Below are 71,793 nucleotides of genomic sequence, written 5' to 3' on the forward strand. Positions count from 1 at the left end.
GGGATGGGTGTTGATCCCTGCCCAGGGAATGATGGGCAGCTCCCAGCTGTTTTTGGCAGCTGCCAGTGTAGAGGTGTGCCAGCTCCTGGGCTGGGTGGCAGGGTGCTTGCTCATGCCCCAGGACAGGCAGAAGGTGGGGTGGCAGCAGGCCAAGGCACTGTCACCCCATGGACCAGGATGCTTCTCACCACTCCCCATGTCCAGGACAGGATGCCTGGACAAGGCGCCTGCTCCTTGCAGAGTGCACTTTGTCTCTGCAGGCTCCTTGGAGAAACAGCTCATGTGGGAGCATATTTTTGACAGCACCCTCTGGCCAAAATATGATTTTTCTCTTTGTCTTCCAGTCATGTGAGAGAGCCACAGGGCTGATTTTCTGAGTGACATGCAAGAGCTTCACAACTCTGGTACAGGATAAGAGGTTGCAGAGGGGAATTCTGCGAATGCAAAACCCAGAGATGTCATTTTGGCATTGAAACCTGAACCTGGACATCACTCAACCTCTCTTTCCTCCTCCAAATCCCTCTTCTAAGCCCATTGCTTTGCAGCCAGCTTTCCAGGTTCCAGACCATCAGTCCACAGGCCACAAGCTGTTATTTGGCTGCAAAATAGAGGAGTTAGAAGGAATGTCTGTAAAAGCAAGCCTATATTTAGGAATTAGTGTTCTGGTTATGTCAACAAAGCCAGGTAACACTCCCAGACAAGCAATACTGAAAAAAAAAAAATTCTTCTTAGTGATGGCTGGCAGACATCCAGATTTTCTGTCCAGAAGGAGTGTTAAAGCAATGCCTCTTGCCCTTTGCTTGTCCCTTGAGAGATGGCTTGACTTGGTTACTCTTCAGAGGTGGACAACTGTGTGGCTGGTGGCCTTCCCCTGCAGGAGTGGGAGAGGAGGAAGAGGAGGGGGACAGGGCTGCTAAGGAGACACAGGAAGGTGCCAGGCTCTTTCTCAGTGTGAGTTCTTTGAAGCTTATCCTAAGCTAGTCTGCTGAAGACCAGCTGCAGGATCTTCCTGTTTCTCCTCAGTGTCTTGGACTTGGCTCTTCTCTTCCTATTTCTTGCAGAGTGGTCATACAATGTGTGGCTTTCCTGGCACTTCTCATCCTGCCTTTGCAAGTGGGGTCAAACCTCTGCATTTCTTTACCTGTAATTTATTGCTGTGGTTCTCCTTGCCAGAAAAACCTGAACTAATTTTTCACATGTCTGGACTACATGTTCCTGCCCGAAAAATATTTCAGCTCAGGCCTAGTTGCAAAAGGTAGGTTTATCTTTGTTTAGTTGACTCCTCTTTTTGGTTGTGCTGTTTGTTACCTGTTCCATGTCAGCATGCTTCAGCACACAGAAAGAGGAAAACCAGCAGCACGCTGTCCCTCACCTTGTTGTCACCAGATGTCCTCTGCAGATGCATCAGATGTCCTGCTCAGCCACTCAACAGAAGGCTTCTGGGGGTTACTGTGAGTCGGTATAAAATCACCAGAATCATATCCCAGAGGCATGTCACACCCAGAGAGGTGCCTCAGTTCATTCTCCAGAAGGCCAGCATGGCTTTTTTTGCATGCCATGAACACCCCCTTCCCTACATCAGCATATGCAGGTGTTTTTGTGTGCTGACATTTCTAGCCTTCAGCTTTTCCCTCCAGAATTTCTCTGTTTCTGCCTGGGCAGTAAGATGGAGGTTCCTGCCCTGACAGATGAGGATGGCTTTCCTCATCTAATTCAGAGCCTCTTATTGAAGCAGGTTTTGCCGTGCAAGGGGCAGCTGACTCAAAGGAGGAGGGCAAGAATGAGGCATTCAGATTCCTCCAGATGCAAAAGTCACCTCTGACCCAGCTATGAGGGCAGGGAAAGAAGAGAAATATCTTCTTGCTGCTGCCAGGGAAGGCTCCCTGTCAGCCCTGCCAAAAGCCCCAGCTGTCCACAGCTCAGCTGCCAGAGCAGCTTCTCCCACTGGACTCCAGGCTGTTGTCCACACCAGGCAGTCAAAGCAAGGGTGTGATTTCAGGTGGGTTTAACTAAGCTGTGACTAATTTCCCATGAATGCAAGACTTAGAAAAATCGATTTGTTTCTATGGGACTGCTGACAAATGTGTGTAAGTTTACACAGGGGAATTTTCAGCTTGGTGGGCTGCAAATGAATACAGGAGTTCACTCAAACACGAAGCATGTGAGGCACTGAAAATAAAATACTCAATAATACATTTAATTTAATGTTATTTGTCACAATTGCATGCAGAGGATAGTATTCATTTTCATGCAGAAATCCATGAGAACCTTCACTTTTGTATTTTCCTGAAGTGCACAGTTTCCAGACTGGTGTTGCATGCAGACTGAGGGTCCTGCTTTAGAACTGGGGGTCTGTCCCTGGATGCATGGGGCACTCACTCAGCTGCTCTACTGCATTTTTCAGATGCTAGCCCTATACAGTCATAAGGCTGAATAAACATTAAAGGTTTCTACAAGACACTGAATGGAGAAAGTATTATAGTTATTGACTGAAAGAGAAGGAAATATTCTGAATACATGTACAGTAAGGTGGCAAAGTGATTTTATACATTAATGTGGGGACTTTGGCTTAAATTTGAAGATGAGATATTTATTGCTTGTACAGTTGTGTGATAAATTATTGGCAACTAGAAGCACAGATGGCTTTCCCTTAAGATCAGGCATCACATGTCACAAATTATCTGGGAAATTGTCATTTTAAAAATAACTCTGGAACAAGTGCCAAGCTGAAAGGGATATCAGTGTCTAATAAACAGATATAAACACAGCAGTGCCCAAAACTAAAATATATTTGAATCAAACTATCAGAGAGAGAGCATATACAATTAGTACCTATTCTCTAGCAGCACAAATGAAAGCCTTTCACACTGTATTTCTTCTGGTTTTTTTCTCATCGGGAGATTCAAATGTTTTTCATGCATATTTAACCTGCCCATGGAGTTAATGTGCACAAATGGCACAAAGTCACGTTGGATTTTTATGTTATAGCTCCTGAGACCAAAATCTTACAAGAACAAACTCCAGCACAGTTATAGGTGGGCAATTTTGTTTGTCTGGTGTTGGATTATACCCTTTTCTGACCCAGAGATGGGGCAACTGAGAGGCTTTTTAAAAGCTTTTATTCTACTTTCAGTCTCATGAGAAGGGTGAGGCAATACAGATGTTATAATGCACAACAAGTCTGAATTGTCTGACAGTCTGGTTTTTAAGGTGGCAAGATGTTTACACCCTGAAGTGTTCAAGCTCCAGAGCAGCCATCGCTCCTATTGTCCTCTCCAGTAACCACATGTACTTCACACCTTGGAAAGGTAGGATCCTGGAGCCCTCCAAAACACATGGCAAAATGACATCCTGCCTCAGTGGCTGCTCACTGACAGCAGAATGTCTGTTAGGCTGTAGGATGTGGCTGCACAAGCTGGGGCAAGCCCTTCAATCTCCATTGACCCGCAAAGATAAGGGAAGGGAGCAGATGGCCTTTGCTTATCACTCCCACAACTCGTCAAGGGGTGAAGGCTGCCATGTGTGAGTGAGGAGAGCCAGGGCCTCTCTCCCCTCCCCGGCAGCTGTCACCTGTCCCAGCCTGTCCTGCTCTCACGCGCATATATGGGCACAGCAGGACGGCAGCTTGTGACGCAGCGCTGCTAAAAACAGCTCCGGCTCTGCTCGGCCCCTGGCTCAAACAATGTCCTCCGGCCCGAGCAGCACAGAGAGCCTCTGATCACAGACAGCCTTGGACTTATCTCAGGGGAAATTAACCCCAAAACCTCTCCACAAGGCCGTGGCCCTGAGCGTATGCCCCGGGAAAAGCTAGGGATGAGCACCTCCCTGAGCTACAAGTCGTTCTCCAAAGAGCAGCAAACTATGGATAACCTGGAGAAACAGCTGATCTGCCCCATCTGTTTGGAGATGTTCACCAAGCCAGTGGTCATCCTGCCTTGCCAGCACAACCTCTGTCGGAAGTGTGCCAGTGACATCTTCCAGGTAGGTTTCTTCCCACAGACAGCTCTGCTTCCCAAGCAGGACTGGCTGGAATGAATGGGAAAGAACATTTTTTACATGTTTTGGTAGATCAGTTTTAACAGTTGGTGAGACAGGGCTGGGGGGAGTGATTTCAGGCCAAAGTTGATGTATCTGGGTGCCAGGGCTGAGGTCCCAGCAGGTGAAAGTGCCACCTGTTGGCTGTGGTGACACAGCCGAGCAAGAGCTGAGGGACTGGCCCCTCGCCCAGCAGCCACCAGGTGCTTTCCCAGGGGTGACATGTCGGAATTACCCTCTCATTGGGCATAGTGACAAATGGTTTCCTACCATTTGGTGCTTTTGGAAGAGGCTTTCATGGTTTTTCACGGCCGTACCTTCCTCTCCTTGTGCTGCTTGGCGAGAACAGGCCTCCAACCCCTACCTGCCGACCAGGGGAGGAACGACTGTGGCGTCGGGGGGCCGCTTCCGCTGCCCCTCCTGCAGGCACGAGGTGGTCCTGGACCGACACGGCGTCTATGGGCTGCAGAGGAACCTGCTGGTGGAGAACATCATCGATATCTACAAGCAGGAGTCCACAAGGTAACAGGGGAATGCGTGTCCTTCAGAGGACATGCATGATGTTGATTTAGTCACTTTGTCTCTTGGAAAAGCAAAAAGGGATTGTGCTGCCATGCCTCACTGTCTGCTGCACCATGAAGTCAGCTCTCACTGTGGACAGAAAACTGTGTCCAAATAGATGCTGAGCTTCCCTGCTTCCACTCACAGCAGAGGATTGGGCCATATTTATTCACATGAACAACACTTACCCGTGCAAGCAAGGCCCTTGAGGTCAGCACAGCTACTAACATGATTAAGGGAAAAGTACCTTGGTTAACACAATTTATTGCAAAAACAGTTCAGACAATTATTTGTGCATTCTCATGCTAAAGAAGGGAAAGGATTTCAAATCTTATTGGTGCAAACAGAAAGAAAACTGAATTTCCCACAGGAGGTACTCTATGTCATAATACCAAATGAAGATTCTGTTAAAAACATCTCCATTCCTGTCAGTTTGGGATGTGAACTTATGAAATCAAGTCTTATTTTTGAGTCCATGAGAGAGAAGGAAGAGCGGTAAACATTTCAGAGCTGTGTGGCTGTGCACAAGAATCAAGACCTCAGGGCAGAGAAATAGGTCAATTCTAAAAAGTAAGATTACTCATGAATGGTAATTTCTTGCATTTGATGTGTAATGGATCCTGAAACAGAAAAAATGTGTTCTCATCTCTGTTTCCTTGGGATGGGTAGGATTCATGGTACCACTGTGGAGAACTTAGCTGGGGGGAAGGTGAAGAAGACAATCCTCTTCCTCTGCTTTGCTCTTATGAGACCCTACTTGGGATACTGCATCCAGCTCTGGAGTCCTTAGCACAAGAAAGACATGGACCTGCTGGAGTGAGTCGAGAGGAGGGGTACAAAGGTGCTGAGAGGGCTGGGGCATCTCTCCTCTGAAAGAGTTGAAGTTGTTCAACCTGGAGAAGAGAAGGCTCTGGGGAGGGCTTAGAGCACCTTCCAGTACCTAAAGGGGGCCTACAAGAGAGCTGGAGAGGGACTTTTGACAAGGGCATGAAGTGGTAGGACAAGGCTTTCAACTGAAAGACAGTAGGTTTAGATTAGATATAGAAATTCTTCACTATGAGGGTGGTGAGGCACTGCCACAGTTGCACAGAGAGGTTGCAGATGCCCCATCCCTGGCAGCGTTCAAGGCCAGGAGGGATGGGGCTTAACACAACCTGGGCTCGTGAAAGGTGTCCCTGCCCAAAGTAGAGGCATTGGAACTACAAGATCTGTCAGGTCCTTTCCAACCCCAACCATTCTATAATTCTGTGATTCTATGATGGAGTTAACCTGGCCCTAGACCGCCAAGCAAGGAGCTCTCACCCAGGGAAGATGGTTTTTGTCGCCAGCATGGATCCTTAGAGTTGGTTCTGTATGGCAAGGTGTTTTGTTCACCTGGAAGGTGTAATCCTGGCCATGCTCCCTGACAGTCTTCTGATCCCACCACAACAAGGAGCTGGACTTCCCAGGGACAGAGAGATGGCATCACTGGTGCAGGTGGACACAACCAACAGAACCCAATCCCTGGGATGGCTGAGGACTCTTCCTCCAGCAGAGGAGGACAGTCACCAGCAGAGAGAATGCTTTAGAGCCTGACATGGCTTTGGCTACTCTCAGCTGCTTGAATCTCTCTAAGGACTGTGGCAGCTGGGCATAGGTTGGAGCTCCAAAGCACTGGAGAGCACAAAGTTGGCTTAAAATTGTCCTTTCTGCTGCCCTTTGCACTCCGTGCCAAGTAAAGGTCAGCTACCCCCGTGTGTGTCATTGATACTCAAACATTATTTTAGTCAGGAAAATCTCGGAGGAAATGAATCAACAAAGCTGCAAGGGTGGACTTTGCTATTGATCAAATAAGCTGGACATGTGTGGCCTCATGTCTTCCTTGGTTTTCCTTTTTTTTTCAGCTCACAGTTGTATTAAACAAAAAAACCCCAAAAAACAACAAAACAAAAAAAAAAAGGGCAGGTCCTCTTTCCTGTGTAGTTCATGGAGAATTGGAACAAAATACAGTTAAGTAGAAATGTAAGAATAGATTTAAAAGATTTTTTAAAAAATCCACAAAAGTAAAACGCATGATGAATAAAACAGGAGAATAGGAAAAAACCACAAAAACATAGATTTGCTTATATATTTGTTCAAAAGATTTGTTTATTTAATCTGTTAAGGTGCTTATTTTACCTTCATGTATGTCCCTAGAATGAAAGTCATTGTCAGGGCTACATAGTAGCAGCAATGCATAGCAGCATTATCTAAACTATTCGGCCCTTTGTGGGCCTCAGTTGCTTATCTCCCTCTGCCTAACATTCCTTGGGCTCCCCTGAGAGTGTGAGCAGATCTTTCATGGCTTCTTCCAGTGCTGTCCCACTGGAAGCAAAAAGGGAAATCAAGTCTTCCTCACTTCTTCCTTTTATACCAGTCTCTTCCATCATGACAACTGGGGTCTGGCAGAGATACATAGGAAGAAGGGTGAGACGTGATCTCTACCTCCTTGTTCTTCCCAAGACAGCCCTTCAAACTGGCAGCACATGTGATTTCCACACAGGAACGTCTTCCTATTCAGGAACCTCTTCCAAGTTCTCCTGTGGGTATAATTTACTATAACTGCATATGCCAGAATGAGGCCAGCTCCCATCTGCATTTCACATGAACTTAGAGTAAAGGGAGAGTAAAGTGAGCAAGGGAGCAAGATTTGACTAGCTTATCAAAAGGTTTGGTTGTTTTATTTTATTATTTTGTAATTGGACTTTCTATTTGAATTGAGGAATTGGTTTTTTTTTTTTAAATAAAAACTGGGGCAGGAGCTGGACTGAGGTTGGGAGAGTCTACCTAAGCCCTCATATGCAGCCCCTCCTATTACTAAGTATCACATCATATGGTCTTTTATCCCATTGCTCATCAAATTCCAGCTGATGGCAGCATAGCCTGTTGCCCAATTTAGAATGCGTTAGTAACACAACGGAAGAATTCTTTAGCAGGAGGTGGTTTGCAAAAAGCTTTAAAAGACAGCAAAGGACTGAAAACAGTGGAAACTGAGTTGGCTAAATATTAAACCAGTCTTTGAAAACCTGTAGGCTGCTGATCACCTAAACTATCTGAGGAACATCAGGATCCCTGCTGTCACCAGGAAAGGGTAGCAACAGGAGGCTGTGACTTTTTGTGAAATCTGGCAGGTTCTAATGATCTCAGCTGGCTATTCCAGATCAAAAGGTGCTTTGGGCTTTGTTACCTGCTGAATCCTGATCAGGGAGGGTCGAGCACTCTTTCTGCCTTGCACTTACCAGGGAGAGCCTGAGGAACAGGCTGTCCCTGCAGCCCCCAGCACAGGTGGAGCAGAGTGTGCAGCAGGGACTAGGCTGTGCTGAGAACAGCCTACATGGGCTCTGTGATGGTGCTGATGTCCTGCAGGGCCCCATAGCCATCACCACCAGAAATGTCTGTCCCTGACACCTCCAAGGTCTTAGCCCAAACTCCCAAGGCAGGATGTGTCTCTTCAGGCCAGGTTGCAGGGGCATCTGGGGATCTCAAACAGGCTGGGCCAGGGAAATTTGCTCCCTGACCAGAGGTCACCAAGAGAGGAGGAGCCGCACAATCTATGCAGTGAAGGAGATGAGGAGTGGGATCATCTGGATCTTCTTCAACTCCCCACAAGACAAAGCCCCAAGCTCATCTGCACCAATAGTTTTCTTGGGCTGGGCATCCATGATAGCAGTGTAACAGAGATCCAGGAATCCTTATGTCCACATGAACTTCTACAGCCTTCTCAGTTTTCAATCCCGATTTCTACCCTGGGTATTGGTGGGCTTTTCATTGCTTTTCAGAGAGTCCATCACCGTGGCTGATTTTCAAGGACCACCTTCCTCCAAGGTCAAAATGGTCTATTTCCATATACAGGAACTCAAGCAATGGTGCCAAAACACCACTGTTGATTAAGAGGGAGCTCCTGATTAAAAAAAAAAGCAAAGCCAAAAACACATTAAAAAAGAAGCAAAAGAAGATGGACAGGTGATTCAGCAAGATTTTGAGACACTCCCCAAGCACATGCAGATGAAGTTAGAAAAGCCAAGGTCCTCCTGGAACTGATTATGATGAGGGACATGGAGGCTAATGAGAGCTTCTACGGCTGCATCAGCAGCAGAAGGAAGATTAGGGAAAGTGTGAGTTCACTACTAGACAGAGCAGGGCCTCGTGTAATACAGGATGTAGAAAAGGCCAATGTACTCACCTCCAGACTTCTCTATTCTGTTGAGTTTTATGGAATCATAGTACTCTTAGACCAGTGGGAAATTCTCGAGCAAGGAACACTCACCTTTGGTGGAGGGGGATCAGGTTAGAGAATATTGAAAAAAAAAAAATTGGACATCCTGATGGGAGGCATCTACAAGTGGTGAAGGAGCTGACTTATTGCAAGGTCACTCTCAATAATCTTTGAAAGGCTGTGGTAATTGGTACAGTTTCCTGTAGACTGGACTGGAAGAAAACAAATGTTCCTCCAATCTTAAGGAATGCAAGAAGGAGAATCAAGGGAACTACAGGCTAGTCATGCACACTGATCCCTAGAAAGTATTTCATGCAAACCCTCCTGGAAACCATTTCCAAATATATAAATGACATGAAGGTGATTAGAAATAGTCAGCATACATTTATGAAGAGGAAATCTGCATGACCAATGTGAAAGCCTTTTACAGTGAGATGACTAACTCAGTGCATGAGAGGAGAGCAGTAGATACTGTTTATCTAGACTTTAGACACTGTCTCCTGTGACAGAGTGGACAGTGGAAAGTGGAAAGTGAACTGGACCAAAAACTGGCTTTACTACCAGACTTAAAGGGTCATGGTGAGCAGCATGAAGTCAGGTGGAGGCCAGTCATTAGTACTGTATGCCCAAGATTGATCCTGTGGCAAATGCAGTTTCATATGTTTACTAATGACCTGGCTGTGCCTCATAGAGCCATGCAGATCCTCTCCATCCCCTGACCAGGTGCAAACACCAGGAGATGTGATGCCACAGAAAGGGCTACAGCCGTTCCTGTCTTAGGATCCTCAGTAAAAACACTATCATAACTGGATTCAGCACTTCAGTAGAGGCCTTTTTGGATTTGAAAAAATCCTCCAGAAAACATGCTAACAGCAGTTTTCCTAAGGGTTTACTATGTTCTTAATTAAAGTGTGCTTCTTTATGTGTCCAGCAACTTTGCACTGCCTCACCAAGTTGCAGTCACAGAGTGGCTGAGATTGGAAGGAGCCTCTGGAGGTCATCTGGTCCAACCACCTGCTGCTCTAGCAGGACCACCTGGAGCCAGTTGCCCAGGACCATGTCTAGATGGTTTATGAGTATCTTCAAGGATGGAAACTCCACAACCCTCCTGGCAACCTCTGCCAGTGCTCAGTCACTCTCACAGTAAAAAAGTGTTTCCTGATCTTCAGAGAGTTCCTCCCATGTTTCAGTGTGTGCCCATTGCCTCTGGTCCTGGCATTGAATGGTGCCTGACTCCATCCTCATTATACCCTCCATTCAGGTATTTAGATAACCAAAGGTATTGATAAGATCAAGGTCATTGTTAAGATTCCCCTTAACCTTCTTTGATCCAGGCTGAAAGCTCCAGCTTTCTCACCCTTTTCTCACAGGAGAGATGCTGTAGACCCTTAATCATCTTCAGGGCCCTTTTTTGGACTCCTTTCAGTATGTCAATGTCTTCATGTACTGGGCAGTCCAGAACAGGACCCAGTCAGTTCTTCAGGTGTGGTCCAAACACAATTTCAATGGGAAAGAATAAGCCTCTGGCAGTCAAACAGAGGCTTAGCATCTCAAAAAGAAGAGTCCAAGAATGAGACCATGAAGTTATCAGGACATTTCAGCAACCTGACATTTCTCTGGTCACCAGCACAGCTGTGGTGAATCTTTTCTGTTGCTTAAGCCATGCAGTCATTTTCCTATCAGCTACTCTTTAATCTCCTGTTTCAGAAGCAATCTCCATTTTAAACTTAGAGGTTGCGTTTCAGCCTTTGCTACCCCAACACAGATCTAGAGGATCCTGCCTGAAGTCAAGGAGTAGTGTGCTAAAAATCTCTCCTTTTGCACTGCCTGGGGAGGAGACTGTAAATCTGTTTATTTCTAGTCTTCTGACACTGTCTTCAGGGCCCCACTAGTTCAGGGAGTTCTGCCAGGTTGCTTCCAGCTCTCTGCGGCACCTTTGAAGGTTGGCTGCTGCTGGCTGAACTTGCTTGACACCGTCACCTTTTTGCTCTGTGTAGTGTGTCTTTCATGCAAGTGGCACCATTCCAGTGTCCAATAAAATTCTAGTAGTTTCTGGCTCCGATCTTGTAAATATTTGCAGGAAGAGCTGCTATCTCAGGCTAATTAATCACTTTGAAATTCATTGTATTGCTCTCACACATGGGCCCTCCCACTGGCGCACGATGGCATGAATATATTAGGGGCTGTTTGCAGTAATCTGCAAACAATGTAAAGCATCTTTTATGGAGGAGACACACCTCTTTTGACTAGCATTGAAACAATGCTTGATTTGACAAAGTGCCTTATGTTAATGAATGCTGGAAATCTGACCCAAATAATACAGGCATTCTTCAGAAATGTTTGTCTTGTTTTATTCTGGTATATCACATAATATGGCAGATTACAGATTTTCTTTATGAATCCTTTAAATCCCAAGGCATTCTTGAATTAAAAAAAAAAAAAAAACACAAATGTGTAAGACATTTTGTTTCTTGCTAGATTTTTTTTCTAATGCATCTTACTGATCATATTCCATTCCCTTCAGAAGGGAAAATCTGTACTTTGTCATTAAAAAATAAATGCCGTATCCACTCTACCAAATGGTATGGAAAATCTCTACTCTAATATTATATAAAATAATTATTTTTCCCATATATTTTAAGCTTTAATAGAATGGCTGGTTGCCTCCTTGCTACAGAGCTCTGTAGAAAGGCTTTAAAAAAGGTTCCTATGTAATTCCATTAAATTCCATCGTTTCTAATGATGAAAAATATTTATTTGATGCCATTGTTCCACTTGCTACAGGTAAGTCATAGTTCTCTTTCTAAGCAGTAGCAGAAAGGGATAATGATTTGTGCTGAAAATATTTAATATTGCCACAGTAACAGTGGTGGCTTTTGAAGGCTTGAATCCAAGACACACTCTTTCCATCAGTCTACTGGTCCCTGTCTTCTGTAGCATATGCTAACACTCTCATGTGTTTGCCACAGATGTGCTCAGGTTGCTAAGCCTGAAGTGTGGGCTCAGGAAAGCACCACCCTGCCCACACACACCAGACCAGAGCTGTCACTTGCACTGGGAATGTCGGCTAAGTGGCTCATCTGAAAGAAGCTACAACTAAATTATCCTAAGATAGCAGGTTGTGCAGACTTGTGTGTATACAGCCAAATGGTTTTGGTAAAGAGAAGATCAGACAGCTATAATGTGGCAACAGTTCATAGCTTAGCAAAGGAGAAGAACACTTGTGTAGCCCGTGCTTTTCTGCTGGGTACAAATGAATAAACTACTGCTAAAACGTTTGACACTGTAAAGTTAGACATGTGCCACCTGGCTGAAATCAATTTGTGTGACACCTTGTTTTGGTTGCTGGCCTAATGTAAAGGCTGTAAGGACCCAGTGCTGTTTGATATTGACAGTCCTGACCAGGGTGTCACAAAGCTCAGCAGCAGAGATTTAGAGTTATGGGCCTAAAAGTTCATCAGTATCTTCAACTCTTGGTTAAAGTCAGTCTTCCCCATAATAGCTTTGCTGCATTAAGCCAAGTGCACAACAATTTGCATGATGAACCAGAAAGAAATTACATATGTTTCATATTTCAGACAGATGTTAGATAACATGCTAATTAAAATACATGAGTAGTCTGAGTCCAGGCTTGGTGAGGTTATTTGAATTTTTAAATATGAGCAAGAATTCTGTCACACTCCCAGTCACATTCCTCATTCGTATGGGAATCCCCATATGAAGTTATGTTGCTGTTTTGTCATCACATCATGTTGTGCCATTTGAGCTGTATTAAGCTGTACCATTAAGCTGTACCGTTGTCTCTTTAGTCATCCCATGGGGCAGGTTTAAGTCTACTCTGTCTTTTCAGTCAGCCTAGTATGCTGCTATACAAATGTACCATATTTCATGCTAACACTCTAAGTGGTGATATCAGAAACTCATGAGCACCATCTTTGTTTTAAACAAATATTTTCTTTTGCAGACCTGAAAGGAAGTGTGACCAGCCAATGTGCGAAGAGCACGAAGATGAAAGGATTAATATTTATTGTTTGAACTGTGAAATGCCCACCTGCTCCTTGTGCAAAATCTTTGGTGCCCACAAAGACTGTCAGGTTGCTCCTCTCACAAGTGTTTACCAGCAACAGAAGGTAAATATTTTTTTGTTTCTCAAAGTACTTGAAGAAACTGACAGGACCATCAACAGGAAAGTATTCCCATGACCTTCCTCCGAGTTTCCAAAAGGGTCTGGGGTTGCCTTTGCCACTCGTGTGTGTGACAGAAAGGCTGCTATAAATCTGTAGAAACTGTTTAGAAACACAGGAAAATAAATTTATGAGATCACACAAAGATACTACAATTTGTCCCAGTTTTGATATGGAGCTGAGGATTTCTCTTTCGAGTTCCTAATCCCTTTTTTGCTGTTCTTTTAGATGAGACAAACAAGTGGTATTTTCAACACTAAGAACTGGAAAGAGAACAGACCATTTCAAATCAAATAGTTATCTGTCAGACACTTTTACATTTAAGCATGCCATTTTTAAGAAAAGTTAAGTGAAAAACCTCCTCCTGCAAGTGAATGAAGGAATATTCAATAGTTGGCAGCACAGGATGTACCTAACAACTTCTGCCCTTGCTGTCACCAATAAAAGACTTGTTTATTTTTAATACAGTGTTAATTTAAAACCTGACTCACTGGGTTATCCTCCTGAGATAAACAGCTCATTTTTCTGGAAGGCCCAGTGGGGCAAGCAATCAGACAGGCCAAGTTTGCAATCCCAGCCTCCAACTTCGTCACACAGATGCATGTGTGCATGTAAACTACAAATGAGGAGTTACTTTAGGAAAGGAGTTAAAAACATCCTTTTCAATCAAAAAGAGGTGGGAGAAGAAGGAGAAGTTTTCTGGACTGAACCCATACCCGCAATCACTCATCTTCCATGGAGATTTGCAAGCTGTGTCTTCCTTTCCAGAGTGCCCATGGAAAGGGGCTGTCAAGCCCAAGATGAGAGGCATAACCTGGAGCCTGCAGGATGCATGCTTCAAAGGAGCCTTTACAGAGCTGTGAAGGCCTCAAAGGAGCCTGTACAGAGCTGTGGAGGCCATGAACACCGTTGTCTCTGTTACTACAGCAGTGTGCCAAGGGCCCCTTGCACTCCCCATCACCCTCCCTAGTTGCCTAGTTCCCTAGGACTGGCTTCTTTGTCTCTCTTAGGGATACCTCACAGTCATCTCCATCTCCACACTCAGGGATTATTTTCTTCCTCCACTCATTTCCCTCATGCCAGTGGCCCAGCCTCTACTTTCTTCTTCTCCTTTTCTCTTGACCCCACTCACCACAGCCCCAGCCTCACCATCTGCATGCCAGGGACTCTGTAACACATTGGTCACTTCAGGTCCATGGGCCACCTCTTCTCTACTCCAAGGCCAAAAACTACAGTCCTCAGGGAAAGACCACAGTGGTGTGGCTAGAGCCAGACACTGAACAAACAACCCCTCAAGAGTCTTTTCCCTCTACAAACCCAAAGGAAATATTTAGGGCCTGTTGAAACAGCACTTCAGACAAAAGCATCTAGAAGAACTTACTAGAACAAAGCTCTTTCCTCTTTCCAAACCACAGTTTCTTCTCCATTAAAAATTCCAAAATATCTGTGTTTTCATAGTCTGTTGAGGGAGTAAACAAATGTCAAAACACAAGCAGGTATCTTGTGGGCACATAAAGCTCCAATTTTTCTCACTTCTGGTGGAAAGACGAAGTGATATCCTCGGTATGCCTTGTTTGTCCCCTGCTCCCCATTGTTAGATGTGTCACCCTGAAGTGTGACAGCACCTAACACCATTCTGCTTGCTCTCCCCTTACTGCCTAGTCTGAGCTGAGTGATGGCATTGCAGTCCTGGTGGGGAGCAATGACAGAATGCAAGGGATTGTCACGCAGCTGGAAGAGACCTGCAAGTCGGTTGAGGTAGGTGCCACCTCTTTAAATGCTGTTATTTCAGTGTGACATTGCATCTTTTAAATTTCTGGTAATTTCAACAGGTCCCACTTTACCCAAATGCATTCCCACATTGTTTCACCAAACCATTCCTCATGGCTTTGTACATTACCAAGATGTGCTGCCCCAGCCAAAGGGTACACCCTGCCCAGCACCTCTGCCTTTGCTATATGGTGGGGGATAAAGAGTAAGGATAATCCATATCAGCAAGTCTTGCTCAATATTCTTAGTGGAATAGGATCTCACTGAAGTTAAAAGCAGATCCACAAAATGCCATCAACTCCCAGCTCATTTGACATCTAAGATCAGATTCTTAGATTTACATCTAAGACCATCTAAGATCTTTACATGAAAGACCAGTTAGTCTGAAGTCTGACAGGTCCTGTGAACAGAGCCTTAGCCTCAGCCACAGGGTAGGCACAGCATGCTTCACAGGTATGTCAGTATTTGTTCTGTATTTGGTTGCTTTGCCTTCTGCACAGAAGTGTTGTTTCAATATGGTGTCCTTTAAGGAGGCTTGTTTTGTTGCTCATGGGAGAGAAGAGTTTGGGTTCTTACTGGACTTTCTGGTGAAGGCCTCACTCTGGAAGAGCTGGAATTAGTTTTGTGTTATTCAATAGCAGAAGTGGCTTTCACTTCCTCTGAGAGCTTTACGTCAGCAAAGCAAATATAAACATCAACTTGGACCAATCTGAGCATCACAGAACAATGGGCTGAAAGGAGTTCATATGAATTGATTTTGTGATCAGAATTTGATGAAGCATCTAGTGAAGGAGTTGCATCCCTCTCAGCCCAATTAGAATTATATTGACCCTTCAGAGATGGAGCAGAAAGGAGAAATGGTAAGGAAAAATAAGTTAATCCAAGATGTACAGATTCTAGTTAGTAAGAAAAAACAATTATACAATCAATGCACACAATTCCAAGCAAGAAGGAACAGAAAATGTCTGAGTTTGTTTCAAAGAACAATAATCCATTGGCCCAAGTGAAAGAGAGAGCACATTAATGGCAGTCAGAACTTTGTAGCTGGGAAGCCTTCACACTGCAAGGATGAAATTGGCTGCTATCAGGACTTTGCAGACAGAAATAAGCCTTTCAAGTAGGTTAACTGCAGAAATTTGAATTATACAAAAGCAAAAGCTTACACTCATTTAAGTCGAACTAGCTGAACCAGAAACAAATCTTCAAGCACCTAGCCTGAAGTATGGAGAAAACACTATGCTAAAAATACCTTAAAAATACAACAGTTTCTGAAACCAGCTTCCTCAGAGTCATCCACTTAGTTTAAAATCTAACCTTTAAAGTTAAAGCCCAAAGAAAATGCAGCCATTTTACCTTCTGATGTTTTATCAGGCTTTTCACCTTTAAAGTCAAAGATTGCAGAAAACAGATCTTAGAGTTTACCTTGGCACTTCCATGTTATATTTCAAGCAAATCACATTTCCTTCTATGCAAGAGCTTTGTCTGAATTGACATCAGTTTGTCCTTGAAGACAAGAGCCTACAGCTGGAACTCAGAAATGTTTACCCATGGAAATAACACTATCCAGGATTGTCTCTTCTTTCTGCTTAACACTTTGTAGAGAACAATAAATATCTGCTTTAGCAGAAAATCATTTTACATTTAGCTGGAATAAATAATAGTCTACAGTTCTACATTTAGCCACTGCTCCTGTCCAACCTTAAAAACCAGAAAAGCAAAAAAATACTTGTACAGCTTTTAACTGATTGAAGAGTCAACCTAATTCCCATATTATACTGAAAATTGAGAAAGGAATTTAAAATGCTAAATACCGGAAAACTATAATCAATAATTAGGTTCGGTTTGGCTCTGTAAATGAGTCTAATAACAAAGGGAAAATTACAGTGTTTTTTTCAAATGCTAAGAGCATAGGCCAGTCAATACAGGTCCTTTGGAACAAGCAGTGAGATTCATGCTCAGTAGCAAGGACGCCTTTCTTTTTGATGTAGCTGTGCTTTAAAAAACAAAAAGGCTGAGAACTTTTTAGAATGCAAAGTCATGTATTTGTTAACCTCTTTCATTACACAGAATCTGATTAGAGTAATTCCATCAGGCAGAGGCTTCATATGGGAACTTTTTATGCAGAAAGAGAATATTTCAGAAATATTTCAGCATTTGCAGTTAAAAACCTGTTTTGCACTCTCACTCATGAGATTCACAACTCTGTAATATCTGCTGGCAGGAAATACTATCTATTAGTGCTTAAAGACAGGGAAGGATCTCTCAGAGCACCCTGATATAGCTTGCTTGCTCTTCTTCCCCTAACATTTGTCCTGTGTCAAATGACAAAGATAGCACACACCTGTCTCAAAATTAAGGTTGTTTTCCAAGTGATCTGAACGACATCTCATGGGGAGAAAGCTAGGAGAGGAGTGGGAAAAGATTATTTGAGGTCTGAACATAGAAGGACACTCAGAAACCATGACCCACTTGGTTTGAAAACTTCCTTAACTCCACCCTCTAATTGCACTAATCAGGAATTTCTGGGAAGTGACAAGGACTCCCAGAAGGGCAGGACAAGCCTGTACCCCCTGCAAGGAGTACCTGTTTAGCCTAGCCCTCCTCATTGGGAAGCAGAGGTGGATACTTGGGTCAATGCATCAAGATATGCATTTAATCCCCTCTCCTCCCTCATGTAGACAGTGATTTTTAGACAAATGCAGATCTTTGAAAGGCTTTCTCATTTGAATGATACAGAGCTCATGATACCACTTATAGGAATGAGCTCTGTCTGAAAGTCAAGAAAAAAGTGGGACTCTCTCTGGTCAAGTGCTGTGAATAATAAGTCTTATCGCTACTTAAAGTTCTGTGGCGCTGTTAATAATCCTGTGCTGCCAGAATCTCAGCATTATGCCTCAAGGGACAAAGATGAGGAATCAATTCAGCCTCAGTTCCTAGGAAAGAGATTTAAATAATCAACACCATCCACAACCAGGTCTAACCACAATAAAGTCATGCCCTGGGGCACACAGATGACTCAAGTACTTCTATTTGGTAGACCTTATACATTATATATAATCTATCCCCCATCTCCTCCCCATAAATCCTCTTTTACAAGTGCAGTCTGTTCTTGTGAGAGAGCGCTCAATGCAGCAGTCATCAAACCCATCCTCCTAACTCAGTGAAAGATGCTGCTGTCTGCTTGGAGGGACAATAGAAGTGTCTCAAGAAACTGTGTGAAAATCAGTGCCTGAACATCCGGTTGGAATCTGATTCCTCCTTCTTGTCTTTGTGCTTCTGTCACACCCCATTTTCTTTGCAGAACCTCTACCTCATTCAGTGCACAGTAAATGGAATATAATGGACACCTCTTGTCCAAATAGAGTCTAAGAGGGCGTATGTGAAAATCAAGCCCAGCCAGGATTGTTCCAGGTACTCTGGCAGAAAAAGAAAATTCTCCAGAGCTGTTTGAGATGCTCACTGCTTTTAAAACCATTCTGTTCACGCAAATGGACCCAGCTGCTAATACGGTGGGAGCTTTTACTTTTTCTTCAGACTTTGATGTATCACTACAGACATCATAAATACCTTTTTACTTTTTTTAGCAGACTCACAAGTTATACAATAACCTGTTTGGGGGCTTTCAGTGGCTTGAAATTCAGAGTTTGAGAAGAGTTTTTAAACTTTTGTTCCAACAGCTTGGACTTTGAAAATTATAAAAGTCTCTGGGGTCATTCAGAATCCTTTGCACTGTTCAGAAAGAGGAATTTCTTTGATGAAAATGCTTCCAAGTAACTGTAAAAATAGAAACCCTTTTAAGAACATAACATGTTTAACATAAACCAAATGATTCACAGGAATGCTGCAAACGACAGAAAGAACAGTTGTGTGAAAAATTTGATTATCTCTATTCTGTACTGGAAGAAAGAAAAAATGAGATGACACAAATAATCACTAGAACCCAAGAGGAGAAACTGGAACACGTCCGCTCCCTGATGAAGAAGTATGCGGCTCACTTGGAAGCTGTGTCAAAACTGGTTGAATCAGGAATCCAGTTCATGGAAGAACCAGAAATGGCTGTGTTTTTGCAGGTATAAAGTCTATGAATCAAGACAGAAAAAGAATGATGGGTTTATTGATATATTATTTAAGCATTTCTCAATTGTAGGCCCATTCAGAGTTCATTCATCTTCAAGTGATCATGTATACAAACTCTTTTTTTTAAACACCTGAATCAGCTCAGAAAAATAACTACTCATCTTGTGAATACTATCCAAATCAAGAACACGAGTATTTGCTATTTGCAACAAAATATACTATCCTGTGTATGAGTTTCTGGTCCCCTTAGAAGAAATAGAAATTCAAACATTTTCCAGGTAATCTTTATTTTCCCACCAATACCATGGTGGGACAATATGCTCGTGTGTACATGATCTTCTGAGAATTATAGGTTTCACTTGTAAATTGACAAAATTATTAACTTTTCAATAATTTGTATGCTAAGATACATTTTGATACCTTCACTTTTTTTTGTTGTCTTTTGTTTTCTTACTGTAAATTTAAGAGAGGTGAGTAGAGAACCATTAGCAGCCCATCCATTGAATTCATTGGTGTAGAATTTCTGTCCTGCAATTTTACAATTCCTCTGTATTAAAGGCTGGAAGGGCATTTTCTACAAAACAAAACAAAACAAAACAAAACACCCAAACCAACCACAAACAAAACCAAATTAAAACAACCAACACTTACTTTCATCAAATAATTGCCTTTGAAGAGTACAATATTCTTCCAAGACAAATAGAGTTTTGTGTCTCCAAAAGAGGGTAACAGACCAGATGCTTTTCACCACAAACACAACCAAAAAAAAAAGAGGAAAAATATTTCCTTTTGGGGTTTATTCCTATCAACTCTGCATGTTTCCCATCATATTCCTGTTTTAATTAAAACATCTTTGAAGAACTAAAAGGTTTACTCAGGTGTATGCTAATTACCATCCAAATTTCATCTCATTCCTGGATGTCATGGCTGTCACTATTTAAATTCTTATTAGTGCTTTTAAAAGCTGACATTGTAAGAATTATTTCTCAATGCATAAAATCTCTGAGAAAATTGAATCATTTATGAATTCAGTTATTTCTTTTTTGTTTCTACAGAATGCCAAAACATTGCTACAAAAGTAAGTCTTTAAACTTGAGACTCTTGTTTTTTATAATCAAAATTTATAAATTTATCTTCAAATCCAATGACAATAACCAATTTCTATTTTAGAATTACTGAAGCTTCTAAAGGATTTCAAATGGAAAAAATAGAGGATGGGTATGAGAATATGAACCAATTCACAGTGAACCTCAGTAGAGAAGAAAAAATAATACGAGAAATTGATTTTGACAGAGGTATGTAATTTATTTTACCAAAATTTCTTTCTTATATAGCAGCTATGTGTGATTCACATGATGATACTGAGTAGGAAACCTCAAATCAGATATTTCTCTCTATGCCAAAATGTAACCAGAGCATTATGTATCAATTATAATCAAATCTAGGTTTATTTTTTTTTAAGTGCTCGGATGGCCCTGCGAATTTTTTAGGATAACTAGTGTGATTATATTAAAGAAAATGCAGTGCTAGAGGCCTTCCTCTGGAAACAACCTGAGCCATGACTGCAGACCACAGGATTTGTCAGATGGCACAAAAGCAATGGTTTGACCAAGTTTGACAGTCTGGTTTAGGCATGTTGGTATCTCAAACTTCCAGTCATGCATTGCAAAGCACTGACCCAGTAAAGAATGATGAGGACAGCTTCAATTGCATTAAAACAAACATATACCTAGAATTGGAAGAAGGACTTTTTTCATGAGATTGTGCCAGATCCCAGGTAGCCTCTCCCCAAAACGTGCAGGGCTGTGCTGCACATTCCTCATGAGGATAACTGCATTGACAGGAATTTCTGTCCTCCTTCCCATGGAAAGGGACAGCTTAAGATTTTAACCAGCATGTGTGTTCAGTGTCTTCCTTGCCCCAAAGCTCCTGCTGGCAGCTCCATGGCAGTGCCCAGTCCAGGCTGGTGGGAGCAGGCTCCTCACCAACATCCTCTCTGCGAGGCAGAAGATTGTCAGTGACTTTGCCATGCAATTGCAAATGGCTTCTTAATTACCTAAAGACTGAAGTCATCTTCACATGGTGCTCATCCTGTCATTTTACACATGTTCTATCAGAGGAGGAGGGAGAAGAAGAAGAGGAGGAGACAGAGGATGGTGAAGGCTTGGGTCAAGTCCACACAGAGTCATCAGGAGAGGAGGAAGAGGAGGAAGAGGAGGAAGAGGTGGAAGAGGAAGGATCAGAGGGAGTACCACAGGCACCTCAGCAGGACCCTGAAGCACAGAGTGCAGGGGGAGAGCCCCTGGCTGAACCCACTCCAGCGCCAGTGCTGGCTGCCCCAGCTGGTCAGGTAAATGTCTGTGCTGCCCCACTGCCCTGCCAGCTTTGCTGAGTGCACCTGGCAGAGCCAGAAATGCTCCCCTGTGTCCTGTGGGCACCGTGACTCAGGAGCAGGGCTAAGGGAGTTAATGCACTGGAGGGCAAAATTATTTATTGCCCTTGTACACATACATGCAACTTTACTTCAACATGTGCATGTGTCACTCGATAGGCAAAAAATTAGCTGCTAGATAAATTAAGATATATATGGGATACATAAGTGATAAATAAAAAAGACTCCATTTGGGAGTTCAGTGCATTACAACGAATGTTCTGCTTGCTGTGATTTAACTCAGACTAACTGTTATAAATGAGATGATTGTTAAAATATTTATACCAAGAGAATTTGGCATTCTCTCTGGATTTAGGAAGCTTTCCACCACCAGTTTTTAGATTATACTTCTACTGTTTTCTGTGAATGGCACTTGCTGCCTTCTACTCTGATCGTCCTTGGGATATGTCTAGCTAGATGCAGGAATATCATACACCAAACAGGAGAGGAAACTGCCTTTTACAACCTGACAGCAAACAGGTTCAGGGTGTGAATATTTTAGGCCAACACTTTTCTTAGGGAATTTGATTAGAATGAGACCATAATTGCTGCATATTCTAAAAGATGTACATTAAAAAATATACTTCATGTGCTACTTTAGTTTGCCTTGCATACCATTAACTTAGCAAATTCTCCTCTTAGACAATTTACTCAGTGAAGTTGCTGAAGGGTAAAGGCTGCTGTGAATATATTTGAGGAGGCCTATGTGAAAACAAGAAAGCACGCAAAGGATATTTGATTGTAGGAAGCTCCCTACCTAAAACAAGTGAAAATAAATACTATAGATTCATTCTTTCTTTGATCTAAAAACATGTGTGAGTTTTCACCAGTCATGTGAAGATGCTCTTAAATCAGGCTTTACTGATTTAATCAAAATTTGAAAATTTGCTCTGAGTTAACTAAACTTGTGTTCCCTAACTGATGCAGGGTTTTATGCAAACAAGAACTAGGCATAAGCAATTCTGCCCACCAACATGAATTCTCTAATTTCTAAGGCTTAAGTGAGAAAGGTATAGCATGATGCTCTAGAAATTGTAAAATGCCATTAGGAGATGATCAAGCATGAAGTCAGACATGGTATGTGGGTGTTGTGGTGTGACGGATACCTGTATTTGAGTTTTTGCCTTCTGGTGTAAAAAGGCAAAGCAGAAATGCAGTGATGATAGCAGACTGTGTGTGCAGAAACCCCAAGAGCTTGATGCAGGTAGAGTTGCAGTTCATCTGGCTGCTCCTCTTCCTGGCAGAGCAACAGTGCTTGGCTTACAGCATTGATGGCAAGGCTCGTGGGCAAATGCTTCTCTGCAGTATTCCCTTTATTCTGCTGCTTGTATCAACAGACTCCTTGGCAAAAGTGTTATTCTTAACCTAAATCCCAACAAGCCATCTGAAGGTACCTACACCTGTCATTCATGGCTGGTATGGGTTCATGAGACTCTCACGCAGAATTTAAGCTTTTAGGATTTAAGTGAGGGTTTATCTGAATTGATGAACCCATTGCTCACTCCTTTCTCAGTTAGCACCCCCTTCCCAGCTAGTTCTACCTTCCTGTTCTGTTTTTTGGTTCATTTATTTTCTTTCTCTTGTCTGTGTTATTCAAATTATATAGTTGCTTTTGCTTTGCATTTTGATTGCAATTCTTTCAGATCATATTAGTGGGACAAACCTATGCCTTGCAGTGCTATCTAACAAACACAACATGCAGAACAATGTGACTACAGCAGGAAGGTAACGTGGTGCACTGTGCTTGTTCTTCTCTTTATCTGTCCTGCTTAAGGATGTTGTTGTGACACCAAGTGGTTCTCAACAGACTCCCGAGTCTGACACTCAAGTGCCGGCCCCAGCAGAAACCACGGATCCCTTGTTTTACCCTAGCTGGTATAAGTCCCAGTCACGGCAACCAAGCAGCCCAAGCTCAACCCCGGTGAGTGGGCTGGGGAAAGTAGGGACTCCTGTTTCTCTGGAAACAAGTGCAAAGAAGGCAGAAGCCCCGACAGCAGCAACAATCGAGGAGAGTGCACCAGGGAGTGGTAAGGAAAGTAATGCCACTGCAGCGACGTCCAAGGTCAGTGCTCCCAAAGTCATCCCAGAGGGCTGAGACGTGCAGCAAGGCGGGAACAGCAATGTTAAGGAAAATGTGGCTTCATTTTCCTCTGCATGCTAAAGAACAAGAGCAATTTCAAACATGTGAAAGCAGCACAAACTGGATTTATAGATGCTTCAATGTGTGACAGGCTGACTATAGCTTCGAAGCAGCATGCTGGTGGTTGCTTGTGCTTACCTGCTGGTGCCAGCTGTTATCCAAATTACTCACACACAGGAACTATTGGAGAGGCCAGTGATGTTGCTGCACATCAGATATTTGCATGTGTTAGTGGCAGAGAAATCCTGTGCATGAGATTACTCTCATCACCTGCTACATACCGTCTGTGTATGTGCTGTCCTACCGTGACTGGTGGAGCAGCTATGGCTTGGCTTTGCCTTCTGCAGCTCTGTGGCTGCACCTGGAGTGCTTCCCCATGTGAACATGAAGCTGTGCAAATACCCACAGCCTTCCTGCGTGGTTGGTTGCCTCTCAGTAAGGAGTGTGGTTTCCTGGGTTCAGATCTGTGGCAGAGGCTTTGCTCCAAGGAATCTTGAGACTTGATTAAAAGAGAGCGTGAAGAAAATACATTTCACTTCAGTGTTAGACACTCAGCACCATGATGGGATAACAGATACTGATGTGTTGAGTACAGGAGAATGTTTTCCTTAAAATGACAATATTAGAATTGGTATAACCTGAATTTGAATAATCCTCCTTCAGCACATGTATACAAACTCCACATGGCCCAAAGACACAAGGAACAGAGTTGAGGGAGCTGTGCAAGGATTTGCACACTACACCAGGTCCTGCTCCAGTGTCTGGTGACCAGCCCATGAGCAGCACTCTGTGAATCAAACCATAGTAATTTACAGGTTCTAGCTGCATGTTTTAAGAAAGAAATTACCCGTATGTGTGCAATGAGAAGAGATTGTGTGTGTGTGTGTGTGTGTGAGAGAGAGAGAGAGAGAAAGAAAAAGTGGGTATTAAGTATTTCATGCTGTTTCCTTCAAGTCTAGAGATGACTATATAGCATACATAAGCAGCTACATAGGCTGCAATTGTATGAAAATAGATAAACAATCATGTTCCAGGCAAAAAGTTAGGAGAAGGAATTAACAGAGATATGATAAAAGGGGCACTTCTGCTAGAGGTTTCAGTCAGTAATACTTGAATTTGGTGGCTGACTCTGCTGACTTTCTTAACAAAAGCAACATCTGACCACTAAATTTCAGTGGCTATTTTTCAAGTCAGGGTTTATTTGGGAATATTTGAGTGGAATTAAAACAAGAAGTACTTTAAAATTATCAAATCTACTACGACATTGTCTTCTTAAGTATATTCTAAATGAGCTGGCAAAAAGTAAATTCACAATGAAATTTATTGTTTCCTCTTAGCTTTCCTAAGAGCTGTTTCCTCTTATTAGTTACACTGATGACCAGGCAGCCTAACCTCACCATAGGTACGTAAGTTCTGTACTAGCTCCCAGGTTAATTTCCTGGGAGCTTGCCTAAGTGTGGTCTGCATCCCTCAGCCCCAGCAAGAACAAAAGGAACAAAACTTGTGTTTGACGTGGGCAGCTGTCTGAAAAACAACAGCAGCCTGGTACCCAGCTTTCTTCATTGAATACCAGGAGCAAAAACAGGCACATAGGAAAGATGTCAGTTCTTGTTGGCATGTGAGTTTGGGGGTGCTGCATCTCAGTATTTTCCCAGATCACAGGTGACACTGGCATTTTGGAAGGAGGAGGAGGATGTTGAGTAGAGTAGCTCATGGTTCTGGGGACGTGGGAGAAAGGAGCAGGGGAAACAGCTGAGGATGGGATTGCCAGTGAGCTGGAGACACAGCAAGAGATAGGAAAGCACAAGAAGCAGAAAAATGCAGAAGAATAGAAAGAGCAGGATGTCTGAGTGAGGGTGATGCTATGAGATGATGCTGTGGTCAGATTTAAGGATCTGAGCTGAGATGTGTCTCTGTCACAAAGGAAATGACTGCTGTCGTGGGGCAGTGATCATTTTCAGTTATGTGAATTTCAACTTTGTATTTTTCCTGCATGTGATTTTACTCAACCCACTCTGAAGTGCTATATTCCCTTTTTTTTAAACCCCAGCTGATGTTCTTCACACCACTGTATTTACTCCCTTTCTCTAATTAAAGTATATCATGGAAAAGTGCTGTGGAAACAGAGCTTTTTGACAGAACATAGTGATAATGAGTACTTCATGTGATGACAACACTGGTGAAGCACTCTTCTTATTTTCTCACAGGAGTTAGCATTCTGCATAACACTTTTGGCATTTCTTATCATACTACATCGTCTTTGGAATCTGATTCAATACATGATTTGTACTTTCATGGGTAGGAAATATTTCATTTTACCACTAACTAACAGTTCAAATAGTGTATCTGGTGATGTTCCTATATAGCTTTAAAGGACTTTTTCCCTTTCTTCCTATCCAAAAACATCATGCTAGTTCACAACATGAGCTGCCTAAATCATTTCTTCCTCCTCACAAATGCCACCCTTCAGCTTATTCCTGCATGGTTAAATATTGCAACTCCCTGGTTCAAAATGAAAACAGACATTTACTCTTGCAGATATATGGGCTTGTATTTCAGTTGCTGTTCAGATGACCAGCAGGATGGAGAATCTGTTGGTTGACAGGTGTGAAGAACACCAAGCTTGTTCAGTCCAGCAAGTAGGGGAGGAAGAGCTGGAGAGTAATAATTGGCATCAGAAGGGTTAAGGTCAGGAAAACAAATCCACTGAATAATCCTGCTGCCAGGATCACCACAGAAAGCAAATCACCTATGCTCCCTTGGGTGGATGGCTCAAGCCCCACTCTCCAGTGGTCCCCATGGACATATTGGAAAGGGGTCCCTCACACCCCAGCTCACACAGCACACCCCACATTCCCTTCAGGTCCCACTGCCATTCAAGCTATCTCTCCCACATTCCCAGTGAGCATGGAGCACCAATCATGGCCCTGAAATGCAGCATTTACAGGAATCCCACCCAATCTAGACAAAGGAATTTTTTTTCCTTAGGTCACATTAAGAGTTGAAATATCCACAAGATTAAGGACTAAGAACTTCACTACCAAATGAAGTTGTCCCAAATACAGACTCTGTAATCTAAACCTTAACTATTCTGTAACATCTCTTCTGGAATAACCTCTTTTTTGGTAGACAATATCCATGACTATCTTCCAGCTCCAAATTTGTGCCCTTCTTAGGTAATTCATACATGTGTGTTCAATTTTCAGTGTGATATAACTGATCTACAGAGAATTCTGTATTACAACTGGGATATTTAATGTTGTTTACTGAAAACCAAAAACCTGACTCAAACCAGTTGTAGTTAGCTTTGGGTATTTTCTCAAATGACAGACAAATTCAATGTTGATCTATTCTTCAACACAAAGATGATTGGTTTTCCCTGCTCACTTTCTGCACTGTGGTCTCATCACTGTACATGATATGGAGCATCTATGAAAAGTGACAAACTATTATTCAGCTTTTCTGTGCAGAACTTCCAACACTCCGACTGAAGAATATCTCTCAATTAAAATAATTAAAAGGGAGAGGGAAGAAGTTATCATCTACACTTTAGTTGCATAAATTAGCCAAAAAGATTCACTGTCTGGTAGTAATTTGAATTTGAAGAGCATTGGACAATGTGAATCTCAGTTAAGTCCATGGACCATCGTTTAATCTTCATTTGCTTGTGTTTGGTTTTGAAAACTTGTATTATTACTAAAGGACATAGAGGTTGTTTTTATTCCTGGGAAATCAGGCATGTGAAGAGCACCATGCTTTCTTTCCCCTCTCCTTATTTTTTTAAATTCAGAATACCTTTTAAAATCAAAAATAGATAAAGGCAGAAAGCTCTTATTTCTACTGTTTGAGACCTCTCTCTGTGTGGTCTCTAATGACATCTTTATGATTTATTTAATAATGAAGTAGAAAGGAGTTGAAGGGAAAAGACATTTTGGTCTCAGATTCTATTTGCATAAAAATGGTTTTATTCTCCTTGCATAGTGAGGTGGCTGGTTAGACAGTTTATGTGTCTTCATTTTTCATATGAAAGATCAGGTCACTGCCCTTGTTCCTTTGTGTGATAAGCCCCAAAAGCCAAATAACAAAATTACTTTGAATAACTGTGTAATTATTTATAATAATAATAATATAAACCTGCATGACTGTCATCATAAGAACAGGATATATTTTATTTTCAGACTCTTTTAATGGAATGCACCAATAGGGTTTTAATTGGTTTTCAGCAACAAAAAGAGATCAGTTCCCCTATTAATTCCCGACATTTACTTTATTCAAGGGTCATTTCACTCTAAGAAATTGTATTGATGCATCTATAAATTTCCTCCAGAGTGTGGGAGCAGGGATAAGGCAACAGGAGCCACAGCCTGCAGGTGTGCAGATTGTTTGGTGTAAGAAAGGCCAAAAGAAGATTATTCAGCATGAACAAAATAAGTAACTCTGCATCAGACAGCCTCATCCTCCTTTGGGGAGTGCCTAAATCAGCAGTGTGGTCACCACGGGCTGCTTCTGCCTCTGACAGAGAACGAGAGGCATCTCCACTAAGAGCAAGTTCAGCAGCAGCTGCTGCTTCTCACTCGGCACCTGTCCCACCTGCCTGCTGAGTGTGAGGTGACATTGCTCCCAGCCCAGCTGCCCCTGTTTGGTGTCTGAAGCTGGGGAGATCTGAGCCTCGGGAGATGACAACCAGCAGCAAATGATTACAGCACAGGGAGCAGGAATAGCATCAATGAACTGCCTTGGCTCCATGGGGAGGGCTGTATTAGTGGTGAGTGACACAGACATTAGCAAGCAGCCCTTTCCAGTGCATGGGAGAAGCAGATCTTGGAGTCCCACAATTTTCCCTAACCATATTTTGTCAGCAACATCTCTCATGCAGTGAAACCATATAAATTTGTGAGCGTTCATGAAACTCTTGGTTTGTCTGAGTCTGTGGTTACCCGGTTTATTTCAGCTAAAATGAAGTGCTGGACCCTGCATCCTGTTACTGAAATTCCCCATAAGAAAAGAGTCTGTCTGTGGCTCCAAAGGACTCCATTTAGTCTGAAATGAAATGCAAGTTAATCATCCACAAACAGTAGCCTGATCTAATTTCCCTTTGCAGTCAGCAAGTACAGTGCTTTAATTCCACGAGGATATAAAATATAATCAGGACTGAACTGTTTGGGAGGAGAAATACTAATGGAATGGCCTATGCTAATCTTGTTTCATTAGTTTTAAAATTTTCTATTACTTTCTTGCAACCTTATGCCATCTGCCAGAATTACCATAAGGACAGTCTTCTCTGTATTCATGTACTGTAGTTCTGTAGTTCTCTTTGCCCTGCTGCTGAATACTTTAATTTCAGCTGGTGATCCTTCTTTTTTTTTTTTTTTCCCCCCCATGAAACATCTTTAAATCACATCAGAGAGATCAGTATTTAGCTAAGTTTTAGCTGATTGGTTGTCATGTCAATGTGCAGACAACATGGACTAAATAAGATCATTGAAAACCAAAATAAGGCCAAGAGATTGCACTGTGCTCTTTCTTCACATACCTCCACTTTTCCATCAGGGTATGCAAGGCATGGTCCCACATTTTAGCACAGTGCTGCTCTGGAGTGTTTGCACAAGCATAGAACACAAATAAGAAATGTTCTCTTCACCAAATTGGAAACTCAGTCTTGCCAATGTGCTCAGGTGAGGAAGACAAGCACCCACTTCAAGCCAGCTGTTCCAAGAGGGATTTCTTGCTCAAGAGAAGGCAGTTTTGTGAGGCTGGATCTTGCAGGAATGGGGCTAAGAAAGGGTCTCTATTCCCGACACACCGTCCCATAGTTTCCCCCAGAGCAGAACAGGAAGTTTGTTAGCATCAGCCACGGGCATGGCCCACGTAGCTTTCTTCCAAGACACCAGCTGCTGCTCCAAAGGCTCTCTGCTCCCTGCAACGTGTGTTTAGTGCTAATGAAAGATCCAGGAATGCAGACAGCAAAAATCAGCTTGATACTTGTAATCTAGGTCTTTTTATACCTGTATTTTACCTTTCCTTAGGTGGAAAATTGATGAGTTTATTCCTGTACCATTAGAAAATATCTGCAAGGTTTGACTGAATGAAAATGAGTCATCTGTCCTCCATGAAGCTGAGCTTTTTGTAGGAGACCCTTGAATCAGCTGGTGTAGAAGCCCAAATCAAATTCTGTTTCAATCTTCTCCCTAAACATCTCTTAAATTTCACTGTGGGGGGGTGGGGGTGCGGAGGGGAGCATTCCTGTACCTGAACAAACACTAGATGCAAGAAACTCAGTTAACAATCAAGAAATTCTGCCTTTGCTTCTCTGTAGCTTGACTCAGTGAGTTGGGACTCAGTGATAGCAGCTACATCTGTGGCCATTCAGGCTGATGTTCAGTTGGTGGTAAATTTTGCCTGTAAATTTCCATTTTGTTTCTTGACTTTGTGCTTCAGGTGAATTTTTTTCTCCTCAGTTTGGCAATACATGCAGAGGAGATCAGCAAAGTCTTGATTGTTCCTCTTTTAACACCTCCCTCTCCCTTAATTTTGAGAATTACCTGGGTGATTCAGAGACAGCAGCGATGACTCGTGAGGGCAATGCATTAAGACCAGATTTCAGACAACAGTTTCTCATAATTAATATGAGTGGCAAATACTTCACCTGAAGTTTTCCCTCAAATAGTCTGCTCTGCTGTTTGTCTGGTGAGTCATAGATACCATCTGATTTATGGATATTTCATTTTTTTCAGTCTATTACTAGTAAAAGGATCTCCAATTTGTCCAAACAATGACAGTTTGGACAAAATTATTTTTCCTGTTGAAATTAATACAAAGCCAGGCTCACATAGACATTGTCTTTCTGTGACTAGGTCATTTAAATACTGAATTCTACCTCCATTCAGCCTCCTCCTCCTCCTCCAAGCATCACCTGTTCTGCTCATTGTTAAGGAGTTTGGAAAGGAAAATAGAATGTAAACAAAAAATATTTTTTAATCATGGATGAACTGTTACTGGTTTACATCACATTGTGGTAGATGTATGTCACAACTACACAAACCATCTGCTTCTGGAATATTTGTTTAGTTACCTTACTGCCTTGAGACAGGCCAGGCTTTCAGTGCAGCCACTCACTCACCTCTGGAAAGCAGCACTGGTGTCCTGTAAGCATTAGAGATGGATCAACATTTAAATTCCAGCGTAGCTGATTGAAAATCCCCGTGGTGGTAATTAGTTAACTGGGCCTGAACCCCTATGTTTGGGAAGGGTATCCTTCCACTTGCAGGGTTTCCAGGCTTGTGAGCAGGCAGGGGCTGGACTGCAGCACCCTGCAGTGCCCACCTGCTGGGCTTTTAAAATGGAGATTAGGACTAGGGGGGCTAAAATGGAGATAAAGACCATGTGCAGCCAAAATTAAATGGAAAATGAGGAGACAGACATATCAAAGAGTGATGATTCAATCTTGTATCTCTTTTTAGGTGATATATATTCCTGGCATCTTTGCAATAATCCTCAGGTCATTAAGTAAGAGGCCAGTGACTAATTAAAAAAACCTGTTATCCCTGGCTGCCAGCCAAGAGGTGCTGCAATGTTCAAACCATGCTACAGATGTCAAACAGAGACATCATGGCTTTGACTGAGCAGAGAATGAGAAGCTCACAGTCCTGGGGGATAAGTGATCTGAATTTCTTACTGCTCTTTTCAATTTAGAGAGCACCCTATAAAATCTGCCTGAGTCTGTCTCAGCCACTGAAGGTGGTGATCGAAATACAGATCAGTCACTCAGAGCACTCCTGGCTCAGCACTTCTGTACACAGAAGTGGTTTTTGTTCATGATGAAACACTTGCTGTATGACTTATTCTATTACAAAATGCCTTACCAAGAAAATATAGCTGTCATTTCCCCCATTAGTGCTGATGAGCCTCTTCAACATCTGACAAAATATTTGTTTTTAAAATGCATTCATTTTTATATTTATGCACAAATTCAAAATTTAATTTTAGAAAATAAATGAATTTCTTTTTAAAGAAAAATTGAGCTGGTGCCTGCCCAGATGCAGGTCAGTTCCAAGCTTGCCTCTGGTGACAGTGACTCTATACCCTATCAATACCTGGTCATTAACTGTGACTGAATCCTAAGCTCTATGAGCAGCATTTATCGCAGCTTCCTTGGTCTTCACCTGGGAACAGTGTGAGATGGACAGAAGGAAACTTGATTTAATATCTTGCTCATCACTTGGCTGAGTGCTGTGCAAGCAGGCCAGCACTGCTAACGGGCAAGCAGAGATTACAATGTGAGATTTGACATGACAGACATCCATCTGGGCAATCACAGAGCTACTCACTGAGCAGTTCTGGGGTTTTGGAGCGGAGTCATAGCGTGGAAACAGCTTCAGTTGCTGTGGTTGCAGTAAGGAGCAGATTCAGGCAACTGGAGACATGGAAAAATGAGCACACAAAGAAAAAGTGGTAGCAACAACAGCTGAGGAGGGGAAAAAAAATGGTGTAACTGTGGCCAAGACTTTCTTCTTCTGTTATGTGGTGGCTTTAAGGAATGACAACAGGTTGCTTTAGCTGACAATCTTGCTTTTTGTCCTGCACCTCCACTGGTTTTGTCTCTCAGAGAGGCTGTGCTGTGCCCACAGCTCACAAACACCACTCTCACCCCCTGCAGGCTTAGGAGAGCCCAGGGCAGTCACTCACAATGTGAGCAGCACGGGATGAGCCTCCAAGCATGGGATGTGTGCGTCTACACATCTCAAAGCTATGCTGGCTCTGTTATCTGATCCCACAAATGGAGCTCCAGGGTGAATCACAGCCTGAACTATCACTGTGTCATTCATTGGATTTCCAAAAGTACGGTTTGCAGAGGGAGAAAAAGCTTTGAAATACAAAAGTCCACATTAGTCAAAGGAAGGTCTGCCTGACAGAGACAGACAGGACATTAAACCACTACTATTTTTGCTACTTCTCCCTGAAAGCTAATAGCAAAATTTCTACAACATGGATTAGATTGATTACTGCCGTGGAGAAGTTCTTGGAAGGTCTTTACTTCACATTTAACTTGTTAATCTGAATTCCTATCTATTTGTGTGACAAAGCAGCAGTAGGAGGAAGAGGGAAGAGCTGGTATTCATGAGTAGCTTCCTGGCACTGGTGACCAGCATGTAGTACGTGACCAGCACTTACTCTGGCAGCCTCTCAAGAGGATCCTCCCTGTGCTAGACAGCTCTCCAGCAGGCCTGCAAGTGAGCAGAAATGGTAAAGGCTCATTGTTCAGGAGGTCCCAAAAAACCTTCACTCCTAGAGGAGTGAAGAATGGTGTGGATAGATGCAGGACAGACTGTTCTGATCATGCAGCCTTAATATTCACATGTTTTTAAGACTCTCCTGTTGGGTTTCCTCCATTTTCCTGCCCAGTAGGAGGACTAGGTTTCATGCAAATATGTAGTTAATTACTCCCAAAAAAAAAGTTGGATCAATGAGGTGCAGCAATGGGTCAAATATTACACAAGTATGTTATTTCTTCCTTTTCTTCCTTAAGTTATGAAAAAATAGGTGATTTTTATAGGGGAACTGTATGTCATTTGTCCCAAGTAATGCTGAGAAGAAAGCTGCTCTCCCACACCATGTTCTAATGCAGTTTCCACCACAGGTTCAAGTGTCTGGACCTCCATGTCCCATGGGAGATGCGTGGAACCTATACCAAAATAAGACAGTTGGGCTGTTTTCCTCTGAAATATATTTTATCACTTTGAGGTCATTATGTAAGAGACTCTGCATTAGACATTATCCATATAATGTTAATTGTAATAGTGATGATCTATTGAAGAAAGGCATTTCCTCCCAATGGACTTTTAAAATTAATTACTGACCACTATTAAGAGAGTGATATGTCTAATTCTGTGTCTGATGGAGCTTGTCTGTGCATATAATTTTGTCTGCTACCTTATGTGTTTCTGTGGCAGGTAATTGTAACAAATATTTTGGAGAATGCTCTGTTGATTCCCACTGATAAAAAAGATCCATGCAAAATAAGCAGCCCCTTAGCTTTGAAACAATATTGTTGTGATATACGTGACAGCTGCCAGGTGTTATGCTGAAGGAGCTAGACTGCATAAAAATATGAAAACAAAATGTTTGAACTAAAGTTTAAACTATTTAAAAATAACCTGTTGTGCTCCCTTTGTTTCCTCTGCCTGGAAGTGTTGAGTGCCAGCAGTGTAACACTTGACATTTGAGGCAGACAAACATAGCCTACAGATTCTGTGACTGCTTTGCAACCAGCTAGCATTTTTTAATCATCCCTGTTCTTGTCAACATTGGGGGTTGTTTATAAACAAGCCAGCTAAAAATGGGAATTAAATTTAATTTCTAGCTCAATTTCTGAGGCTGGAATCAAGAAACCTGTATTTTCACTGCTTCTCTCTCCAAGACCCACACTTTCTAACAAATTCACACCCTTGCTCTCCTGCTGGATAAAGAGGAGGCAGCAAAGGCACCAGGTAGTACATGTGCCTCTAAGGGTGTGGATCCAGTTTTTCCTCTAGCAGAAAAGGTGATTCAGAAGTTTTTTGCCAAATGGCCCTGCCTCTTATTGCTTCCCAGATGCCACCAGTTACAGGGCATTTGTGCTGAGGAAGCTGTTTGTTGGGCTGTGCTGAAATCAAATCATTCAAATGATCCAGGTTTAAAAATATCTTCCTTCACCTCAAAAAAAGGAAAAAAAAAAAGATGTTGTTCCAGTGACATTCCCATTCTTAGCACAGCCCTTCAAAGAGCTGCAGCAATGCAAATGGACAGTGAACCATGGAACCAGAGCAGGAAGAGGTGAATGGGGACCCAAGGGGCAGAACCTGCTTCGGGCAGCATTGTTGCTCCAGAAAACATTCACATAGGTTGTAGCCAACTGCCTCATCCATCTACATTAAAGTAGATTATGAAGCCATTCAGCCCTTCACCTTTCCTTCCGACTTCCTAAACTTAGGAGTTTGTGATCTCATAAAATAATACTGCAGTCAAAGTTCTGAATTCCTATCAAGGAGTGTTTTGATATCCTGAAATACTTGGCTGGAATCTTTCTTGTATAATTGCTTAAAAGCCAGATGTAGTCTAGCCCAGTCATCCAGAGTGTCTGTGGAGTCACTAGAGTTAAACAGGTACCTCCAGAGAGCAATCCATTTCTTTGAACATGGGACAAATCACCCTCTGGTTGTGCCTTTCTCTGATCACTCCCATTAGAGGGGATGAACAGAGTTTGCTTGAGTGGATATCTTGTTTCTGGATGACTAAAGTTTGTCAATTCAGATCCCAGCCTTTGTACCTCAAGGCTGCTGAGGTTCGTGCTGGTAAAGCAGAAATCAATGTGTAGACTTCACTGTATTTCAAATATATAAAAGGCCTAGACTACATATTTTCTCCTAGCATAAATAGGGTAACTGCTGGGACCTAATAAATGAAAATGTTATGACAAACCATCCCACCGACCTCTTTCCTCATCTCCACACCCATTTTTACAAGAACCTAATACAGATTAAGTAGAGTCCTGCTTAAGGAAGCAAATACTGAAAAATTATGAATATGTGCAACTTTGAAACGACTCATCAGGCTCAACTCTGAGATCCTTATACTGTTTATTCATGCAAATTCTAGCGTGCCAAATGCTGAGGAGTGCTGAATGGCTGCTCAGTGGGAGTTGTGGTTGCTCAGCACCTCCATAGAGCTGGCATGTAAACTCCAGTCTGGACTTTGCTTATGGGAAAAACAAAACCAACCATCAGTCATGCATGGTATACTTCTCTCCCCACTTCATGAGCTGGCCTGGTGAAAATTCCTGGTACTTATTGAAAGCACCATCTGATGTCACTCGACACCACAAGGGAAAACATAAATCAAAGGGTAAGTATTCAGCACTCTCTCAGCATTGGCCTAATGTGGTGAATGTAATCTGAGGTAAACCCTTCAGTTATTCATTATTACTTTTAGGGACCCAAAGGGTTGGGACTTGTTATTCTAGTAATGTGAAAAACAAGTCCTACCCAGGAGATCGCCAAGGCAAAGATAAAGCTCAGGTAGAAGCTTGACAAGTTACCTAATAGCAATGGACAGACACAATGAAGTGTTGAATCTGGACTGTCTTAAAGGCATGTGGCAAGCTCAGCACTGAGCTTTCCTCTGGGAGCAGAGTAGGGTTGCAGTAACAGGGAGAGCGAGATAATCCAGCATGAGATTACAGGGACCTACAGAGAGGTCAAATGCCTCAATCCCAATGACCTGCTTCTGCATTGTCTTTCACAATCAATCACAGCCTGGTTCAAACCAGGTCTTTTTCTGTAAAATCTACAGATGAAATCTTTTTCTTGGACAATTCCAGCACACTGTATAACTCTGAGTTGTGTGGGCTGCTGTTGGAAGGGAAGAATGGACTTAATAACATGGACAAAGGTGTTGCTGGCACCTTTTCATGGTTTCTTGTCTTACACAAAGAGAGCAGACCTCAGTCACTGTGTGATTCAGAGACAAACACTGGAGTGTCACAGGTGTGAAAACACAAGCCTAAAAGCCAAGTAATGTCCCTACTGTCAGTTTTGTGCTTGCTTCACTCCTAGCTGGGCGTGATGGAAAATGATTGGTTTTGGAAAGGCACATGGAGGTATTGCAGACTAGCAGCCTGCTGAGCGCAGCAAGGTGCAGGGAGCAAATGCTTCACCCAGCCAAACCCAGTGGGAATGTGTTGGAGTTCCAACATTGTTTTGCTGACACAGGAAGATGTCATCGCAGCAAAATATGAAGGAGTTAACACATTATGAAATACAGTTTTGGCAGTGATGCAGACAAAGATTGTTTTGCTTGAAATGCAGTAGCAGCAATGCTGGTTAACAGGGTTATGCAGTCAGCTTGCCAGTCTAAGTCATTGCATTGTGCTTTATTTCTTCTTATATATTGGGTCCAAATCCTATGAAACACTCAATATAACTTTAAACTCAGAGATAGTTCTTTGCTTCAAAGTTAGTCTTGATTTACTGTAAATTTGTGGATAGTGGCTGGTTAGAATAGCAAGTGAAAGTGCTAAAGGAAGCCTTCCTTTATGACAAGGTACCAGTGTGGATTAAAATTAAAAAAAAAAAAAAAGCAGGATTGTGTTTTAAACCTCTTGTCAGTCCTATTCTTTTACAGGGTGAGAAGTGAGGACCATGCCTGCTTTCACACACTGCTGAGGGCTTGGTGCACAAAATTGTACAGCCAGTTTCAAAATTACTCTTAGCTAGTCCAGGCACTCTGACTGCTCTTCCAAAAACAAAGGCGAAGTTTTCAGCATCACAAAAGACTAATAAACCACCTACGCTCCTGCATCTACCAAGATGAAGAGAGCACCAATGCCTTATAAATTCAGAGAGTCTAGCCATGTATTTACCTGTAGTCAGGTTGAAAGATTTGCAATCAGCACTTTCCAGGGCTGAGAGGCAGATCTTCTATAAATAGGCCTCAATTAGTTACCTGCCTTCAGCTGAAGATCTGGCCTCCTGGGCCCAATTCTTTGCCATACTTTTGCATGAGCCTGGAAGACAGCCCTTCTCAACAGCATTGCTGGAGATGGGCTTTTGCATTCAAGTAGACAGCTGTTTCTCCCATCTTTTCACCATGCTTGTGGTCTCCATAAAATACATCATAAAGTTAGCAAGCAAAAGCTATTTTCATCTGCAAGATGCCTGTTTGGGTTTTGCAGTAAGTCACCATGAGTGCCTTGCTTTGAAAATATGAATCTCAGTCAAAGATTGGTCCTCATTTCAAATAATAAAGCAGTTTCTCAGATAATATTTCATTGAAATTAATAGGGCTATTTCAATTTAGAGCAATCAAGGATATTGATAAAAATGGCACTGTGAACTGTAATTAGATATAAATAAAGAAACAGGGATCTATTTATTTTCATACCTTCATGCTGTCTCATTTGTTGATGACACTGAAATAGGTAGTAACTGGAATGAAGCCCAACAGCTAATTTATGTTTAACATACCACTAGTTCCTACTTATTCTTGTAGTATACTTTAACAGTAAGTACTTACAAAAATGCTTAGTAAAATCATCCATCCCATGCTTCAGTTCCTCAAAAGCATCCCCGCTTCAATGTTTGTTGCTGGATGTGTCTATTAGCAACACTGCTTAAGCAACTTTCTGGTTTAGGACAATTCTATAAATGACTGAGATGTTGGAATTCAGAGGACACTACTTTTTCATTTGCTCTCTATTGAGTAGTATGTTGACATCAAATAGTTCACCTGAGATCATGCTGAGGTTTCCAAAGTAAGCTAAAAAAGGAGAAGTAAGCTGCACAAAGAAGACTGGCAGCGTGGCTGGTTTAATTTTAGGAATGCACAATAACGTATGTGTGCATCTAGGAATACAAGGGGAAAAAAATCCTGTGTATTGCAAGTTAAATTGTGGTTTTAATGATGAAGACACAAGGCTTTCCTTAGCTAGCAAATCACACATTTTTATTAATTTTGTCTTTAATAGGATTTCTGATCCTATCACAAAGCATTCTTCATTCTTTGCCAAAGGGATCTGGAACTAGTAAAATATTTCTGCCTATTACACTGCTCTGTTAAATATTCAACTAATTTTAGAAATTCCTTTTATTAGCAGCTACAGTATACATGTCCAGATTCCTTTATCTACTGTAAGTGTAGGATACCTATGCAAAAAAAAGAGGGATATAAACTGAAGTTTATATCTCTGTATTATTTGTTTCCTGTTTCTCATCTGAGTTAAATTGAAGTGAAACAAATATTAGAAGATTTTAAGGGAAAAAAAAATAAAACACTTCCAAGGCAGATTTCATAACAGCAGAACAAGTATCATTTTGAGTGGCAATGCACTGGCAATAACATTTGGCTCTGGTTCACATCAATCTGGAGACCCAGCTACACAAGCCAAGCTGGCTCAGGAACACTTCTGAACAGGCATTTATCACCTTCAGTGCAATAATATTCCAGAGGTCCAAATCAGGACTAAGCCCTTTGCACAGATGCGACACGCTCACCCAGCTTAATCCTTCCTCAACACTGTCATGGCAAAAGTGCCTCTGACTTCTTTGGTGTTAGAAGTCTTGTCTTAGCTTCCCAAATTTCCATGCTCCCTGCCTTTTCCCTTCTTTCCCACTTCACTCTGTTTCCCTGCATGTTGTGAAGTCTTATGGATTTTAATGCAATTCATATTTTCCTCTTCCATTTATCAGCCTTTCCTTCCTTTGCAGACTGGTTCTGAGCCATACCCTCAAGGACGAGTGGAGGAAGCTCCCGTGAGCAGTGAGAGGGGTGACGAGCCGGCTCGTCATGTCTTCTCCTTCTCGTGGCTGAACTCACTGAATGAGTGATGACTCACTCTGGCTGGCTTCTGGTGTGCTTCTCCTCAGAAGGACCGCGAGCACAGGCAGCCTGGCTGCAGTCAGCAAAGAAAGTGGCCTGGGAAGGGGCATCCGAGCAGGTTTCATTCCTGGGAACTCAGCTGACCTCCAAACCATACCCTTGAACTGACAGACCTGAGAGGGAGGGGAGCATGGGGACAGATCATTCTATGTATTGTAGTCAGAGTGTTTTCCAATAATTTCTCACTTCCAGGGGGGAAGAAGCATCACTACAGCTTTAGGCTGAGCACTGCTAGTGTTGTGTAACTCACTTGTTGGCATGTCCCCATGTAGGTGTAAACACTTCACCAATGTTCTTAGCTAAAACACTGGTATGATATTCTCTAGTAGCATCCTTTGTTAAAACAGTGTTTCTCCTCAGTATCCTCCTGCATCCCCGCTTGTCAGTGCCGGTGACTTCAGTGACACTATCATGTCCTTGGCAGCCCCAAGTCAGGGTTGTGTCTAACAGCACTGGTGCCTCCCAGGCTGCGGAGGCTGAACACGGGAGGGAAGGAGGAAGCTGCCATTTCTTCCTTTGCACTTGCTCTTTCTACTAAACCACAACAGATGATGCTTGCAGAAACACATTATTTGTACGGAAGATTCCCGGTGGCAGGAGTGAGGAAGAGACACTTACCAAAAGCACTGGCCAGGACCCCCACACAGCTCTGAGTATGTGGGGCAGTTGCTGAAGTGCTGCCCAGTCTGTCCAGCTGTATCTGTGTCCATGTCTTCTCAGCCATCAGTATGTGTACAAAAGGGGACATGTTCTTACATGGAACCAGGGTGCAATAAGGTGGCCACAGGTACTTACTCAAGGTTTAATTTGAAGCCCCTGTGCTGTGCTGTAGAAAAGGTAGATGCTGACTGTCCTGTTCTGTGTGCATTGCAGATGTTGAGCCATCAAATGAAATCAAATTTGTGTCTTACAAGAGGCTCTACAAGTTGTACTGAAGGCAACACTGTGGTTTTTCTCACTGAGAGTAGGGCGTCAACACTCAGCAGTGTTTAAGAGATTGGCAGCTGCCGGGAGTGCTTGGTGCCATAGGGGACCAGGTGTCAAGCTCTGCACTAGCGTTACGTGTGGATCTTTCCCAAATCCCGGAGCCAAGCCCTGGGTGCCCTGTTTTGGCAGGGGCCTGTGTGGGGCTGTAAGGCTGCGCTGTGCCCCAGCAGGGCTGGTGAGCTGGCAGTGCAGACTGGTCAGCAGGCTGTGTGGGGTCAGCCCCTGTCCCGGACACCCGTTGCTACCGGCCCTCGCTGGTATCTGTTTTCCCTGGACAACGTTCCCTGGAAGACTCTCCTGCGAGAGTTTCGGAGGCTGCACAGGCGAGCTCCGCAAAGCTTTGGAACTCGCACAGCCCGGAACGAGCGCAGCCCCGCCACCGCATCGCCTCCGGCTGCTGGAGCAGCTTTTCCCTGGGATTTGGTTCGGGGTGAGGGATTTACTATTTTCTCCCAGTCGTCCTGGAGATTTCCCCCAGCTCCTCCCGGGAAGTTTCTCCACACCCACTGCAGCTTCCCTAGAAGTCCCTGGGAGGGACCCCGCTCGGGCACGGCCATCGGGACGGGGGAAGCTGAAGCAGGGGGGGAACCTGCCCTTTTGGAGTGCGGGGAGGATGCGAAAACGCAGGAGCGCCTCACCGCCTTCCCACCGCTGCTACCCGGCGGGAGGAGGCGGCCCGATCCCGGCCACAGCGGCAGGAGCCAGGGAGCCTCCTCGGGGGGCTGCAGAGGTGGGATTCGGCAGCTCCGGGGGGCGCCGATCTGCCCTCGACACCCCGTTCCCGGGAGCCGCCTGCGCCCAGGGCGGCGGCGGCGGGGGCAGCCCCCGAGCGGGGCCGGCGGCGTCGGGGCGCGCCTGTGGGAGAGCCCGCGGGGACAGAGCTCCCCGGGGCGGGGGGAAACATCCCCGGGGGACATCCAGGGCTCCCCACGGCTCTGGGTGTCCACGGCCATGGGTGCCACCCCCCCCGGTGAGCGCCGAGGGAGGCGGAGCAGCCCCCAGGCGTCTAGGCAAGAAAGTCTATCAAGGCATCTTTACTTTGCAGCTTTTATTAAAAATATAAATATTAAACATTCTCTTACACAACCAAATCGACCGAGCGCTGAAAAGATGTTTTATTGTGAAAATGTTTACAGGGAAAAAAAGTGGATTGAAAGTAGCTTACAGAGATTCCCCCTCCCACCTCCCTGCCCCCAACAGAAAAGTTTTCTGTCTTCTTGGCACCATTTCTTCCAATGCTCACACATCCCTACGTAGCGATGGCACTAGAATAACTGGGAAATGGAGAAATAAATAAAGGTAAAGGAGGTTACAAACGACACTCGTGTTTCTGCACTTGGTACACGGTTGTGCATGCTAGTCAAGGGACAGAGGCTGTTCGGAATACGCCCTTCTAGGTTTAAAGCTATATAAAAATAAAGAGATGACATCAGAGCAGCACTATGGTACATCGGACGGTGTAATTATTCTTGTGCTAACTGCGGAATCTCTTTGGCAAGGCGGGGAGGGGCCGTTTCACTTCCCGATTATCTCCATCAGTTTCCTGTTGCTGTGAGCTTGCTGCGCTAACTGCTCGGCTCGGGCCATCTCCAAGACTTCTCGCAGGAGGTGGAAAGTCAGATCCAGAGAAATAGGGGGCTCCTCGGATCGCTTCTCCCTCTCCACCGCCTCACCCTCGGCTTCGCCGTCCTCTCGGTTCTCCGGCGAGCGCTCGGGCAGCTGCTGCAGCTGTTGAACCGCCGCCCGGAAAAAGTTGCTGGCGGAGGCTTCGGGCTGTAGGTGGCTGGTGCTGCTGGAGGAGGCGGAGAAAGAGCCAACGGGTCTCTTGTGAAGGTTGCCCAGGCGCAGGAAATACTCTTCTCCCATGCGGAGCAGGACAGGCAGAGTTTGCTGCTGCTGCTGCTGCTGTCGCTGCTGCTGCTGCTGGAAGAAATCTGGCTGGTGCAGAGCCCCAGGGGCGGGTGCCGGGCTCTTGCTGAGAGCTCTGCACTCCTGGCAGGGCAGGAGGGCGACCAGCAGGATTCCCGTGGAGACCAGCAGCGGGATCTTCATGATCGGGGCCCAAACCTGCGGGGGCAGAGGGGGGACGGGGGTTGGGTTACAAAGCCGAGCCGCAGCGGCGGGGAGGGCAGCGGGCGGCCGGGGAGGGGGCGTCCCCGCCGCCGCTGTCCCGGTGCTGAAACGCTCCGCTCCGCGCCGCTCCGCGCCCCTCTGTTCCCCGGTTCCCCGCACAGTACCCCCGGCCGCGCTCAGCCCGGCCCGTCCATCCGCGCCGTCGAGGCGGCCGCTCCCCGCAGAACAACCCCGCGGGGCGGCTCCGGTCTACCCCGGCAGCGGCTCCCGGAGACCAGGCTGGGCTGAGCCCCTGCGCAGCGTCCACGCGTGTTCGCGACCCGCGCCTCTTCCCCCACCCGGGGCGAAGGGGAGCGTGGGGTGCCTGTGGCGGGGCGGCTCTCCCCACGAGCTGTGGGGTTCCAGCGCCCGTTCCCCACCTCCCCGCTCCCTGTGCGGCCAGGACAGGTCCCCGCATCCCGCGGGACGCGGCGTTCAGCCCCGCTCAGCGCAAGGCAGCGCATCCGCTGCGCGCCCGGGCGCGGCCGCGCACCTACCTGGGGCGGCGGCGGCGGCAGGGCAGGGCGGGCGGCGGCGGGACTCGGCGGTGCCCGGCGTCCCTTCCTCTCGCTCTCCCTCGGAGCCGGCTCCTGGCGAACTTGGGATCAGATTTGGTACTAATCAGAGCCGGGGCGCGGGATTTTTATAGCTTAGACCCTCTCCTGGAATCACGCAGAACTTGCCTAATAAGCTGACGCTCTCCCTGACAGCCCGATTGCGTGCCCCGATCTACTGCTGAATAAATCATGGGGGCCCGTCGGAGCGGCGATGGGCCGAGTTTCGCTATCGCAACCCCAAATCTCACGTCCAATTATATCAACAGATATTTATCGCCTCTGCAGTGACGTCAGCCGGGCCGGGGGCCGGGGAGCAGGATGCCCCCCCCACCCCATTGACAAAAATACTTGAATGAGATTTCCTAGCGGGCGCGTACTATGAGAGGTCACTCCGGGGAAACTTTCCACTCACGGGCCGGCCCGCGGGGAGGGACCCGACCCGAGCGGCACCGGCGCTGCTATCCCGGGCAAGCTCCTTCTCCATCCCCGCTCTTGTCCGGCCTCCCGGCCTCCGCCGCCTCCGAGCCCGCCCGCACGGGGCGGCTGTGGCGGGTGGGCGCAGGAGGCTCCGCAGGGCCCGTGTTTTGCGTGGGTGCCGTCTCTGCTCTGCTCCCGGTCCGCCCGGGCCGGGCAGCGCTCGCCCTGCGGGGCGGGCAGGGGCGCCGCCGAGCCCGCGGGAAGGGCAGAGCAGGCGCCGGTGCCGGGGGGACCCGGGGCAGCGCTGGCACCGGAGCTGCCAGGGACCCCGTCGGAGGGAGAGGGGGTGGAAAGGTCCCGGGGCTGGCGGGGAAGGCCGAGAGAGCCGCCAGGGCCGCCGGGGAGCATCTGCCCGGGCAGGGAGCGTCGCCCGGGGGGCGCTGCGCTCCCCTGCCCCGCCACCGCCAGCAGCGCCCCCTGCTCCTCCCGGCACCGCTCCCGCCGTCTGGCCGGGCTCCTCTCCACTGCCTTCCCCCTGCTTGCATGGAGGCAACAACTGCTCTTTGTTCCCTTCTCGACTCCACTGGCTGATCTTCCCCACCTCTTCAACGCCATGGCCGGGTGCTTGCCCTGTCTGCCCTCCTCAGCTAAGGCCTTCCCCTCCAGCCTGCCCTAATCCCACGTGGAGCTTTTTTCCAAGTGTTCTCCCATGACCGGTATGTCTTCAGGCTCCAGACCATATTACATCAATGTCTCCACCTGGGTTTCTTGCCCTCTGATCTCTTCAAGAGGAAGTGCTGTCTGTAGAAATAACTTCTGCCCAACATCCATTCCATGTGTAATGTGTGTTCTTCCATTTTTGCATCCCATTATCTTTGCCAATGTCTCTCAGCCCTCCTTCTCTACTGCCTCAGTTGAAACATGAATTATATCCTTCCCTTTAAATTGGAAAACTTTACAGAAAACCTATTGGTTGTATCTTGTCTAGACAATAAACTCCTGAGGTCACACACTTGAGTGTCTCCCGTTGTAGACAGGAGTTGGGACAGAACAGGTGTCACATGCTATTGATGCAAAGTGATAAATCTGAACTCCATTTCCTTAATAAAATAACCAAGTTAAAGCCACTTAATGTATGAGGTTGGCCACAGCCCAATTCTGAGCATCTCCTTAGAGATGCTCTAAACTTCAATTTTAGTTATACCAAGCTCCAGCCTCGGCTGCACTTTTTGCAAAGTGCCAAAGAATCAGATCTTGTGCATCATGAAGAAACAAATGGAAAAACAAGTAGTAGTACCAGAGATTTAGCTCTTCATTACCACTTTTTGCTCAGGCATTCATGAACTGAAATGTGTATTACAGAACAGAATATATTGTGTAGCTAGTCACAGCAGCAGTTATTTGTGTGCTTTTAGAGCATGTCAGCATGGCTTTCAGTGAGAACAAGAGGTTCAAAGAAACAGGAGCTAAGTTCAATCAATTGAAGGAAAATGTAAGAGGCACTTACTAAACTCAAATCCTTCCTTCAGATGTGCTCTGGGGTGGGTTTTATCACAGCGTCTCCATTTTTAGGTTTAACATACTCTTTAAAAACACAAAAGCCTCTTAAAATAATGTGACTGTAAAGGTAAAGAAAGAAAAATTTTGATCAATATATTTTTTTGTTGTGTGTTAGGGGTGAGATCTGGATAAGACAGAGCTGCATTTCTCCAAAAGATTGATGCCAGTGAGAAATGGCACAGGTTATGTTATGTTTTTAATAATTTACAATATTATTTAGGTCTCTTTAGGCAGACACTTTTGTCCCTTGAGAAAATCCAGGTATAGCAAATGCAACGTAGAAGCAGGCTGGGGTTCTCAAGTTTTTGCAAGACCTGTACAACCTGCCAGTTTCTTCTCCATTTTTTTCCTCACTCCTGGCTCTGAGCATGGTCTGCAATGTCTCACACAAGCTTGTTTCTAAGCCAACATGGTCTTATTACCCCACTTTGCTCATAGATCCTGAGTGATGTGTGAGAGGGCTTGCAGTAATGCAGGGAACACTGTGAGACAGTCGGATGGCTTGATAATGAGGAATATAAACTATCACAGATACATAAACCAAAAAACACTTCCCTCAGCACTTCACATGCAGAACTGACTGCCTAGGAATATAAAAGTCCTTTCTCCAGAGTCACTAGCTTCTGAGTGAAATGTCAGCTGTCACTCCTGAAGGAGATTGCAACAGAAGAAATCTTGGCTTCTCACCAGAGGGGTGAAAAAAGAAAGACAAGGAGGATATCAGGTACATGTGGATTAGAGATTTTTGTTTAGTGTTATAGTTTGAGATTAGCATACCCTTCATAAGAAAAGTGTTCATATTTGACTCACTCTGCAAACATCAGGAGCAAACAGAAATTTTAGTGAATCACAAAATAACATTGTCTAGAAATAAAAAGCACTATTGAGGCCCATTTCCTCTCCTCTGACTTGGGTTGAGTGCTCTTGCCCTTTGGCCTTGGTGATCTCAAACCCAGGCACCTCCTGAAAAGCAATTACCGCTGCTCTGAGGTAGCTCAGGGGAAGCAAAAGCATGCCCAGAGCATGATGCACCCACTGCAATAGAGCACCTTCAGGCTTCTGGGGACATTCACCTTGTTCCCTTGTCTATAAAGGGAGTGCAGACAGCCACCTTTGCCTGGCCACTGGATTCTTAGACAGCAATGTGATGTGAGAAGAATCCCCTCCTCAGTGAGTGACCACAGCAGAGAGGTCAGCAGCTCTAAGTATGGTAATGCAGAGGGGTGATGTTAAACTGAGGGTATGGCTCTTACCCCAGGTATTTCTGAAGATGTCCAGCTACAAACGTGGAAGGACACACACTAGATGTAGATCAACTTTCTACCACAGTGCAGTGTTTCATTACCACTTTGTCAGAAGGCAGTAAGGATTTTTTGCATTGCTGAGTTCAGCAAACATTTCCACATCTCACAGTAGCCCTTCATTTTTGATCCCTGTGATCAGACATGCATTCTTACAGTCTGACTACTTCAGGTGAACTCAGCTCATCTGAGATGCCAGCAATCATGTGTACATCACACTTCCATTTCATCTTTTGGTAGTCTGGATACAAAAAAATCTGTGTCTGACAGTTATAAATATTATGGATTCTAGGACAACTGAGAGAAATAGAAAATAAAAATTCAGGGGATCTTACTCTGCCTGAAGGTGATAAGTCACTTTAAGAACAAAATACATTTGCCTATTATTCCACAGCAGACTGAGTTTGCTAGAATAATCATAGAGAACCTCAATTAAAGTGAGTTATAAAAATCAATCTAAATAAATCAATTAAATACAAAAAGTATGTTGTAGATCAGGATGAATAATTAAACTGATAAGGATTTCAGCTATCTGCCCTTGCTTCTGACCCCAGAAGTCTTCAAAATTCTCTCCTTCACTTTTAATTTCTCTTTCATTTTTCAATCACCTTGCTCTGGGAAGGAAGTCACATGCTCCTGTCACAGAGATTTTCTGTAGTGCACCTCAATCTTACAGCAGAGCTCCACCTATAACTTGCACCAGATTGTCCTACAGTCCTGAGAGAGAGAGAGTAAAGCACCTTAAATTCCCAAACTTTCCATGGGGGAAAACAGCATCAGAGGGTGAAGAAATTTATCAGGTATCTCTCCAGGAACTGTGTAAGAAGCAGGAGTGAATCTTGCATTATCTGAGACCAAGTTCTTTAGCTCAACCAGAGGACTATTTTCATTTACAACTTCATATTACTACTCTTGATCCTAGATATCTGCTCACAAGACATAATTTTATGGGTTTGGGGGTCCCAGCAGAAGGAAACATTCCTCAGGAATATCCTCTTGGTTCCACCATGTCTGGGAGGAGCACAGCCGTTCCCAGCAGCTTGCACACGGGTGGATTGGCAGGGATGGCTGAGCCCCAGTTGAGCAGGGGCAGCGTGCACTGCTCAGGAATCCCAAGCATGGCCCTGCTGCCCCAGCCAGAGCCTTCCCTTCGCCCAAAGCCCTGCCTGTTCTGGGGGATATTCCCACCAGTGAGGGTCACACGGGGAGGAGCTGCTCCCATACCCTCTTGGACAACACCAAAAAGCATTTCTGGAGGCCTCACAGCATTGCTCTCTTCTTCTGAGCAGGGAAGGGACTTGCAGGAGCTGTGAGACGCATGCAGGCAGGAAAGTGCTGAGCCTCTCTCCTTCTGACAGCCCTCATCCAGGGAGGCAACAGCTGACCTTTATATTTACCTCACAAGACTTGTCAGCTGCTATTCTTGCTCTCAAATAAGGGCTGGAGAGGGCTGCACAGGCACGTGCATGAGCCCTCTATGCTGTTAATGATCATGCTGGAGGAGCTAATCTCACACTTATTGGTAGCAACAAGGAAATCCATCAAACAGGCATGTCCCAGGAGCGCCGAGCACCTGATATTCCTGGTTGTCTCGGTGTCTGGGTACATTTGGCCATGAAAGAGATTTTGCTGGCTAGCTGAGTGCCCACTTTGTCTGTCTATCCTTGGTGCAGAGTGAGGCAAGGACAAGGATTTGGGTTTGCATCTGGCATGCATCTGGAGCAAGCCACTGGGATAGCCAGGTTCACTTCAGTTCAGAGGGGCAGAGGTACGGACGCACAGACACGATGGACAGCAGGGTATGGCTGCAGTGAGCAAAACAGGGGAGCTGAGCCAGGGGAGGACACTGGGCACAGGGAAGAAGAGGAAACCAGGGTGGACCTTCAGGGAAGAGCAGGGAGAGAATTCCACAGTGCCTCTCCCCAGGAACTGTCCCAGGAGGTTAGAGCCCAGAACTGCCCCTGAACGTGGGGCTGGGAGGGGAGCACAGAGGGGAGCCCACAATGCTGGAACCATATTATGGATGCTGTTGGCAGGCTTGTTCCAGGAACTCTGTGAAGAACTGTCCACAAAGGGCCAGGAGCAGATGAGAGTTGTCTGCCCAGCGAGGATGTTCCTATGGGAAAGACCACTGGGCTAGAAATGGCTTCAGCCTTCAAACATATCACTGACACCAGGGACCTGCCTTGATCTTATCATGTGCAGCACCAGGGCTCTCACTAATCAGCCAGTAGTGTCAGCAGCAAGGTTTAGTGCATTTTGCTCTGATGTTGTAGCCATGTCATGAGCATGGGGGAACCAGGCAGCTGGGGTGATGGATCTGAGCACTACTAGAAAATTCAAGAGAAATATTTGAGCACAACTGAACTGTTGTGGCATTTTCTCCAGTATCCAGGCAGAAGAGATTTGAGCAAACTTCTGGATCTATGTTCTTTTCAATGGTCAACCCACTGCTCTCCTGTTGGAGAAAAAGGTAATGGAATAAATGCTGGAGTTTGAATTTTCAGGAAGTGAAACCCTCATTCAATTGCAAAACATCCACCACATCTGCTTGTTGTGAGCCAGGATTTCCTTCATAATCATAGAATCACAGAATAGTTTGGCTTGGAAGGGACCTTTTAAAGGTCATCTAGTCCAACCCCCTTGCAATAAGCAGGGACACCTTCCACTCAATCAGAGCCCCATCCACACTGATATTGAAGGTTTCCAGGAAGGGGGCATCTGTCACCTCTCAGGGCAACCTGTTCCAGTTTTACCACCCTCATTGTAAAACAATTCTTCCTTGTATCTAAGTTAAAGCAACCCTCTTTTAATTTAAAACCATTACTCCTTGTCCTATTGCAACAGGCCCTGCTAAGAAGTTTCTCCCCATCTTTCTCATCAGCCCCCTTTAGGTACTGGAAAGAGCCCTAACGTTTCTCCAGAGCCTTCTCTTCTCCAGGCTGAACAACCCCAACTCTCTCAGCCTTTCCTCATAGGAGGGCTGCTCCAGCTCTTTGAGCATCTTAGTGGCCCCCCTCTGGACCCACTCCAACAGGTCCATGTCTTTCCTGTGCTGAGGACCCCAGAGCTGGATGCAGTAATGCAAAACACATGATATATTCACATGCAAGAGTATGTACAGCATGGGAATGAGACTGAAAAATGAAAACTGACTAAAGGGGGAAAATGATCAGTGAAATTAAAGGACTTCTGTGATACCAAGGGCAACTCCTGCCCTGGAATCTTGCTATGACTTCAACTGTTGCTTAAAAAAATTTAAAAAAACCCCCAAACTTCAAGCTTAAAGACATCATCCAGCTATATCATCAGGGCTGAGAATCCCCAGATAAACACCAGAAGAACTGAGTGAGAATTAATCTTTAAAAATTTTATTATTTGGAAAACAGTCTCAATATCTGGGGGAAAGAGAGATGAGGGCAGAACAATTTGGAGTACTTGAGATGTTGCAACTGCATTCTCACTCCTTTCAAGTGAGGAAATATGGGAAGAAATACAAACACACTATCTATCCTGAATGGCTGGGCAACGAGCTATATATAGAACCTGCTCTGTCCTACTTAAGTTATGACTAATGCTAAACAATTAGAAATTCAGATGTCTGAATATTTGAAGTAGCAAACATCTCTAATGCACCATTTGTTGTTCATTAAAAAATAGAGGAATCAAAGTCTCTCTAAGCTCTGACTAGGCTGCACTTAACAGGTGCATGTTGCTGGAAGTGGAGCCCCATGAGACTAATTGCAAGGGATAATGAACAAGATGAGGCGTTTCTTGGAAAAAAAGATTGTTGTCTTTGTAATGACCATACTCATGACAGAGACTGAAAATTCTTCAGGGAAGAGACTTTCATTTTTGTACCATGCCTGCCTGGTGTCTAGCACAGCAGTGCCCCAATCTGTGACTAGGAATCCTAAGTGCTACTGCAATTCAAGCAGTACATTATAGTAAATAGTAGTATTAAATTAGCTGGGTACATGAAGTTGGTTTTCATCAGCATCTCTGGTGTACAGGATCAACAAGCATTTCTCTAAGCCAGAGAAACAGTGGTTTTTATTTGAAAACACTTCATTTTTAGGAGAAGACAATGCTAATACAAAACTACAGTTTACTCTTAGGATTTTGGCAGGATTTTTTGTCTGGTCCTCCTAATTCAGGGCTGCAGTGTATGGACTAGGTTTTGATACAGCCAAGATGAAAGAATGGGTGAAGGAATCAAAGTACAGAATAAAACCACAAATCTTGCTGGCCAATAAGTGAAGAAATTATGAGTTTCCACCAGGCAAAATTCCCACATTTCTCAGCCATTCCCGCCATTCCCCAATATCACTGTGGGTTGCTGTAATTGCAAAGCATGCACTTAATGAATTTATTCACTGGTGGTTTCCTTCTGCTTTTTACATTAGAGATGTTGTAGCAGGGGCTATGGATGGCACTGCCACACACACACCACCATATATTATTTTGTCAGTATCACAGGAAAATTTTAGTCTGAAGGGAAATACTGCCTTTATTCTTAACTCCTGATACTGGAAGAGCAAAGTCATGTAGCAACGAGGTACTGTTGTTGCCCTTTTACAAGCAGGACTTTCCAAGAATCTTAGAAGCAGGTATATCTTTGGCCTGGGAATGTCATGAAGAGCCCTTCTGTTCTATCCTTGTGGATATGAAAATCTAGTAGGATAGATTATTAATACTCCTAAGCACTAGGTTTTTGACTTCTTCTGCACCAGAATAGAGTGATGCCAGTGGCCTGACATCAGCCCTGATATCAGACTACTTGATAAGAAGCAGATCTCAAACTGTTTTGCAAATAGTTAAGCACTGAAGTTAATGAATAGCCATATAGAACAGATATTGTTTAGCACCGAAATGCCTTCTGTTCTGAGATAGTCCAACACTACCCAGAATCAAGCCCACAGACTGGGCTAAAACTAGCACCAGGACTCGTTTGAATGCTGCATCCAAGCAAAGCTGCAGGATGGGTGGGTTACAGGCAAGCCCAGCCCAGGCAATGGGCACAGAGGTGCTTGGACTATCAAGTTTGTTTCCCACTGCTCTGACAAAGCAGTTACATCTCGTGTAAGAGCCTTGCTGAAGGCTGGTGGCTCCTCACGTGTCTGTTCAAGAGCAGGTGCATGGGTTTGGAGCAGCAGAGGCTCAGCACTATCACTGTGTGCTGCTGTGCATGCCCTGGTATCACCAGTAAAACTGAAACTTGGCTAAAACTAGCTGGGTAAATGCCAGGAGCTCTTCAACACCCATCTCTGACATGACCTAGCTCATTGTAAAGGACAGAGAAAGGATGAAATCTTTGAGTTCGCTGCTGAAGTGGAGAGTCACAGTTGCCTCTTCACAACAGTTGGCCTCAGGTCCACAGCTCCTCCTAGGATGCTTTCAAATGGGAGAAGATAGATGCTAGCAGAGGAGCCAAAGCTTTTTTTAATCTTAAAAAATAACATCAGAACAGTAATCAGTAAATAAAGTCTAATTTTAGGCAATACTTGAGCTGACAGTGTATCTTTTGAGTCAGCCACATATAAGGGCATACAAAGGTTGGGAATGTCCCTATAAGGCTTTTCCAGTTCCTTCACTGAAAGCTGTGTGAAAAATAATTTTAGAGGAGCCAAATTTAAGGTGTTAACAGTGAGTGCCATTGACCTTTGAGTGTTGCTGTAAGACAGCAGCATGAATAATAATAATAATAAACTCCCTAAGGTTGCCTCTCTTCAGTTTTCTATGAGTCTTGTCCCCGAGGAAGATTTAAAAAATTGGTGGCTCCACCAGACAGCTCATCTGACTCTCCAAGGGATGCCACCCCAGGACAAGGGCTCAGCAATGCCTCTGCCATGAGATTTGGACTCTGAGGGACCTAGAAACACATCTAGTAAAAGGTTTATCACAAAAGCACTTGGAGCTGAGTCAGGATTGCTCTTAGGCTTGAGACTGAAAAGGGTCTCTGCTGCTAGGGGAAGGAGAAGGATCCCTGGGCATAGTGTAGGGAGTAGATCTCAGTTCCTTGTTTGCCCTATCTAGATTAGTGATCCTGAATGGGAAAAGGTTCTGGTTTTGACTCAGAGGGGATGAAATTTTGCATCCTGAAATCTAAGGCTTTGACACTGACTGTAATTAAACTTTTTTTGGCCTCAAAGTGAAAAGCACACACTCTCCTCCTATTTGTCTTGGCAGAGCTTTTGGCAGAGCTGTGTGATGGAGGCTGGCTGACTGTTGCAGAATAGCAATGGGAAGGAGATGTCAGTAAGAAGAAACTGGTGAACTGGAAAAAAAGGGCATCAGTAAATGAACTGGCTTCTAAATGGCAACAGGTGATTGAACTGCACCATCATGTCTTTATCATGTCAGCAGGAACAATGCAGTAGGCACATATCTGTGACTCAAGACACCCTCCAATTTCACCACTACAGTGACTGTGCCTAAAAGGCAGGATTTCTCTCTGGATCCTTTCACTATTTCTATTAATGAATAAATCTCAAATTGAAGAAATGAACATGAAGCAACATTGAGAGATTCACAACCAACCAACATTTCCAGCAGAGCCCTATTTAGACCCAGGAAACACTCAAGGAGGTCCTCCAGGGAACAAGAAAAGAAGGCATTTATCCACTCTGAGACAGCAAGAATTGTGCAACATGGGGGTTTTTTTTTGGTGTTGTAACTGGGTAGTATGTCTCTTGCTGCAGACACACATACTCCCTCCTTGGGCTATTTAGTGACATGTGAAAACAAACTTCTAATAAAAAGTATGTCCTACAAACATGTTGGACATATATACATACCTAAGGGGTAGGTATCCCAGTTTTATGCCCTCATGACAGGTGTTCACTTCAAAAAATGAGTTACATGACAATCCCTAAATAAATACATTAAAGTCAGCACCAAGCTGAGTCAAATCTGCTGATGGAAAACAAGGCAGTATCTGACTCTTCTTTTATACAGAAGGAAAATGAAGTCCCAGTTTGGGATCAAGGCCAGATTTTAAATCTTGAACACCATCCTGAAGTGCAACCTTGTCTCTCTGCATGACTCTGCTTGAGATAACACACAGAGCTTGAGGCAGAGCTGCCTCGTGCTCCAAAGAACCAATGCCATAGCTTAAATATCTTCACACATTATCTCTCATTATGACTGGAGCCACAAGAAATAGCTTCCCATCTGCATGTACTTCCACCACAGTATCCTAGAGGTCCTGTTTAGTTTGACTTCAGTGCTCCAAGATTTGGACATCAGTGCTGCCAGCTGCAGAGGAGTTGCAGACAATAGTCTGGTGCATCTCTTCATGCCCATGGACACCTGCTGATAACCTTTCTCTGTTCAACAACAAAACCAAATTGTCTACTTATCCTTCAGCCTCCAGTTATGGCTAGGGTGTGGCTTGAGACAGACTAAGATGTTTTCAAGAATCTAAACTGAAGTAAATCTTCCAGCAACTTCTTCCTTCTGACAACAAATGCTGTGATATCATGACATGTATAATTCCTAGTGGTTTTGGAGAAATAAAGAAATATTTTGACAGCACAGTTTCAAATGGGGCACATACATATTTCACACTGTAAATAACCTGGCCTTCTCCAATTTGCCAATTTACAGCATCAGTATCATGCCACTCACTACCAAGGACACCAGTCTCAGACTGTATCTCCCAGATGGATTTTCCCTCAGGAACTAGCCATAAACTAGATGTGTCTTCAGTTGTGCCATGCTTCTGAGAGCTGAAGAAGTAGCAACTATTGCAGTGCCTACCATATCTCACAAATACAGCACAGGTCTGTCATTCACTTGCCAGTGCCTTCCACCAAACATCTCTGTCTGCCTCCTACTCCGTGTCCTAGGGCCTGATCATGCAGCCCTGTGCTCAGGGGCTCTGATGGAAAGCAGTCTGTGGCTCAGGGACTTGGCAATCCAGAGACAGGTTTTGTGTTTCATACAATAGAATTTTAATGGGATAGTACAGGATTTTGTTTTGTGAACCTGTCTGAGCAAAGATTGATTGAGAAGTGCTGTGTCTGTGAATGACATCTGCATTAAAAATAAACAAGCCCCATAACAGATCCTAACACGTACATGACTGTGATAGGAAAAAGAGAACTGCAGCTATACAACCCATCTGTAAAACTGGCAAGATCCCTTTTCTCCTAGGAAAAATATCTTTGCATCTGACATTGCTGCCCTTACACTGAAAAAGGAAGGAATTGATTTTATAATTGACTGTAGAAGCCCTGATTCTTCACAATATAAACAATACAGACAATCATCCACAGCTCAGCTTTCCAATGGAAATACCAGAAATTCCAACAGTGTTTTGTAAGGCTGGTAGGTTACTTGCTTTGTGCGTCTAGCTAAGGAAATAACATCTCTTAAAAAAGATAAGAATGGAATTATTTTTATCCAAAAAAAGGGGCTAAGCTTTTTGATTTCCCATTATTCATTTATTTGGCTGGAATCTTCCCATACCTACAGGTGGGAGCCAAGAGGTGGTGCTAGAACTCAGCTGTCTTGTACCCAGCAAACATCTATTCCATCTGGTTTTCAGGTAAAAGATGGCTGGATTTCTTGGGCTTTACTCTCTCAGCTCTCTGTGCTTTTAGGAAGACTATACCCTGCTTTGTAGTTTTAGGAGCTAGCTATTCTGAAAAGCAATCACCCTTTATTCTTCCTGCTCATTTCTAAAGTTCTTGAAAACTGTACATCCAGAAGCAGTCATTATCAATATAATGAGAACACCTACCTCAAATGCAAATATTCATGAGTTAATCTCATCTCATGGTCCCTAAGCTGAGCACTAGAGCCACACACTACCAAATATGCACGAGTCAAAAAATGCTTACAACTGACACCAGGGCTTTCATCAGTGATAATGTTCCTACTTCAGGGATGGAGCACCAGAAGCTCTTTCAGTGACAGGGAATTGCCCTGCATTTCAGGTTCAGGACCTTGAGTAAGACAGCAAGAACAAGGCCAGAGTGAGTTACAGCATCAGTGACAGGAGCATCTGCCATGGCTGCAGCTTTTCTTGACCTGCTGGTGAATGGCTGAACTGAGGAGCCAGTCCTTTCAGAATTGTTCCCTCTGTGCACCACCCTCAAAAGGAAACTTCCATGCTGCAGTGGAAATTTGAGCAATGATAGGAAGAGCAGGTACATCTTGGCTGAGAGAAACCCAGAATGAGGTTTCAGTGGTAGGTTTGCATCACAGAGCTCTCTCAATCAAAGAAAGAGACCACAAGAGCAGTGAACAGCCATTTCCATGATCAGCTAACAGTACTTGTGACTTGTTACCTGCACCACCCTTTAGCAACTGATTTTAAAAGGCCTCCAAAAGAACCCTCCTCTTGCAGCTTGCTGTGCATTTCTATATTGAACGCCATTAAAATCTGGGCAATTGCACCTCCTTCATCAACTTTAATCTGTGACAACAGACCACAAAGGACTGTTAATACTGAATCAACAAGAGGTAGCTAATAAAATGTAGCATCATGGTCAATGGTTAGGTAATTCCTTTAAGAGCTCCTAAACAATTAGGTGATAGAATGCTTGAAGTGAAATTCTCACAACCTGCTCATGAATAAGCCTGGATTCATTTCATCAGAAAAAGAGCATACTGAGATAAAAAATTCAAAGGCTAGGACATTACGTAGTTTGTCATTGTTATAGTCTGATATCATGCATACAATATTGCATTGTTATGAGCTAGACCCATTTTCTTTGGGACAAATGGCCACCTTCCATTTTGGGATAAATGTAAGCATCAATTGTAGTACTCTAGGGAATCAGACAATAAGCAATACTATTTTCTGTCTCCAAAATGTTCACCAATAATGCCATGTACCAGTATAACAAGCGGGGGAAGTTTATTGGACATTGGTTTTGGAAGGCTGTCCTTCTGAAAGAGGCTGAGAAGACTAAAGCTGCTCAGAAAGAAAAGCAGAAAAGCTCATGCCATGATCAGAGCAAGCTCTGGGCACACAGCTCCAAGTACTGCAAATCTGACCTGGCGCCTGCCAGTATTGGATCAAAAGTGCTGCAGCCACCTGGTGCAAAGTGCTGCTGGATCAAAATTCTTCAAAAGCAAGTTAATTTTGTACCAGCGGGGTTTGTGCTGCTCTGGGTATCATCTGTTCCCCCAAAAGCTGGCACAGAAGATGGAGGCAGTATAAATACCAAGGCACGTGATGTGAGTAATTTGACAGAAATGGGAGCGTATATTCATGCTCCAGCTGGATCAGTGGGTGATCTGGTGGTGAGCAGTTCTACCAGCAATGAATGTGGCATCACCACCAAAAAAAGAGAGGGGGCTTTCAGACTGAGAACTGCCTGAAAAAGGAGTCCAAAATACAAACAATTATCCTTTGTTGCTTTATTCTTTCACCAAGGTTTTGACAAAGAGACACCATTTTGTCAGCTTTTATCTTTCATGTGCTCTGGACACTTGTCCAAATGGGGAACAATAGTACATTTAGACAACAGAATATTTTGCTTAAAATAACCCATTTGGCAAAACATACCCAAGTTTCATAATAAAACAGCAATAGCCTAGTTCTTTAGTATTTTTAATTAACTAAGACTAATGAATTTCAAATAAGACACAAAACAACAGATAAAGTGTTTTGAGCTCTCATGGTCCTGCCCTCTGCCAAAGAACATATGACTTAACTAAGTCACAAGATTAGGAGATCTTTCTTTCCTTTTTTCCCCTAAATTAATTCTGTTACTGAGCTATGTCTGAAAGGCCATATATATATATATATATGTATATATTTATATATATATATAAAATAGGTATCATTATAGTAGAATGTCCTTCACAATTTAGGGTTTGCCCATGGCTGAGTGGAGACAACTGGTGGATGTGTTTATTCCATCAGAAATACCTGAGCTCCCTTTTTCAGGTGAGTTCTTAACTAGCAATTGATGCACGCTTGCTAATGCAGGATCACAAGAACCACCTGCTCCAGGGGTGATCTAGGGAAAATTTTGTAGTTCCTGGGCTTTCTGCTCACCATTGTGTTTTTGAGAAGTTTAATTTTCTTTTTGTGGACAGCCACTTCCACTCTTGTGTAAGGAATAAGAGCTAGATTAAGGCTAAGACTTAGAAGACCCATGCTCCTTTCCTCTCCGGTCCTGTTGTCCTCTGTGAGCAAGCCATGTACTGTTTCAGTGCCTGGCTTATTTAAACCTGAAGTATTCCTTCTGAAGATGCTTACAGGGAAGAAAAGAGGATAAACAGATGTGCCTGTCCCAGAAACCCTATGACCCTAGGTGAGATACACGTGGTCTGTCCCTCCCTAGGTCACCTCAGCCGTGCCAGTCCCTTAGTGCTGTGATCTCTCCTCACCTTCTACCAGGTTTTTCTGAGCTCACAGATGGATGTCTCAGTAGAATGCTTCTAATCAGGCACAATATTTTGCATGTAGTTAATCATTCATATGGGACTCTACTTTTCAAACAGTTCAGATTTTCCTAATTAATGTTTTGCATCATGATCGTATTTACAGTAATTGGGACTGATATTTGAAGTACAGTAAAAGCTGTCATCTCATTCCCTCCTAAAGAGCCCAATTACCTTCATTTGTTAGCAAATTCATACTAACATTTGGGTTTATTACACTTGACAACATAAAGGCAGCTCCTTCTCTCACGCAGCTCAGCAGAGTAACATCAGCCCAGACATAAAAGATACTGCAGACCCAGTCTTGAAGGATAGAGTTGGGAATGCTGTCCTGACTTAGATCTTGACAGCAAAATCAATCCAAAAGTGTATCCAGAAGAAGAATTTCCCTCGTGCCCATGCTTGTTGTCAGCCCATCACTACTGAGGAAGATGACAGCTTTTGTAATTTGACATTTCTCTGACGTTCACGTGCTGCAGGAGACAGCCCATGCCCAGGTTCCCTCAGCCCAGCTTTCACCTAATTCCTCCTGCCTGCTGTTTTCAATTAGCACCTCTGAAGGCCTACAGCCAGCCAAGAGGAAATCTTAGGCACAGAAACTGGGTCAAAAGTCAGGCCATGTGAACCAAGGCATTAGTCTTTTCGGGTTCTCACATGTCTGGATTATGGTCCTAAAGGACAGCTGTGGAGTGGCACATGCAACGCATGTCACTGAAAGCCTGCTACTGCATCCAAAAGTTAATTTTGTGAAGTGGTATTAAAATGGATCTGTGAATTAATCTGTGTTACTTAGCCATAGACACCTCAGAAAGGTGTTCACAAGAGTGTTGTGTGGCTGCCCCAGAGTGTTTCAGCCATTCCTCGGATGGGAAAGGAGATGGAAGAGTGCCATGCTTGCTTCTCATTCTGGGAAGTCCTATTTCAGCTACTGATTATTACCTAATAATCTAATCAGCAGTAACAGCAACATTTGGCACTTATAAACACTTTATATTCAAAAAGCTACAGAAGGGGATTAGGTGGAAAATTAATTCCTAACTAATTAGCAAAGGAAACAAGGAATAACAATATTTTAGGATCAGAAACCAGAGCTACAGAATCAAGGTCAGATCACTAGAGCACAGCCATTCATTTGTTTTGATGTTCTGTAGGGAAACAGGTGTTTTTCAGTAGGGAAATAAAGTAAACTATGATTTTAACAGATGTTAGTAGGTCAAGGTCAGACCTAGGGAGATGCTTTGAGTTGCCTAATTAATAAACATTTAAACACCAATAAAAAAATCTGTAGATCATACCCCAGCTACATCAGAAGTTTAAAGAGGGCTTGTTACAGTGTGTTAGTGAGCATGAAATACACCTCCCTGCCTGGGGTAAACAAGATGTGAATGAGAAACAGAAATCAGAAGGTCTCACCCTTCCCACCTACCTACTAAGAAAACCAAAATTCTCCCTGCATGAAATATCATCACAAAGTTTTCCAACTGAAATCAGTTCCATGATTCAACAGTTCAATAAGCAGAAACCCCTCTCTCTCTCTTTTTGGTAATTTTCCCAAGAGTTTCCTCCAACTGTTTTAGCTCTTAATTTATATCTCTCTCTCTTTTCTTCTCTTTTTTTTCCTACAAGCAACTTCTTCCCCAAGCACCTATCTACAATTGAATCCTACTCTAAATTCATGTCAAGATCAGCTTATGTATTCATTGCTGAATGAATTTCAAATATGTGCTCCTTGTGTTCTTTCCCTAACAGGATAGAGAGGCCTCTTGAGTTGCTTTAAATGTCTCATTACAAATGCTTCATTAGAAACTACGTCACAGATTGTGTCAATCTGGTCCACACTTTCATGCCAAAAAGTAAAGACTTTCAAGCTGTGCCTTTCTTACCATTAAGTTTCCAATCTGTTTTTAGAATCTCAATCAGTTCTTTAAGGAATGCAAATGTTACTTCTCCCTTTAGTGCTGAAACTAGCCATTGGGAAATGCACATGCATAATGCTTTCCTGTTCCTGCATGTATTGAAACAATAATCAATGCTGGAAGGGCAGGCTACCCCTGTATATTTTCTGAAGGACACACAGACCTCCTACACTCTCAGGGACAGATCCCCTCCTCCTTATTGTCTGAAAGAAATAATTCAGTTGAAATCAATATTTTGTGTGACAAGAGTTTAATCAATATCAGTGTGAGAAGCAGAAGACCATTGGGGCTGAAGCTGGAGTTATGATAATGTGAGTCAAGTTTCTTTGGGCCTGCTTTTCCCCTCAGCCAGACATGGCTTACAGCACCATAAATGTACTTTCTCAAGGGACTGCTCTTAGCTGCCACTTTCTGCATAGAAACAACTTGGTTCCATTATTGATTCCTACATACTCAGTAGCCCTACCTGCTTTACAGGCACTGTGAATCTCAGTTTTGTCAGAAATGCTTATTCTGCTCTCTAATATCTGAATGGTGTAGGCCTTCTCCTTCTGGGCTTTCTAAACTATGTGGTGAAAGATAGTTTTTTTCTTTTCCTTGCTGCTGCTGCTAATTCAGCCTCAGAAACTGAGTTAAAAACTCCTATTTGGTATGAAACCGTAAAGAACTTGTAAAGAAAAGTGTTCTCAAGCAGATTATTAGCAGTTAAAATAGAGGCAAGCACTGGAAGTGTGAGATGGAAAACGCAGCACCTTGGATATTGGAAGCTCAATGCAAGTGAAAATGGAAGGTAGAATATATGAAATACACCACGAATTATTCTTTGTTGACTGTGGTGGAGCAGAAGGTGGGTAGGTCACTTCTGGTGCTGGCAGCTGTGCATCCACACAGTCTCACGTGTCTGATGGTCCTGCCTGACAAACACCACACCATTGTCTTGCAGCAAGGCAGGATCAGAGACTCCACAGCCTCTCACATTAATCTTTCCTTACCATCACTGAGGTTTCCTAACATCTAACCACAACAGCAACACAGCCCATGAGTTTTTTTCCTATCAAAACATTACCTGCAGACTGTGACTGTGTTTCATTTGGTCTTCTTTGTATTAACCCCTCAAGGTTGCTTTCATCTACCCACAGACACTTTGTTTCCTAGGACTGCATCCCCCATACTGTTCTCCTCTAGACTCTACATCTCTTTTGCAGGACAGTGGAGATGAGACTGGACACGAGACTGGACACAAGATTAAAGTGATGCGTTCTCATGAGTGAGTAAAACACTGCCAGTCACACATCCCCTGCTTTTTTTTAATCCAAAAAATGTCACAAGTTCTGTAGAGATGTTGCAATTCCTAGGCTTCTTTCAGTAGATATATGTCTATTGAAGACTCTCATTTTAGGCTTGTGTCTTTGTCTTCCTAAAAATAAAATTTTGCTTATTGAGCTGTAGCTTTTTAGCCCAGTGTGGGGCTTTTAAAAAAATTTGTTAAGAACACTTCAGTCCTTTGTCATTCATGCTGCTCCTCCCAGATAGGAGTCATATGCAGGTTTAACAGGTATAATCTCTATTCCATCATCCAAACCACTAATGAAATACATAATATCAAGCCCAAGTTATAAGTCCTTGAATGCATCTCCTCATTTGGAAAGGTAATCATGACATTTCTCTGAACAAGATTTTTAAAACCAGGTTTACGCTGTCTGTGTTTCATTTTCATGTAGAGCGATCTTCTTCAAACCTATTTAAAAGAACCAGTCAAGCCTTCTGAAAAATAAAATAAAACAAAATAAAAATCCATGGACCATCTTGTGCAATGACACCACATGAGATTTAGGTGTGGTGAAAACTAGGTGAAAGCTTTTTTGTCCTCCTTCCTCATGTTGCCTTCCCAACAAACAAGGAGTGTGCACACATTTCTTTTTAGCTGTTGTTAGCATCCATTTTGCAACTCACCTCTGGTAGGTTACCAAAGGCTAGAGATCAGTCCACAGACTACCAGGAAGAAACTTGCACTAGACCAAGTTCCTCTACAATGCTTAAGACAAACACCCCTGAGAGAATATTAAAAGTCTGTTGGAGTCAAGTTTCATCTATTGTTTATTCATTAACTCCGTCTCTGTGTTCTGGAGAAAAGGGAGATTTCATACATTTTGTGTCCCAACATCACAGTACTTTGGCTGAGGCAGTAGGATCCTGACAACTGTATGCTTTCTTAAGTTTGCATGATTTCAGGGATTGTTAGGAAATAAACCACAGTGGCTTAAAGATTGGTGTTATTTGCTAAGTGCTAGAAACTGTTTGTAAGAAGATGATGTTGCCAAAGACAGGATCAATGCCCTGCATCACTCTCAAGGCCAATCTCCTACAACATGCAAAGCTGAGGCGTGCCTCACATAACATGGCAAGGGCTGTCCATGCCCATCTCACTGGCAGAGATTAAGGTTATCACAAATGCTCAGCACCTCAAGCCTTCAGCAGACACATCACCTTCTTTGGCTGGAAGAGTTAACCCCAATCTTGAGACACAGATTACATGTTATGTTATGCACCATTCTGTCACAGATGTTTTAACACTTCTGCGTGCCTGACATGAGTAGGAGGATCCTCAAGGGAAGCTGTAACCACAAATTCATTACACTTAATCTTCAAGGAGAGGCCATGCAATGTCTAATTAGATTTTCCTCATTTCTTCCTCACATTTGGCCAGTTGGAATGTTATGAAGTTTCATAAGATCTTAACTGAAGGGAAGGACTGTTTTCTGTTGGTGTTTTTTGCTTCCCAGCTGACTAAATGTCAATTAAGTAGTGGAAGAAATTTAATTGAGTTGTGCTGAGTTCTCCAGTGACTAACAAGTCTGCTCCTGAGGTCTGGAAGAAAACATTATATCACCTGCCATGTGTGTCATCCTGAGGATGAGGCAGCAGAGCTGAAGGAGCACTGAAACGTGTGCAACCGAATTTCTTCCTTCCCAGATGAGGCCCAGGCAGTGTAGTCCATGTATGCAGTGTCTTAAAGAGAACAGGGTAGTAAAGGTCTCCAAATCAACACATCCTTATCTCATCACAGAGACAAGACACTGCTGACATTCACAAGACCACAAGCTTGAGCACAGGTTTTTGAACATAGTGGTTTAGACTTTGTTGAGCGTCTGTAGCCCCTGGGATGGGGTTTACTCAGTGTTTGGGAACTGGCAGCACTCACACACTATACCCACATCTGCTCACCTTGCTGAGAGCTGGCACTGGAGGAAAACATGGGCCACAGTCAGAGCAGAGACACACTCTTTTTATCATGAAACCAGGCATCCACTGTCCTAGACTGACTAGCCAAGATCAAGGCTCTCCAATTCTCAAGTGCCTTCAAAACAGGACTCTGTGTATTTCTGGGAGGTCTTTCATTAGACACATTGCTGAATTCAACTTAGAGGTGATGATGATCTGCATGTCCTGCACCTGCATGTGATGATAAAGGGTTTTGGGCTAGATGATCTAAAGATGTTTTCTGGCTTTAAATCTTCAAACCTATTTTCCTATCATCTTCATTAACCCACCTTCATTCTCCATTTTCACACCCATCTTCATAATTTTTTTGCCCTTGATGGTACCAAGTCAGCTTCACCATAAATGTTTTCAGCCAAATGCTCATAAATGTGTGCCCACTTAGAGTCTTTTTGAACTCACTGCCATGGTTAATTCTGAATTTGTTTGTGTTTAAGAAGTAATGTATGGATGCACAGAATTTTTGAATGACTCATCTAATTCTTTGAGTAGGTGGATTGTATGCCTTCATGCAGTAAAAGTATACTTTAATCTCAGCCACCCAATTCTTTTAATCTTCAAAGGAAGAACGACAACATCCAGCAGTGCCGTTGACTGCTGTTTGAATTTATGAAGAAGAGCTCTAGTCCTGCACCTATGTCATAAAACAGACCTTCAATTACCCTAGAGCTTACCAACATGCCTTCTCACTTACTCGGTTTTCCTCTGTCTCCAAGAAACTGGCTTAGACCATGGAGCAATTCAAGCCAGTTTGGAATTCTGCAGGGCTCCATGTGCCTTTAGGGCTGCAGGAGGTGGTGAAGCCAATGGCTGTAGTATCATTTCTTCACTCTCCTCTTTTCCCAGGCTCAGACTCTTGTCTTCCCAGCATTGACAGGTTTGAATCTGACTCCACTTAATAGCACCCACTCAGAATAAGAGCTCGAGGTGTGTGTACATGTGTAGCTGCTCCTGTCTTGGGATCACCAAGTTGGAGGCTAACATGCAGCAGATATTTATGGGCAGTCAAGAGACCTAGAAGAAATCAAATGCAAGGTTTCCTGTTTCCTGTGTATGGCCATCAAATAATCAAAACCTGTAATGAAAAATTATGAAAAATGAAAAATTCAAAACTGGTAATCAAAAATTCAATTATGCCTCTTTTTTTAGAAAGGCAAAATATGGAGATGGATGTTTTCTCTTCAGTCCCACCTGGTGCACAATGGTAGCCTCTGCTGTCCACTACTTAAAACTTTCTACTACAATTGAATAAAATCCAGACTCAGAAAGGGGATGTGTTGACTCCTGTGTTTAGGTTTCATTTGAGCTGCCATGTTCAGCTGACCCACCAGCTGCTCCATATGCCAACATACACGCCTGATTAAAAAATCAAAAATCTCCCATTAAATTTGCAGACAAAACAGAATAGATGCAGTAGTTCCCAGCCTGTGTTCCCAATTTGGCTGAGTGTCAGGCTGTCTAAGCATATTTCTTAAAGCAAGAATGAAGGTGCTGTCTGCATCAGATTTGCTGGAGAGAGTCTTTAATAACTGTCCTTAATCTGGGATAAATTACACAAAATCAGCAACCCCAGCTTCAAAAAATAAATCAGAAAGAGTAAGAAAGCAGTATTAAATCAGCTAAATCAATGCAGCACAGGTAAATACAAGCCCTACATGCAGCTTTTGACTCATTTATAATTAGTTAATTCCCTGAAATTAAAGAAAAATGAACTGCCTGATTGATTTTATAATCCAGGGGTCACAAATTGCCCTTGTTAATAGAAGACCTGCTGGTTTGGATAATAGAGAGAATTGCTAATTTGCTTGCTATTCACTATGCTATAATTTTTCCTCTGAACTGAATTGTTAAAAATAAACATTTTTTTCCTTCCCAAATAGGAAAAAAAGAGTGAATTTATTACCAAAAGTGTCTTGTGAGGAAAGTAAAATTTAGAACTTAGACTAGTTGCACAAAATGCTTTATAAATATTTTAAGGAGCTAGCTTCCCCTTTCTTTTATATATAGATAGGAGTAGAGAACAAACAGAAACAAGGGTTTGGGATGGAGCATTATTCAAGAAGCCTGATGTGCTTCTGAAAAGGAGTGAATGTATTCTGCTTGGGATTTCACCTTTCTTGACTCTGTAACCTGGCTTTATAAAACTACAAAGCCCGTGGCAGGCAGACTGGTCAGACGGGAACCTGTTGGTGACTCAGTCTGTAGCCCAAGAACTCCCTGCCTCCTGGCCAGATGTGCCTGCACTGGTCCTTCCTCTCCTATAAACTGGGGTACAGCTCTGGCTGCTGCTCCCTGGGCATGGGCCCAGGTGGTTTCCCACTGAGCCCATGCTGTATGAACACATCTGTTTGTTAACACATAAATAATTCCAATGCAGCACGCAATGCTCGCTGTGTGCTGCCCAGTCAGCACAGGAGACCAGTCCCACCCTCATCCTCAGCCTCTCCACCAGCTCTGCCACAGCCTCCTGCTGGGCCCTGTGCCCCTGCAGAGCCTGGCTTGTCCTTCCTGCATCTTTTTTGATTTAGCTTCAGCCAACCTGGATGTATAAGAGTGAAACAGAATGAGAATGCCATCTCCTCGTCTCAGCAAGCAGGAGACAGTGGGAGCCCAGTAAAGGCACTCACCTCCCATGGGAAACACGTGCCTGCCCGAGTTCAGCCTGGGACACACCAGAGGCAGGCTCAGGCTGAGATGGCTGACAGGCTGACAGGTTCTCCCATGAGCTGGTCCTTCAAGTGCCTCTACTGAAGGGGTATTTAGGGCTCTGGGATGTGTTTCTATAACTCCTTTGCACCAAACTCTCTCTGAACTAATGTGCCAGAATAGAAGCAAAGAACGTGCGTGGATTGTGTGCAATAAACCCCAAAAACTTGGCCAGACCAGAGGTTTGGATAAAAGCCTGGATCTGGGATCTGGGCACACTTTGCAGTGTATATACAGTACATGTCAAGAGTGACATTTTAGAAGAGCTTAGGAGAAGAAGAAATGATGACTTGCATCTCCCTGAACATAGCTCCAATGGCACTACTAGAAAAGAGCAATCAGCCCTTTTTAACCACACTTGTTCTCACAGAAGAGTCAGGAAATTAAAGTGGTTTTTTTTTTTTTTAGTCAACAAGATCAAATGAATTTTGGTCCCACACTTCAAAAAACCTGGCAGTTTTACCAAACAATGAAGATTTTCAATAGGAAAGGACAATTAATTACTCCAAAGAGGCCGCTAAATGCTAATAAGCACAGAACTTAGAGATAATAATTTTCATCTGACAACTGCTCCCATTAAGAGTTGCTGTTTTAAGGAATATTTAGAAATCTTGAGTGAAATTTTTAAATATAAAGACAATAATGCTGTATTGTTGGATAGACTCACGACACAGACGCAGTACATAATTTTGTTGTCACAGTGCAAGCAAAGAGGAAAAAATATTGCATCAATGCAACACAACTGAGAGAAAAAAGACCTGCAGTGGTTTATCTAGATGAGTAATTAGAAACAGTTAATTACCACATACAGAAACTAATATATAGCATGCATGCAGCAGGGCAGGCCTGGACTCAAGCAAAGACAAATGTTGTCCAGACTTTTGAGCAGATGCGGTCAAAGATTTATCAGAATGCAATATTGTAAAATGGATTCCTTTCTTTTGTAAGAAACTTTGGGATTAAATATTAACCATAAACTCTCATTGAGATGATGACAGCAACCACTTGCATAAAGCATATTATGGAGAACTATGTGTTTATTCTTAGGAAAATAAAAGCAAATTTTTTATTAATTCATGAAATGCATGTATATACATGTGCTCATAGTTTCACAGGGAGAATAATTTAAATATGGTTATTGTCAGTCTATTTTAACCCAAATCTTCTTCTTGTCATTGATGCTACTCTGTAGAAAGTCAGCCTGCAAGCAGACAAACACATTGCTCAAAGTGCTTGGAAAGCCATAGTAATAGCTATTTAATACCTGACCCAAGAATTGCACAGGGCTGGTGGTCATCAAAGAGAGTCTAAACCTAAAAAAAATTCTAAGTGTCCATAGCTGTAGATTCAGGATATGTTTGTAGCTGTGGGTCAATGTACTGCTGCTGATTTCACAGAAGCAGAGAATGGTGGAGGCTGGAAGGGACCTCTGGATGGCATTTGGTCCAACCCCCCTGCTCAGGAGAGCCACTTAGAGTCAATTGCCCAGTAATGTGTTCAGGCAACTTTTGAACATCTTCAAGGAGAGAGATTCATAGGTGGATCCTTCCTTTTCATATTATTGCTGAAGCAAAACCTGGCATGACAGTACCAGGTTTCACATCAAGTGAAATGAAAACCATAAACCTAACAGTCTCATAAGCTCACCAGTTTTTGTGTTTTAGACTAAATCTACATAGGTCATTAAGAGAGATTCAATTTCACTCCTTATTTCCTCAAGGGAAAAAAAATCCTGTTATACCATGCCTAAAACAGAAAATCATTACTTTATTCAGAGTTGGTCCCATTTCAGGATTAAAGGTGCTATAGAAAAGCATAAGAATTAGTACTATTAACATCATGTGACAGCTTTGTCTAGCACTTTGCTGTTTGTCCCTAGATTTTAAGTGAATTTGAGAACTATTTTTGTCACATTTCAGGCATTACCCCTCATGTGCTCTGACACATCCCACTGGGCTGCACATGTGACATCATGTTTTCCTTAAAGAAAGGAGTCTGATGTGACCTATGCAACTGCACACTGTGAGTCACAGCATGAGGCATTGAGCAGGAAATCAGAAAATAATGCTTCTGCAAAATCCACTGTTAAGAGTTAATTTTTCATCTTGGGAAATAAAATTATTTAAAAAATAATAATAAAATAAACCTTCTAAAAATGCCAAATTCTTCTTTATATGTTCTGTAGGTCTAGATTGGTTGCAATGGATGGTTTGCTTTTGAAGACTTAAATGAACAGATCGTTAGATAGACAGCAATAGAAATTATCTTTTCAAGTTGTTTTTCTTCACACAAAAAGACATTCTCAGTATGTTTTTATTTCTAGGCAAGTTAAAGGTGAAATTGAACAAACTGTTAAGCATGCAATGAGCCAATGAATCCACCTCCTTATCCTGAAATTGCAAAGAGAGCAGCTCTTTGCCAGGTCTTTTAAGCCATGTAGTAATTACTTTCATAATGATAGCTGGTTGAATTTCACACTCACATCGCTTATTGAGTTGTTACCTTCATAGCAGTATTTTTTATCTCCTCTCTCAACTCTACAGGGTCACAGCAGAGCCTGAGCAGCATCAAGTACACAGCTGTTTTTCCTAGCAGTTTGGTGTTGTGGAGAACCTCGGCACCTTTGATTCACAACTAGCTGGATTTCGGTTCAGCTCAATGTCCACTGAACTCAGACACACACGAACCATGCGTCATACTCTCACAAACAAGACTCTGAGCCCTTCCAGCCTACCATGAAGTATCCTTAGAGAGCTGCAGCCCTTCTCCAACAGAAAGCACAGTGTGTCTGTGTCTGTGGGGATGCTGGAGCCAGAGACGCAAAGCTCCTTGCAGCCCATTCCTGTGGGTACAGCTCACCATTTCCCATGACTCTCCAGCTTACAGGGACTGGGAGGTCACGGGAATGGTTTCTCTACTGCTGCCCACAGAGCTGCTTGTGTTAGCCAAGTCAATTAAAAAATGCAAACATCAGATTTGGATTTATTTTGCTCATTTTCACTGAGGTGGGAGCACTTGCACAAGGCAGTTGGGTAAGCAGATCAGAGCCATAGCCCCCAAGAGTGGGTAGCACTGAAAACCTGGGGCAATACATCTTCTACTGGCAGAGTCACACGCAGGACGAATTTCTCACAGCCTTTTTTACTCAGCATCATACTGCTGTACCTAAGCTTTTCTGGGAGAGGAAATGAGCTTTTCTAGCTCATTCAAAACTTTCTTGGATCTCTCCAGGTTACATAGCACCACGTAGAGCACACACCTCCACAAAAAAATCCTCCTCAGCATCCAGGAAGGTCATGGCTGCATTAGGCCCTGCATTGCCTTTGTCTTAACACTTTCAGTAGTGCAAGATAGTTTGATGCAAGAAAAGAAAAGTTAGCACCAATCTGTAATGCTCACACATTGTGATGGAGGATGACTGAGGGCTGAAGATGCCAGCTGAAAAACCTTGGAGTAAATTCAGGAGGTAGCAGATGGTGCATTGCTGGTCAGGGTCCAGTCCAATAAAAGTTTTTCGGGTGAGCCCACACTGAATAACCTTATCAACTTAAGTTATTAAAAGGTTATTTAAGTAAAATTAAATGCTGTGAATGCTCACAGAGTCTTCTGTGTTTCATCCCCCTGACTTTTGCCGGCACAATGAAATATTGTCCTGCATATTTATTTCCCTGGATTCCTCCCTCCCCTGCCCTGGTCAGTGATAAACAAGGAAGAAAGAATGTCTCTCCTCCACAAAGCTCTCACCCTGCTCCACCTCCTTGAGAGCTCAGTGGCAGTTAAAGATTATGCTTCGGGTAAAGCCTCTCCTCTGACTCCCTGGAGAATCAGCACTGCTAAATCACTTCTTCCTTGCCACTGCCTGCAACATTCCACTTGGATCAGCCTGCTCCAGAAGGAACATGGTCAAGCGAACTGAATGTCAGCAGCAATTAAATTTGTGATGATCTCTAAGCAAATATCCTCGCTCAGTAATTTTGGTTTGTTTGTTTTTCTCAGGAAGCATCTGTAGTCAACTTCTGATGAAGTTTTTTGACTCAAGTGAGCCAGAGCTGTGAAAATAATACAGTCACTAAAGCACATTCAAATTCCAGTTATAAAAATACAACTGTTGCTGGGTGGGCAACTAAATTTAATGCATACATGTTTGGGAACAATGAAATCTACATATGTATTTGTAATGCTGCCTCTACCAGCTTTGCACCTTACTTTTACAGTGGCAGTGATTTTCTGAAAAGGAATAAATCTGTCTGCTAATTAAATTTCAGCATAAGAAAGTTTTTAGGCTTACCATCAAAATAAAGTGGTTTGCTCACAATTCTGTAGATTTTGTTTCAAATTCAAAGTACAATTTTTTTTCTACTATGCAATTACACATCTGCATGTAGAATAGTGTGCCCTTCATTCAACCACCTCCTGGTATTAGCTGAAGATTAGCCATATCTTGTCATAAATTGTACCTCTCTTTAAGGAATCCATAAATTAGGTAGTAACTGAATGGCATTCCCGTTCATATTTACCTATTCTAAATCTGCATTAAGCAAGTATTTCCTTGAATGCTAATTTTAAAATCAATTGGAAGTCATGTTTGGAAATTTCATTGCGTAATATAGCTGACTGGAGTCATTAACTTGTGCACAGCATTAATGTAAAATCCATCTGGAATCTAGTGCTTGAGGCGAAGGCGAAAAGCAGTTTGTTTACAGCAACAGTGATGGAAGATAGTCTCCAAATGCTCACAGGAAGTGTATATAACTTGAAGAAGGGAATTTGAATTTATCCAAAGGCAAGCAGACTGGAAGAGAAAAACTTAAGCCAGTTTTTTGGGTTTTTTTTCTGAGGCAACAGTGGACAAAGGAGCCGGCTTCCACACCTCTGCTTTCAGGGCTGGATATGTTCCCTCTGTAACAACAGCAGGGAAAGAAACATTCAGGTGACAGCTTAGTGATTTATGGTGTCTAGAAAGACTGATCCAAACCTTGAAGACAAATGGAGTAACCCTCAGCTTTACAGCGTTGTAACTTAGAGCAGCATTTGCCTGTGGGTAGTAGAGGAAATACAAGGCACTTATAACAATGGCACAAAAGTCCTTTGTAAGGTAGACTCGATGTGATTTTTTTCAATAGGTATAATGTAAGTACTTAGCAGAGTGTCTTTCTCTGGCCCCTTGACATTTAAACAGGAATCTATTAGTCAACTGATGTCATTAGCTAAAGTACATTCTTTCTAAGGATGACACTGATGATCTAATCGATCATCATTATTAAGCTAACATCAATCAACTGCAGGTAGGCTACAGAAGCTGCCTGATAGATAAAGTTCCTCCACTAAAGTTGGAGGCAACAGACTTCTGTTCTGTTCCTTGATGGTTTTAAAACTCATAAAATGTTGACAGCCCAAATTCTGCCACTGGTTTCAACGGCAGAATAATTTTAGATTTTTGCTGCTCTAAGAAAATAAGAGGAATCTGTTTCCTTGTTTCAGCAATGGGAAGACCATAAAAGTGTCATGGTTATGGCATAGCTCAGAGAATAAATAAGACAGTTGCCTGTTAGGTATCAAAGACAAAATTTATTGACAATTCTCAGCTTTAGACCTCAGTCCAATAGAGTGAGATGAACTCTTAGAAATTCCTAGTCATTTTCACAGCAAATTTTAGCAAAAAAATTAGAGGGCATCCTAGAAATAATGAATGTTGTTCTGAACATTCATTCATCCCCCCCACCACTGACTGCATTCACTGTGCTCCCTTGGTTTGTTGAAGTTATTTTATAGACAATTATATTTGTATGTTGAGCAAAGTTAGAAACTCTTATAATGCTATTAATTGTGTTCAGGGAACAGGATACCACCAGCTTCTGGACTGATTCTTTTCTCTGTTTGCTGATGAGAATTGAGTGAATCATGAGAGTGGGTGTGGATGGACCATGACCTCCACCAAGGTGATACTTTGAGCAGTAAACAAGTGTGAGGAAAGAGGTGAGCTTTGCCAGGAAAAGGGCAGGCAAATATCCTCTTCAAGGAAGGAAACAAGAAACAGAACACTTCTTTAGTCATTATTCAGCTATTCTTCTCCTATGATAATGTAGGACTGATTTTTTTAGTGCTAACGAGCTCAGAGACTGCATGTTCCTCCTAGCAGAGATCTGGCACCGAGCTTGGTCTGGAAGGATTATGGCATTCTTGAGCTGGTAAATGCACAAGGCTGAAGCAATCTCCATTCCCAAGCCTGTGCTTAGAAAAAATCTCCTTCTGGTGAGTTCTTAAAGGGAAAACAGAGAAATCCCTGACCATGAGCAAACAGAATGTGGGCAGAACTTACTTGCCCATTTCAAAGACCTGTGCCTTGATGGCTGCCATGGGAATAGCAGCAAGGCTGTGAAATAACCCCATAAAGGCACGTTTCCCTCCCGTGGCAGTGAGATCCGGGCAAGCAGAGCCTGTGCCATAGGGAGGAGATGCCATACCAGCCTCTGAAAGACAGGAATGAAAGGGAGAGGAGCAGCAAGCCAAGATGGGGGTGCCTGTCAGGTCTGCCTCATCCCTGTCAGATGTCAGCTGCCTCCACGGCTTCTAACTATAAATGTGACAGATAGGTGCCTCATGCCAATGAGTGCTTCTGATCATGCATGATGGAAGGATCTGAGATTATGGTGCTGTCAGTGGATTCTGTGTCAAACTGGAAATTTATATTTAGTATTTACCTCACTTG

At 43.5% G+C, this 71,793-nt stretch overlaps 2 protein-coding genes across 2 annotated transcripts; one reads left to right on the forward strand and one right to left on the reverse strand.

The window, feature by feature from the left end:
* The first annotated feature begins 3,635 nt into the window (after window positions 1-3,635).
* TRIM55 (tripartite motif containing 55) lies at window positions 3,636-40,451 on the forward strand. Its single transcript, XM_036378652.2, has 10 exons — window positions 3,636-3,981; window positions 4,385-4,557; window positions 12,795-12,960; window positions 14,677-14,772; window positions 18,621-18,854; window positions 19,917-19,939; window positions 20,032-20,156; window positions 20,979-21,211; window positions 23,067-23,354; window positions 38,672-40,451. Exons 1-10 carry the CDS (start codon window positions 3,793-3,795, stop codon window positions 38,789-38,791), a joined length of 1,647 nt encoding a protein of 548 aa, XP_036234545.1. The 5' UTR covers window positions 3,636-3,792; the 3' UTR covers window positions 38,792-40,451.
* Window positions 40,452-40,863: 412 nt separating this feature from the next.
* Window positions 40,864-42,741, reverse strand: CRH (corticotropin releasing hormone). The gene is made up of 2 exons (XM_036379194.2): window positions 42,440-42,741; window positions 40,864-41,897 (listed from the first exon to the last, which is right to left on the reverse strand). Exon 2 carries the CDS (start codon window positions 41,880-41,882, stop codon window positions 41,346-41,348), a length of 537 nt encoding a protein of 178 aa, XP_036235087.1. The 5' UTR covers window positions 41,883-41,897; window positions 42,440-42,741; the 3' UTR covers window positions 40,864-41,345.
* Window positions 42,742-71,793: the final 29,052 nt, after the last annotated feature.

The sequence above is a fragment of the Molothrus ater genome, chromosome 1 (genome assembly GCF_012460135.2).
Source record: "Molothrus ater isolate BHLD 08-10-18 breed brown headed cowbird chromosome 1, BPBGC_Mater_1.1, whole genome shotgun sequence".
Lineage (NCBI taxonomy): Eukaryota > Metazoa > Chordata > Aves > Passeriformes > Icteridae > Molothrus > Molothrus ater.

What these genes read in the sequence shown, in the direction of transcription:
- TRIM55 (XM_036378652.2), top strand. Translation starts at nt 3,793, where the DNA reads ATGCCCCGGGAAAAGCTAGGGATGAGCACCTCCCTGAGCTACAAGTCG. An exon ending in AGACCTGCAAGTCGGTTGAG is followed by an intron (nt 14,773 to 18,620) that starts GTAGGTGCCACC and finishes AATGATTCACAG; the next exon opens with GAATGCTGCAAACGACAGAA. An exon ending in AAATGGCTGTGTTTTTGCAG is followed by an intron (nt 18,855 to 19,916) that starts GTATAAAGTCTA and finishes TTGTTTCTACAG; the next exon opens with AATGCCAAAACATTGCTACA.
- CRH (XM_036379194.2), bottom strand. Translation starts at nt 41,882, where the DNA reads ATGAAGATCCCGCTGCTGGTCTCCACGGGAATCCTGCTGGTCGCCCTC.